Raw genomic sequence first — 54,742 nt, 5'->3', positions numbered from 1 at the left:
TCAAACTTGCATACTCTTTTAACATTAAAGAATGCACATATACAGTACTATACCTGAAATCGTCACACTTTTGTCCCAGCGGTGACGTCGCAGAAATAGTCTGGTGAGGACACGGTGTTGCACATATTCACTCGTCTGAAATAAGTAAATGAACATAGTCATTGTATTACATGTAACAATTGTGGTAATTACATGTATACCGTTAACAGTTACGGCTCATAAATACATGTAGAATATCAAACCTACATTTCATATAAATATTTTAGCAAAACTTATGTTTTAGTCAGAATTACTGCTCTCCCATCAACACACAACCATCAAATGCAAGTTATACTGTGGTGTCGTGGTGTTATATTTTGCCGATTGTACCCCTGTGTTAAGTACCCCTTTCTGCTTTTTTAGAGCAATTCTGGAGAAAATGGGTCTGTGGAAGTTAACTCCCATACAGGCAAAAAAAATAAATAAAAAAATAAATCCTTCCAAAGAAGATTAATATACACATCTTTGCTGAAATGTATTGTGTTGTTGTTACTAACAAGCCATGGTTCATTTGCTCTGCCTTTAGGATTGCAAGTGTCCTGGGACAGGAGAGAGTGTGAGTGGGAAACCCACTGCTGAAACTTGGCCCTGGTTTGTCCTCATGGATCAGGTGTTGGGACAGAGGCATTGCACCACCCCCCGTCCTCATCGCCTCAATCCCTGAGGACACACCAGCAGTGGAGTTCAGCAGTGGGTGCCCACAGTGAGGAGCCGCCAGGGGCAGCAGCATCAGGAGCACGAAGGCAGAGGCGAGACAGAGGGCAACTAGAGAGGGAGGCAGAGGCGAGGACAGCACAGGAGAGTAGGGAGAGGATGGACAGGCTGTTTACTCTTCTTAAGAAAACGATTGAAAATATATACATTTTTTCTACATATTCTTGTTTAACTTTTTTTTAGGGCACATCTAAAGTAGGGCTGTCACTTAACGTTCGAAAATTGATTGCACAATCAATCGGACCAACCAGCACAAGTTTCGAAAACGAAAATAGGGAATTGATTTCAACGGTCTTCTCTCTGAGCTCGTCACGATACGCCCGCAGCGAACGCGCATCACACAGCAACTGCAGGTTCTGACAAACACACATAACAGCAAATTATACTTCTGCATAATGTGTCTTTTTACAACAAAACTGTGAATTACTCTGCCAGTATTCAGACAGTCTCATGCATAGAGATACAGATTCGGGCTACGGTCTACAATCACCTACGTAGTGAACTGACAGTTTAATGTTATTTTTTGTTTGGCCTAAATAAATTATTTTGTAATATGACTAAAATGCACAACAAAGCAAATAATCTTTCACATAAAAACTCGATTTCAATATGAGATACTCATTTTGTATTGATATCTATTCTAGATTATATGAAACTTTATTAATCTAATGTACAGACAACAAACACAATATAAAAACTTTTCAAAAAAAAAAAAATCACAGGACAGGTTTCACTTTTGGAGGCTGGCTCCATTTATTATCAAAACAAAAATAAATGACAGATTAGGTGCGGGAGAGGGTAAACTTCGAGCCGGGCTGTACAGCGCGGGCTCGTCATGCAGAGACCACTAGAGGCCGAGGCCTATATGGCATACGCTGTCCTCGTCAGCATCATCACCGTCAGGTCCACCAAACCTCCTCCTGGAGCAAATTGTGAAACTCCTGAAACCCCCGGAGGGTTTGGTGGACCCGAGTACTGCGACGATGTCCCCTATGCAGCTGTTTCTAATGATCGCGTTTACATGCACGTTATTAACTCGATTATGCTGAATAAACTGACACTGCATGTGGTCATGTAAATGGATTTAACCTGCATTATTGAAGTGCGGTGCGCATATGTGAAGTGCATCCAGACAGAGAGAGCACTGGTAGGAGGACATATATCGCAGACTCCGACTCTTTCTTGACCCAAGAAATTAAAACGTGGTCACATCTCGTGCAGAAGTACAGTCAAAATGCTGCAGATCTGTAACGGCATGAGAGGATAATGTGTGTCCGTAAATATAATGTGTGTCCGTAAATTTCCCGCTGACATGTTGAAATACTCCGAGTCAAATACAAGAATGATTAGGATCTATTTTTTTACCTCACTCACTTTACCAGGAAATAACCTGATTTAGCCTATTAATAAACACTCCACCTTTGCTAGCAAAATAGAAAAAGATTCTCATTTAAAACTAAGTAATAAAACAAGCAAACTGATGAGTAAATAAGTTAATTATCAAATAAGGGAAGGGTTTTCCAGACCATGTCATGTGAGTTTATTTTGATTTGACTCTAAAATGCAACTGATGTTTATTGTCATCTTCTAAGCATCTATCCAGTATATTGTCTCTATTGTTTTGTGGTGCAAACCATGGGCGTAGATTACACGGGGGACGCGTCCCCCCCCACTTTTTATAAAATGTAAATTCGTCCCCCACACTTTTTCATAGGGAAAGTGTCCACGACAACCTACTAACGTTACATCGAGATTTAAAATCCAAAGAGTCAAGGATAGTCTATCTACATACGTGACTTTCACGTTTCCATGGTAATCAGTCACTCGCGCAACACGACACACCTTTCCGCGGCCAATCCATTTTTTTCATAGAGGTCGTCGCAATGAGTTCAAAACTGCAAAAAAACTCTTCACTCCTTTTTCACGAAAAATAATAATAAAGCATCTCCAGTTAACTAGCAAAGTATTATTTTTGTTCGTTTGTTAAATAAGAAGCAATCTAGCGCTGAAATGTGTTTTTTTTATCAAGTGATCAAAGTGAGTTATTAGAGTTAGAGTTATTTTAATTTATTCTGGTTCTTCCAAGCTTTATAATGGTAGTCAATGGGGGGTCAACTGAAACCAACAGAAGCACATCCATCCGTTATAAAAGTGCTCCACACGGCTCCAGGGGTTAATAAAGGCCTTCTGAAGTGAATCGATGGGATTTTATAATAAAAATATCCATTTTTAAGTAGAACTATCTTCTGACAGACTGCCTTGCGTATTAAATTTGAAAGCGTAACTGATGAAGTGTATGACGTAGCAGAAGCATTTTGAACTGCAAGAGGTGTTGTTGATTGTGAAAATCTGTAGATTAAATACATCATTACTGCAAAAAAATTCAAATAAAGTACCTGATAGTGGAGTTTGTGGGAGAAGAGACAAGATCTATAGCAAAATGATGGCCTCTCACAGTGGTTCCATACAAAGATCAGTCGCTGATGGAGGTGCCACAGCCAATCAAGACTGGAGTTCTGCAGTTCTGAGTCAGGTAAGCAGAATAAAATACACTGTAAATAAACAGTATTAAAATAAAAAGTAAAATCACTAGTACATGACCTTCCATGGCTTAATTCTTCCATAAATTAAAGTATCATATTTTATATCATTAAATTATGTTTTTCAGGATTGGTTGTTGAATAAAATGTTATGCTAGTAACAATTAATAACTACTAGATATAATATAATAAATACAACTCCCGATTTGATACTATCACGATACTTGGGTGCAAATACAATATGCATTGTGATTTGACACATTTCATCCTCTGTTGGAACAAAAGTGGCTAACTTCTATCAACCTCATCTATAAGCAAGGACAAAAATAAAACAATTTAATTTTCTACTAAGCAATACATTAAAATGTAGCAAAATTAATAAACACTAATCATGAGCATATTGGATTTTTATTATGTAGCTCAGAATAAATAAATAAATAAAATAAACAATGAATGTCACGTGACCTTAGGCTATATATAGACGACGACCATTGTAATTTGCATCAGATGACCGTTATTATTTACTCCGCATACTGTACCCTCAACATTTTTATGAATTTTTCCACATCAATAACTTGTAATTAGCAATTAACTGTATATATTTTGTATCTGTGCATTCGTTATAGGCGTTTTTACTTCTGTTGTTTTATTCATTCATTATAAGCCGGCTTTAGTTTGTTTGTAGTTAGTTTGTCGTTAGTTCGTCGTCAGTTCGTCAAATTGTTGGTAAGTATGAATTAAGCAGCCTTTTGATATGTTGAAGTTTATTATAAAGAATTATTATACATTAATATAACACACAGACACAATAAACCACAAATATAAAAACTAAAAACAAATACCGGAAAAGATTAGGGTTCTTTTTTTTTCCTTTCCTCACAAAACAGCTGTGAGTGACGACACTTGGAGCGGGAAAAAAAAAAAGCTGTTCTGATTGGTTTAGACCGGGGCGTCCAAACTCGGCCCTGGAAGGCCGCTGTCCCGTAGAGTTTAACGTTAGCTCCAACTCGCCTCAACACAACTAGTAAAAAGCTTGATTAGGTTGTTAAGGTGTTTAATTGGGGTTGGAGCTTAATTCTTCAGGACAAAGGCTCAACAGGAGCAAAATTGGACGCCCCTGGTTAACGTTAGACGATGAGAAAAGTTAACGTACAAATGTGAAGCGCTGTTCTACTTAACACTGGTTTCCGAAACCTTAACGTCAGTGGACGTAATCGAGTGTACAATCAGTCCAATTTTGCACACTCAACGGCTGTCCGAAATAGCTTATTCATTTTCCTTCACTCCTCCAATTTAACTGCGTTAAGTGAGCCATACCGTACCATGCAGTGGAAAAGCGCCATTAGCGGCCCAATGTAGGGACGATGTGTGCACGAGGCGAGGGAGACAGCGGCCCGATAACAAAAGCGTGCACGAATTAAGTTAAACAAGCACTAAACATATATGATGGTCATTATGCAAGACACACTATTTGTTAACATGCATGTTAATATGTCGTGTTAAACACGATTACCTTCATGACGATGGCACACATCTACGCTCTCCGTCGACTCGTCTCGAACTCCTCTCCTCCTCCTGATCCGGAGCTGATCCGGAGGCGCGCGCACGCACAAACACGCAAACGAAAAAGTGACATCAGCATCGAACAGCCAATCGCATGCCCTGAAACAAGAGAATCGGAATTCACTTCTCGCGAGAGACTAATTCAATACTCTCATCTGAAGATTCGATTGAAGAATAAAATACATAAATGCATTTAGACAGCAAGAAGAAAATATCTTGCTATAACAAGAACATGTGTTTGTCTTATTTATACTCCACAATATAAACTAACTAAATGCTCAATTTATTTAATAAAAAAACCTCTTAATAAAAAAACCTCTTAATTTTAAAATGCTATTTATTCCTGGGAGGCAAAGCTGAATGTTCAACATCATTACTCCAGTGTCACATGATTCTTTGGAAATCATTCTAATTTGATTAAATGCCCAATTAACATTTTTTATTATCAAAGGATTATCACCATCATCACTGGAATAAATAACATTTTTAGATATTTACATACAATTATTTTAAATTGTAATATATATATATATATATATATATTTGCAAAAGATACTTATTTCAGGGTTTCCGCGGGGTCTTAAAAAGTCTAAAATTCTGAACTTTAAATTTAAGGCCTTAAAAAGTCTTAAAATGGCCAGATTTTCATTCTAGGTCTTAAATTTAATTTAGTCAGGTCTTAAAAAGTATTTACCCTCGTTAATTTCCAGAAATGCTGGCCACAGAAAGTTATTACAAACTAGCAAAAAAAGTATCAATTTATAGCCTACAAAGCGGAGCCCTAGAGCAGGGGTCTCCAACATGTGAAATATGAGGTTTATCTTTGTATAAAACCTTTTTTGTCAAAACTTTATTTGAACTTGTACATGTTAGTAGATTGCATGTTGCAAGACACTCTTTTAAAATCTGGCTATCATTTTTAATGGTATTTTAATGTTTAAGTAAACAAAAAGTGCATATTGATGCTAATCAATTTGTTATTTGCTGTTTTTGACATAAAACTTGTTGAATTGACTTCATTCTGTAGTATTACTTAGTACTTTTTGAACAGGATTCTGTGATAACCGTGATCATTTTGGTCACTTTAATCATCTCATCATTTCCTCAGTCTAGTTATGATCAACTATGATCAATAAAAAACAACAATAATTGTGTTTTTACAGTATAATATGCAAAAGTACAATTTTCTATTCAAAAAATATCTACCTCTCTCTCTCTCACACACACATCAGATAATCCTAGATAGATAGAGAAAGATAGATAGATACTCTAATGATACCGTTATCTAACTTGGATAATTCGTTGTGTACTGTAGGTCTTAAATTTCAATCTTTATGGTCTTAAAATGTCTTAAAAAAACCCTTACTGAAACCTGCAGAAACCCTGTTATTTCAAAAGCTATATACATATCTTTCTTACCAGTCTTAAACTTTTGTGCCTGTGTAAACTTAATATGCAAAAGCCTCTAAGGGCCGTCTGACAATTTCTTATGAAAAGAGCATTTTTATAAGACATTTCTTTGGTTCAGTAATTTCACTTTAATGGAAAGGTAAATGTCCTGTTCATCTCCATTAAAAACATAGGAGCCTGCTAAAGAAACTCACATTCAGAAAATTTCAGACGGAGCTTAGAGGCTTTTGCATCTGAAGTCTTCATCCTTTCAGTGCAAGTGAGGATGTTTTGAAGTGTATGTACATCAGTTGTGTTAATGCAGTTTAGCTAGTCTAGTCTTGGTAGGCCAGTCAACAAACAACAAAAAAGGGTTTTTTTCTGTTAAGGTCTTAAAACTATGGCTTGCAATGAACCATCCTATTGGACACTGAGAAGAAGAGCAAAGGACAAGGTGGATCAACAACTGCAGACAATACAAACTACAGCTTGGGGAGAGGAGTTGGGCTGCATGCACAGTGACAATACCTGTCAATGTCTAACTGAGGATGAAGACACATTTATGGACTGTGTCTCTCATATTGATGAGAATGAAGGTGTCAATATGGCAAGTCTTCTTGATGACAGTGAATCAGACACGGAGTCCGAATCTGGTCCAACTTCCCTGGAAGACGATTTGGCAACTTGGGCAGCTGAACAAAAAATCACACACGTTGCATTGAATTCATTACTAGATATACTGCGTCAGCATAGTTTAAATCTGCCAAAAGACTCAAGGACATTGCTGGGAACAATGCGTTTGAACCCTGAAATACAAGACAAGGCTGGTGGCCAATATTACCATTTCGGATTGCTGAAGTCCATTACAGAGGTGCTACATCAGAACATCGACATTCTGAGCAGCATTGACATGCTGGAGCTTCAGGTCAACATTGATGGTTTGCCCCTCTTTAAGAGTTCAGCAACACAGTTCTGGCCCATTCTAGGAACACTGCAAAATATCAGACAAGAGGAACCAGTGACAATAGGCTTATTTTGTGGTACATGTAAACCTACCTCGCTAACTGAGTATCTTGAAGACTTCATCACTGAAGTAAATGAATTGGCCAATGGATTTGAATTTGAAGGAGTGAGGTTAACTTTACAACTGTCATCAATGGTTTGTGATGCACCTGCTCGTGCATTCCTGAAAAATGTTAAAGGTCACACAGGCTATCATGGATGCGAAAAATGCACAGAGGATGGCGTGTACCTGGAAAACAGGATGACATTTCCAAGAAGTGACTTGCCTAGAAGAACAAATGAGAGCTTCAGAAACAAAATCGATTCTGATCATCACCGTGGTATCTCACCCCTTGAAGAAACGTCCCTGGATATGGTCTCTGGCTTCCCCCTCGACTACATGCACCTTGTGTGCCTCGGAGTCATGAGACGGCTTCTCCACTTGTGGCTGAAGATGGGTCCTCTCACTTGTAGGCTGTCGGGTTTTCAAATAAACACATTATCAGAAAGGTTGGTGAATGCGCGAAGATATGTGCCCATGGAGTTTGCACGAAAACCAAGGGCACTGAGGGAAATTGATAGGTGGAAGGCAACAGAGTTCAGGCAGTTTTTACTGTATACCGGACCGGTCATGATGAAGGATCTCCTCACCACCGAGGTGTACAAAAACTTCATGCTGCTTTTTGTGGGAATCTTCATTCTGTGCAACAACAGTTTCATTGATGATTACTGTGATTACGCAAATGAAATGCTAGGTCTTTTTGTCACTCACTTTGGGCAACTGTACGGTCCACAGTTCTTATCGTATAATGCACACTCCCTCGTACATCTTGCAGATGATGCAAAAAAGCATGGCATTCTTGACAAATTCAGTGCTTTCAAGTATGAGAATCACCTAAACAAACTCAAAAGACTTCTGAGGAAACCAACATGCCCTCTGAGTCAAATAATAAAAAGATTCTCAGAGATGCAAAGAAGCTGCAAAACACCTCAGAAAACCAGGCCACATCTGCTAAAAAAACAGCATGAGAATGGTCCTCTCCCTGCATCCTTTCATGAGGCGACACAATATAAAGAGTTGAGGACAAGCCCTTACAATCTTAAACTAGACCAGGCAAACAGTCACGTCTACATCGGCGGCAAAGCTTCTAAGCTCCAGAACATTATTTCATTCAAGGATGAAGTTTATGTTGCCTACAGTACCTTCAACAACCAGGAATCTTTCTTTGACTATCCCCTACCATCCTCTACACTCGGCATCCATTTCGTTGGCGACCTCTCAACAACCGTTGAGTTCTGCAAGTTTGAGGAGATAGAGAACAAAATTTTTCTTGTCCCATATCAACATCATTTCGTTGCAATTCCTCTTTTACATACAAATTAATCCTTTGTCAGTACTTTTTGTAACATAGTTTATGCATTTGAATTACATAGTTGAACATTTTATTGGAGTAATTAAATAATATGGGTTTCAGGCTTAAAAAAAAAAAAAAATGTACCTAATAGTGGAGTTTGAGGGAGAAGGTACAACTGGACCAATTGCCAAGTCATGGTACGCAGACGGCTACTCCTGGTGGCCTCCATATAAAGACCTTGACAGAGTGTTGAAGAGCGTCAGAACCATGGAGGAACCACAGCCAGAGAAAGGGTGGACCCGTCACAGAACCAGAATCCTGCATGAGTCAGGTAAGAGTAAATTATACATGATCTTGCCCAGCATACCTGCATTTCATTGTTCAGAATCTTATTTCTACACTGTAAAATGTGATCTCACATAACTCTAATAAACAACATGTAAAAGCTGTATTTCATTTGTCAGCATCTTTTCAAAATGTGGCCAAAAATTGGAAGGCGGCCAGCTACACATCTGACATAAATTCAGAACCTGAAATTGCCAGAAAAAGGATTCCCAAGTAAGTAACAAAAGACAAAATAAATGGTTTAACACATGAAAATCAATAATTAAGGTATTTTTGATGAAATCTCTGAGCATTCTGACCATTCAGCATATTTACGTAGCTTTGTCTTTAACCAGTGAAGAGCATCCAATTGTACTTTTTCTTTGTTTTCCTAGAAAGAAAACATACTGTGATAACATCTCATCAGATGATGAGGCACCAGAACCACCACCCCTTAAAAAAAGAAAAACCGCAGACAAAGAGAGTGTTCCTCCAGCACCGAAACCTCCAGCACTTCCAAAACGCACCAAAAAAAAAGGTAATGGAAAATAACTTAAAAAATAAATGTTAATTAAATTAATGCTATGAATAACAATACACTTTCCATGTCGACTCAACCAAAGGTCGAAAAAAATATATATCTACGATTCTGCAGAGGGTGTGTGGGGTGGGCTTAAAATTACGATTTTGACCTGAGATTTTGAGCCAAAACACATGGGGGTTAGAAAGATAGCAGCATCGTTATTTTATTTTTACAGAGAGATTGGTAGTCTATTAGTAAAATCTGTCGACGTCAGCAAAATGATGACAGTTCCAAAAAAAAATTCATCCATGACATTCAATATTATACTATTTTTTATTTCCTGAATTTTGGTTGATTTGATGATTGATGAAATAAGTAAGATTAAAAGTGCATAACACCCAGATTACAATAAACGAGACTTCCTTATTATTAGGTCCTGTTGTGCAAACTCAGGTTTTCCAGAGCAAAGCTGTAAACCCTTTAAGCAACTGTAAGTTTTTAATTTTTTTTATCCAAATCTACAATGATTACTCAAAGCTAAAACTATGTCAGTGGTTCTTAATCCTGTTCCTTGGAACCCTCCACTCTGCACATTTTGTTTGCATCTCTTATCACTTCAGACTATTCAACTGTGGACTTCACAGGATTCCAGTTCGAAGGGAGCATATATTTTACATTCAAAGGGCATAAAAGTGCACGAGACATGCGCTTAAATTGTAGTTATTTATAGAGGTATATTACATCTCACTTCACACTTCTCTAATACATTTTGTCTGTGTGTGAAGACCCTGCAGAAGTGTTGTGAAAATCTGTGAATAAATGTTCCTAAGTGAAGTAAACTTCAACAGATTTCCTGTTAAGGAACAGGATTAAGAACCGCTGAACTATGTAATTGTTGAAACATGCAGCTGAACAAATATAGCTATCAAAATGAACATTGCTAATGACCCCCCCAACTGTCAACAGTATTTGTCAATCAGCAACAAAGGGAAACGGAAGAGCAACAGCAGACCTGGTGTGAGAGTCTCCCAAGCTTTCAAGGTAAATTATTAGTTGTATCTGGCTGTTGGGTATGCTCAAATGAAAATGCTTTTTTGAAGTTTGTAAGTTATGGGGTAATGCCCTGTCACAATTACACATATTACAAGTGCAACCTACCCACTCCACCTTTTGCAGCTCCAGTGCGTGTGTCTGAGGCAGACCATTACGGAGATGGCTGGAGTGTTGATCCACCTAACACACAAGGTACAATAGCATAATCAGGGATGAGTAAATCAGAAACACATTCACAGAATTTAAATGCAATATAAAACTAAATAACATCATATGTGTGTTCAATCCATAGAGCACACATTCTCTGTCCTGAGAACATCAGGGGACGACCAAGGAAGAACACGGAGTAAGATTACTGCACATAAATTCACTTGAGTAAATTTTACAATTTGACATCCCTCACCCAAATAGAGTCAGTTAACAGATCACAGTTCAAATTGCAATTGAAATGCACTTTACAGTAAAATAACTGCAAAATGATTTTTGGACAAATGTAGCCAGACTCAAGGCACTGGGATGACTCAAAATTATCCACCCTTGTTAAGATAGATTCTGAAATGAATGTGTCCCGATGAGTGTGAGGCCTTAGAGTGTTAATTTGCAAATTTAACAAGTGAATCTTACCTACTCCACCTTTCTCAGCTCCAGTGGGCGTCTCTCAGGCAGAGCATCATGGAGCCGGCTGGGGTGTTGATCCACCTAACACACAAGGTAAAAGAGCATTTATTACAGTAAGTAGGAGGAAACAAGACAGGCTTGTAAAAAACTGGTAGGGACTACACAAGCTTCCTCCAGGGTTAGTGACATCACTAACCCTAAAAATTACATAAACCCTGACCCCGGGAACACACAGTCCATGTTAAGAATTGTTGTTGTTGTAGAGCACATTTGTGAGTCTGCTCAAGCTGTCGGATCCGTCTTTTCACATGCAATACAGTATTAACACAAATGCAATAGCATGTCACTCTGTAGGCATCTTAAAACAGTTCCCACACAACCGATTTATAGATTATCATGACAGAATATGCTAATTGAAGATAGTTAACTTCACATCAGCAACATAAATTCATCAACTGACCATTCAGAAAGGTCCTTTTGCGCTACATGTTGTCACTTCTTTTTGAATCTCTCCATCTTTGTCCAACTCCAGTGTTTTATTATTTTCTGATATTTCAATTAACTACACATTTACATATTTTAGTGTGTGTTAACTTGTGTTTGAAACAAGCCAATCTTACCTACTCCACCTTTCTCCGCTCCAGTGGGCGTCTCTCAGGCAGAGCATCATGGAGCCAGCTGGGGTGTTGATCCACCTAACACACAAGGTAAAAGAGCATTACTTACAATAGAAAAGGGAGAAAAAAACAAATCTTATTCACAGCACTTCAACAAAATCTAAAACTGTATATTTCATGATCTTTTCCACTCCATAGAGCACACATTCTCTGTCCTGAGACCCTCAGGTGATTGTGACCACCAAGGAAGATCACAGAGTAAGATAAGAAATAATGAAAATAAATAAAAACAACAAATAACTGACAGTGTCCTTACCAGACACAGGCTGCGTTTACACTTGGCATTAACATGCTTTCACAGTGATCCAATCAAGCAGATTGGATCATTAGCCAATCAGGACATGGCACATTTACATTTGTTCACATTAAGTGGCCACTGTATCTGGATAACCGATTGGATTTCTAAAGTGTTGTCAATTTTTTATTGGCCATATGAGTCTAAAATTAATTTGAAGGAATATTAGACTGGTTCAAACTAAGCTTCTGTACTGTATATGTTTGATTTATGTTGTGTTTAGGACAAAACTTGTAATTAGGCTCTCTAAGTATATCAAATTTTGGATTTAGATTTATCGTCCAATATATCGTTATTGGCTTTCAGATATAAAGAATTAATGGTTATCGGTTTCGGACAAAATTTTCATATCAATGTATCCCTATTTCGGAGAGCAACTACTCCTAGTCACCCCTTGTCATTTCAAAGATTTGTATAATAGAGAGCATGTCAAGTAGAAACGCCTCATCCATTTTGTGATTTTGCACCCATTTTGGGAGATGCGTGCGCAGTCAGTAGTGAGGAGCCAGGCAAAAGTATAAACATTACACTTGTTTCAAACGGATTTGACAGAATCAAGTGACGAGACCAATGCTGCAGGGGGTGCCAGGAATAGTCACACTCACATTTGGAAATATTAGAGTCCTAACTGTACTCAAAAGAGCACTGATATACTGACTGGTGATTGTTGGTAATGCCAGTGTAATAATTAATAAATTAACCATACTGTTTTTATAAGAAGTGAACAAAAATCTGTTTTATGCTTTTCGGTTTTATATTTTAGTGTGTGTTAACTTGTGTTGGTAACAAGTGAATCTTACCTACTCCACCTTTCTCAGCTCCAGTGGGCGTCTCTCAGGCAGAGCATCATGGAGCCAGCTGGGGTGTTGATCCACCTAACACACAAGGTAAAAGAGCATTCATTAGGCATGAGGAAATCAACATTTAAAGACAATCTAATATATATATATATATATATATATATATATATATATATATATATATATATATATATATATATATATATATATATATATATATATATATATATATATATATATATATATATATATATACACACACACACACACACACACATATAATTACATTATCTGTTCAATCAATAGTGCAAACCTTTTCTGTCCTGAGACCTTCAGGGAACCACCAAGGAAGAGAGGAGAGTATGTTTCCTACAAATTATATTTTTACATATATTGTGTTATGCTGTTATGAAAATCATCATCAGCATTTAAGTTTTTACTTACCAAAATCCAGTCTTGAGTATTGTACCATGCAAGTCATTTATCGATTTAAATGATCTTCTGTATTGCAGCAAGGGCAATTCTGGAAACACTAGAGAAAATGGACATGAAGATCAACCACCTGACTTCACTTGTCCAGTCTCTAGTGGGAAACAGACGCATTCTACCACAGATGCAGAATGACGAAGAGGATGACGTCTTTCCACTTGCATCTATTGAAGAGCTAGACCGGCTGGAACAAAGTTTAGTTGACAGAGGGTTTATGCAGAGAATGGTAAGAATCAACTGAATTTTCAACCTACAACTAATAATGAAATACTGTGCATGTTTACACGCTTGTCAAAAGTCTGAGATTATCAAGATTGTAAAAAAAATAATAATAATAATTAAAGAAGTTTCTTCTGCTCAGCAAGGCTACACTTTATTTCAGAAATGCAGTGAAAACAGTAACAGTTAAATATGATTAAACCTTCCCATTTTAATATATTGTCAATGTCAAATGTATTTTTTCTGATCAAAACTAAATTTTCAGCATCATTACTCCAGTCTTCAGTGTTATATTATATTCTAATATTCTGTTTTTCTGATTGGTTAACAGCAATTATTATTGGTGCTCAATTATTGATAATGGTTATTATCAATGTTAAAATAATTTTTGCTGCTTCATATATTTGAAGAAACGGTTATCCTGTTTTTAGGATTATTTGATGAACAGTTCATTATTTAATGAACAGAAAGTTCAAATGAAAGTTCAAATGAACAATTTATTTGAAATGTGAATCTTCTGAAATGTAATAAATGTGTTTGTCATTTTTTAACATTGCTGATTAAAATGGTTACTTACCTAAACTTTTGAATGGTAGTTCATCACAGTTTCCACAAAACTATGAAGCAGCACAACTGTTTTCAATATTGATAATAATCAGAAAGGTTTATTGAGCAGCAAATCAGCATAATGATTTCTGAAGGATCAAGTGCTGCTGAAAATTCAGCTTTGCAAAGCAGGAATTGCTTTTCAAAATAGAAAACAGTTCTTATAGTCAATGAACAGACTTTCAAAAACATTACAAAATAAGAATTATTCCAAACTTTTGACGGATACTAAGAAAAGTACAGAAGAGGTACATCTATATGCTCAAATATTACTTAAAATTTACCTGTTGAAGGTGGGGAGATTATCCATCAGTGGCGGGCCAACAATGAAGAAGACCGTGTGGAGAATCTGCTTCAAGGTCTTCACCACGAACGTCGCCAGGGAACTGAACTGGTGCGGGAGAGGAGACAAGCGGGGAATAAAGGCATCGAACGTCGGCTCACTCTTAATAGGCAAGTTCAAATGTTGTACAGATATGCATTAGATTTGATGGCGGGAAGTTAGCCAGTCAGGTACGTTAAGTACTTGCTAACATGTTCATATGAGGTAATAATCAAACATGTGGTAATACCAACAGCAACGTGTCGTTTTCAAAAATAGTTAGCAATTATAATAGTTTGTTAAGAACTTAAAAGGAGGTTTAAACGTTCAGTTAAATAAGTATTGACCAACCACAGAAACGTGCACGAAACAACGTGCTCACTACCTAACAGGTGATTTTCAATTTAACATTAGGCCTACGTAATTTCAAAGTTATTACATAACCGATCACAAACGCATTTACCGGTAGAATAAAAAATATTTGATTTATTTGATATATTTGATATTTGATTTATAAGCCAATCTTTCCTTACAATTTGATTTATAAGCCAATCTTTCCTTACGCATTCTCCACGCAGCTTCAGTAGTTTTACGTAAACTCACTCAGGAAGAGCTTGACGCATGAACTCTCTGCACGTTTGATATCTTTTGACCAATGTACTCGGATAAAAAAAAATTAAAGTGTCTTTTTTCTTTTTTTTTATGCAGCTTCAGCCATGAGGAATCCCGTCCTGTTGTCACCAACGGAAGCAGAGGCAGAGAAATACATCAAAGATTTCCTACGCTTGGCCCCAGGGAGGGTGTAATTTATGTTATTAGTGTATTGTAGGAATATAGAGTGTTTTGTTATGTTTTATTTGAATAGCCTATGATAATATAGCGTTCTGTTAATGTGGCCTTTTATAATTAATTAAAAATGAATATAAATGATTAATTATAAATATATTGCCTATAATAAATGTATTTCTAAAAACGACAGCAAATGCGTGTTTTATTCTAGGTTCAAGAAAGCGTGGTTACTTCACCTGCACAACAACTTCTATAACTAGCTGATTATTATATCTAACCCAATCAACATAACGTAATTTTAAAGATATAACCGATCACAAACGTCACACAATTAGTATTCAAAATATATTTGTTTTATACCTCAAGCACATATGTTTCCTCACAACTCGTCAACACTCTCCACGCACTCAGCATTGCAGCATCAGCAGCACGTGGTTTAATGTAGACTAGACTCACGCAGGAAGAGTATGTCCAAAGCCAGGTAAAAGTAGGCTACATATTTACCTTTGCAAGTAATTTTTAGAAGAAGCAGTCGAGCAACAGAAGAGAACAGCAGATTGTAAGTGTTATGTTTCCTCATTAGATTTTAGCGCGGTTTGCCGTTGCTATGAAACATTGTTTTGTTTGCTGTGTTTAACGTGGTACACGCCTGCTGAAGTTGCGTTAGTTCTCGTACAGCGTGACAAGCGGCTGCATTTTATGGGAATTAATTTTGTTAATGGAAGGAATTATTTATTAAAACGATGTCTGGGCTACATAAATCAGATGTCTTGGAGATGTATGAACATCTGCTGAACATCTTTAAAAGAGCGGATTGCCGACGTTCTAAATTATTTACGTCTTATTTACATAGCCTAGACGTCGTTCTAACAGCTGGCAATGATGTCTCGGCGACGTAAACCATATGAGCACACGCCCTAATATAAACGTCTTCCAGATGAAAACGACGACGTCACACAGATGTCTGCGCGACGTGCGTGTGCTATCTGGGATCTCACAAACCCCATTTCCAATTTTTGAAGCATTCGCGCGTGAAGTGCTTCGAACACATCCGTGACCACTCTGTTATCCCTCCTTCATCTAAATGTAAAAAATCAAGCCAGCTGGACCGTAACGAGGGAATTTTAGGGAAAGGGAAAAGTGTTCCGTGAGTTCCACAACCAAAAATGCACCTCCTCGCCATCTCTCCTTTCACGCGCTGTCAATGCTTGCAAACACACAGGCAGCCTGTCTACTGTCAGTTGGAGGGGCGTGGTTACGGATTAAGCAGACACCAAATTCCTCAAGCCTACGTCATCATTGAAGGTCCTCCAATGCAGAGGGGAGGGGCATTTTCAGATTTTGATTAAAGATTATGAAGCCAAAAAATTTTTTTTGTGTGGGTTGACTCGCATGGATGAATTGTTCAGCACAAAACGATCAATTTAGGCGAACAAAGTAAATATAGTCAATTTTGATTTCATGTGGACTTTTAATCTGACAAAGCATGTAATATGGTTTACTATAAATAACACGCAAAAAACAAACAGGGTTCAAATAATATATGTTTCTGTTCATGGATGCGCATTCTGGATTCCCAGACATTACAACAACAGCGATGATGAAAAAAAAAAATTCACTCTTGTTCAATACTAATTCGAACACTGTATCAGTGCATTCTCTTACCCCCGGTTTCACAGACAAGGCTTAAGCCTAGTCCTAGACTAAAATGCAAGTCTGAGTTGTTTCAAATGAAAGAAACTTGTACTGATTGATCTTAAAATATATCAGTGCCTTTGTTTTGTCTCAAGATGCACACCAGTAATGTTTTTTTCTAAGGCATGTTTATAAAAATTACTTAAATGTCCTAATTGAACTATGGCCTAATCCTGGTTTAGGCTAAGCCCTGTCTATGAAACCAGGCCTTAAAGTGACAGTCTTTATATTAATCTAACAGCAACAACAAAGAAACCACTCACTGCTCTAGATTAAAAAGCTTTTTTTAACTTTAATAAAGAATAATCTTTAATTTATAGTCCAAAATGCAATGTTTTACATTTGATTACTTTATTTAATTTCTGTACCTAAAAACTAATGCAAGACCTACCTAAAAAAAAAAAACCTGGAAGTCAGTTTATTTTATTTGTATCTTTACTATGTTGTATTTATTTGTGCTGTTGCTTGTAGTTAGAATATTCTTAATAATATGATAATATATATATTTTTTTTAAAGTATAGTTTTTCCATAAACATAGCACATACAACGGTACCGAAACCGTGACTCTAAAACCGTGAAACAAACCGAACTGTGAAAAGGTTGAACTGTTCCACCCTAATATTTACATAATCATTTGGCAGACGGACGCTTTCATTCAAAGCGACTTAGATTAGATAAAATCTATAAAAAAAAAAATAATAATCCAAAATTGTATATATATATATATATATATATATATATATATATATATATATATCACAAATGTATATAATGATAGATGTTTTAAAAGAGCATCGAGCATCTTAATGACAAACTAGCACACTGTTTTACATATGGGGATACAGTATTTTTTTAGAGCCAAAATTGACCAGAAATAGATTTTCCATTTTCTAGCCTACAATATGTAGCCTAGTGTACAATGCTTATTTATTTTGAAGGTGATGAAGGAAGCAACAGTAGCACTAGTGCTGTTAGTGCTCCTGGTGTTGAACAAGAGAGGGTGGACAGTTCAGCTTTTGAGTCAGAGCAGGAACCTTCAGGTAAAGTTTAAGCTATTAGCAAAACTAAACATGCTGGCTATACTCTTAGAAAATATATGCTTTTATGATTTATAAGGTCATCAGTAGTAGGACTGTGATCACGGGGACATACAATTGATGGCTGGATAATTAATATAGATTATTGAAAGTGCTTATTTCATATTGCAGAGAAACTCAATGTGCAGAGTGAGAGAGAGGGGGATTAAGGGAAGGATGATAGAGACAGTGAATGCCTCGATACTTCTTGATACTTCATTTGATTATTTTGCCCATCCACAGTCTAAGGATTTTGATTTTTTTTTTTTTAAGTATAACCCAATTCAAACAACTGAAAGAGCCAAAGAGTTTAGCAGTCTGGTGGACACATGAATTGGGTGGTGGTGACTGCAGCAGCAGAGGTGGCCTGGGGTGGAGTCAAATTCCCGGCCTGATTTACTGTCCCAGTCCGCCACTGTGTGCTAGTATTTCATTTCCAATGTGACTCTGTAACTGCTAGAGTGTTTTTAAACATGCAGTGCTTTAGAACAGGGGTTTTCAAAAAAAAATTTGATTCCAAGGACCTTGAAAAATGATGCCCTCTTACTATCTTTGTATGTGTGAGTATGAAGAAACATGACGATTTATTTTTGCCTATATTGTTACTGTAGGCTACTGAAGCCAAAAAATTTTTTTAGTAAAACATTATCTGGAATATACTTTCTTTATATCCAAAAATACTGTATCTTCGTTTACCAACAATTAGGGTAAAATTAGAAGTACACTGCCATTTAAACATTGTGGTTGCTAAGATTTGTTAATGTTGAGTCTCTTATGCTCACCAAGTAAAAACAGTAATATTGTGAAATATTATTATGTATTTATTTATTTTTTTACACAGTAAATAAATGTTTGAATAGAGTTTCTTAAGCAATTCAGGGTGAGCTAGGACATATGTTTAGTAGCATTTTATCTAAACATATAACACTTATCTAATACAGTATGTCAAATTGTGTTATCAATCTGTCCTATTATTTTGTTGTATAGAATTGTATTATCAACTATCACTTTAAGAGACATCAATAACGTCTGTATGATATGTTTAATCGGAATTACATACTTTTAATGATGACAAAGTCTTCGTGGCTTCTAGGTTTTAGTTCACAGATTTTGACGGCGACTTTTGCATTACTGCTGAATGAGGGGAAACGTAATGACTGGCAACCTCGTCCAGACAATAGATGCAGTATATCCGCAACCTGTGAACAGGTAGATTTAGATCTTTAACATTTTCCTTCGTTTCTCGAGGATGCTCAGATTCTTTCTTTATCCATAAATGAAAATGTATTTTATAAATCGGACCATATGTCGTTCTCGGCAACTGTAGGTAGGCTATCAGTTAAATTTACTGCAGAAGCAAGTTAACTAGCAGACTAGCAGCTAATGACAGACGGTACAAGCATTGATCAAACAGATAATTCATTTAAAGATCTGCAAAATCCCTCATGCATAAAAATTGCAACTTGCTTGCTCATATCCCCATTCAGATCGCGTCACCCTTCCAAGCGATGCACCTGGAAATATGATTATAGTGTGTATGATGTGGAGTATTCAAAATACTACACACATCAGGGAACATGACTGCACGCAACAATCTGATGATCTGGCAATCCATTGAATCTTGTTGGGGGGGGGGGGGTATTAACGTTATTGATTTTTATTTTAGCCAGCGAGGATAACTTATGTGTCTAATATTAACATATCACACTATTAACTGAAAATGACTGGGTTTAATATTTGGTTTCCAGGCGTACTTCCAATAACAAACAGGATACCGTACATGTTAAGACATGATCTGAGCTCTATCACAGCTTTCTTAAAAAGGATTTTGTTTTTGTTTGTTTTCCACGTGATTCAGCATAAGGCATGTCCTCATCCCATAATAAGAGATGGCTTGTTCTCCTACGTATACACAGTCCCCTTGTCTGTTTGTCACAATTTCACATCAGTCTCTGACACAGGTGTCTATTCGTCCACCTGTCTCTGTTCACAGCGGGTCGGGCTGCTCTGGGGGTGAACGTTACCTGTCAAAGAGCGTCTGGGTGTAGCCTTGCCTTCTCAGTGCACGGGAAGACGGGCAGTTATCACGAGCGTCTCGTAGCCAGCAAGGAAAACTAGTGACACATTTTTGGCTTTATCACTGTATGCGACTGTCACTTTAGTTCTGCAGAACTTCTGGCGATTACCTGTCTCATTTTATGTGGAAGAGTATTTCTGGGATAAAAGGATTTTGACATCAAATGAAACAAGCCACTTAAGGAACGAGGTAGAATATGTATTTTATTTTTATTTTTTATAAATGTGGGAGATGTTCACGCGTCTTTACTAAATTTAACTAGCCTACTGTACATATAAATCGAAATGATTTTACCTCTTCTATTTTTAATTAATAAAATAAGAAAAAAAACAATGCATAGTTTGTGCAAGTTATTTACAAAAAAATAGCATGACAAATGTAAAACGAAATAACAAATTTAAAATGTCTATCTGAGCATACAATAATTTTGAATAAATCAGTTTTATCAGATCAGCTGATCATTCACAATTAGCCTTTTAGTAAAGCTCTTATGTAAAGGGCGTTTGTGCTCTGATATGTGCTGTTTAATTTTATAATGCTACAGCAGCGCAATTGTGTAATTCTAACGCATTTCAAACTAACTTTAGAACTGTACACACTGTTGGTGCCTATATGACTGTAGAAGGTATAAATGCAAAATAAATAAATAGTCTTTAACGGCGTTTTCACGCTGTTAAAAAGAGCTCGTGCTTGGACAAACAGACACTCGCAAACAATCGAGTTCGCGTGAGGACGTATCCATAGCAACAGGACGCCGCTGCAAGAGAGTTTTCTGTAATGAGTAGGGGATGGTAAATCGACAAAAAGATGGCACGTATTGCCCCTATTTATCACTTAATGACTTCATTGTAGATGTACATTTTATAAATATATCAAATACATTCTGTAAAAAAATTCTTAAAGGTTCTAGACCTGTGGTTTGGGGCGTCAACAGAGAATTCAGTTTGCGCGAGATCAACATTTCGATTAAAATGGCCAATAAGAATTACTAAATATCATATAGACATTATTCGTATATAAAATGTACATGAAATTGTTATATTTGTAATAGCAGGTGGTGTTTGTTTGTATATAACTGAATCTCAGTTAAGGCTTTAAAATGTTTACTTATGAATAAGTATCTACATTCTACATTCTAGTCTTTTCAGAGTCTTTCCCCTATTTTAGTTACTTTATTATATCATATTCCTTTCTCCTGGGATTACAGATATGCCAAATTCTGTTCTGCTAAAACTATGTTTACTGTCACAATGCCAGGATTGTTCCACATCTTGTTTCTCAGTGACATCTTGGTTGCACTTTATTTTACAGTACGTGTACTTACATGTACTTGTAGTGTACTTACAGTGTATTTATCTAAGAAAGTTCTGGTAATACAAGGTAACTACATGGGGTAGGGTTAGGTTCAGGGTTAGTACCTAATCATTACATAGTTATTGTAATTACTATAATAAGTACATGTACATGAGGAAAGGGACTGTACAAATAAAGTGCTACCGACATCTTTCCACTGCCTCGATCTTTCTGGATATCACTTGTTAATGCAAAGATTTCTCTCTCTGTCTCTCATTCACTCTCTCATTTAATCTCCCTTTCATTTAGATTAATAAGTAATTCCATGGAAGCACAAAGAGAAACATCCACCTGTTCTGCTCTCCTTGCCCTACCACATTTCCCTTTTTCCTTTCGTGAAAACATGACTCATGAGTTACACCAACAATGTTCTATATGGACTTATGAAAGATCAGCTTGGAGGTCTTAAAGGGAATATAGTCTGGACTTGAGAGGGGTAACAGTGAGTACCATTTCTGGTTTAAGGCCCCAGAAACCATATGCAGGCCAGCATGGCACCCAAGAACGCTTTCACAGAGTCCGTTCCAGCGCTGGAAATGATACAAGTCTTACAAGAAAAAGATTCAAATTGTGGACAAAATGCAGGGCAGAAGAAAGAGAGGGAAGTGGAGAAGTCAGAGGACTCGGCCAGTGAGGATTCAATAAACCATATCCCGAAGCGGTTATGGGTCATGCATGGTGCTGTCATGTTTGGGAGGGAGTTTTGCTATGCTATGGAAACAGCGCTGGTCACTCCTGTGCTGTTGCAGCTGGGTCAGTAATCAACAAACCTTTTGATGACTTAAATCAACTAATTTCTCTTCCCTTAACATGTTATTCTAAACTTTTGTCTTTCGCTGTTTTGTGGAACATGAAACATATTATGAAAAATATTGTTACACATAAATAATGTTGTTTTGGACCCCACAGAATTTCATTCATATGGGTAAATGGGTAGTTTAGTGTTGTTAATTCATCCTAGGCTTAAGGCCCCTATTCATATTTATTGAGCAGGAACATTCCTTCAAATTCGGTAAAGATTCCCTGCAATGGCAACCCTTTGTAACAGTTATGAGCTGGAAGGATGTTTGTTTGCACAGTAGCATGCAAAAATGAGTGAGGTAGCATTTGCATGGAATGCATAAAATGTGTGAGTGTGCATATTTCTCTTTCTCTCGGTTTTCCATCTATTTTGAATAAGATCAATGTCAATAGATCTTTTCAGGGAATGGCAGGGTTAATATGACAAAAGGTTTGAATTGCTCTAAAGGCCCTGTGATCTTATACCAAAAGCAGTTTTAGTAGATTTAACGGCTTAATATATATTGAATACCATCCACTGAACTCTGAAAGACCATTTCCTTAAAAAAAGGTGTATTTAGTGTGTTTTTGTCTCTTTAATGTGCATGTTTAAGCAAAATATATGTGTCCCTTAAAATCTTAAATAGCTTACTTGATGAAAATAGGTAAAATAATTGAAATTTTGAGTGTTTTTTAATAGACAATCAATCAAAGTCTGTTTTTAGAGTAAACAGGATAAAAGCCTCTCCTCTGATACATTCAATGCAGTATGCATTGACAAAACCATCTCTTTGAGTTCTGGCCCTTGAGAGTTTTAACACTGAGTGTTATTGCTTCATAATACAGGCTGATTACATCATTACTTCATACTGCACCTTAAGCTGATCTGCAGAGATTTGAGTGTTGTTGGATAGTTGTTCATCTTTAAAGCTGAAGCGAATTTGTGACATGTCTGTTTCCTGCACTTTCTGTTCTCACATTCCCAGTCATCATCCCGCTACACACATGACCTGTTGTTCTTTAACACATTTGGACCTATTGAAAAGGAGAAGTTTAACATTAAAGTTTCACTTGAATAATCAAGTGTTTGGGTTTTAGTATGCCATCAGTCCTGGCACGAGTTCTGTGTGCCACACTCATGGAAAATTCCCTTAGCTGTTAAAACTATTTTCTATGAATCAACCCTACCAAATTATTTATTAACTCTCGGTCATCGCATTTGCTAATCATTTTTATTGTCAGGAGCTGTTTCCTTAATTATTGTGACACAAGCAGATCTAGTATGTGAAAGGTTTATAGTGTTGTAAATGACAGATTAATGAACTGCAGACATGCTGAAACCTGCCTGGTTATTGGTTTCAGCTGATGTGGGTTGCTTAATTCACCATACTGGTATTTTTTGCAGTACTTAGTTGTATGTTTAGAAGTTATTAAAAAAATATAGTTTTGATCTGCCTGAACCTTGGAGTTGAATCAATCCTGGTCCGTTTCTTCTTGCAGGTCTCCCGGAGCAGTATTACAGCTTAACCTGGTTCCTCAGCCCTATTTTGGGTTTAATTTTCACCCCTCTATGTGGCTCAGCAAGTGACCGTTGCACTTTGAAATGGGGTCGGAGGAGACCCTTCATTTTGGCACTGTGTGTAGGAGTGTTAATAGGAGTGTCCTTATTTCTCAATGGATCTCTTATAGGTGATTAGTATTATTTTATATATTTATATAATACTTAAAATGCACAGAGTTGCATGTCACCGTTGTTTAAATAGGAGGCCCTTGACTATATTATGTTTTTTGTTTCATAAATTATTTGTGTTAGTGCTAGTAGCCTCGTGGGCAGAGCGCCAACATAATCCCAATCCCATACCCCCAACCCAAACCCCCCTTCATACTTTACTTCCAGTCTACATACTGTCCTGTCATAAAAAAGGCAAAAAAAAAGGCTTTGATAAATAAATTAACGATTTGTCCTTTTTTTGTATTGTATTTTTTACCTGTCTGTCAAACAGGTCTGTCTCTAGGTGATGTTGCCGGTAATCAACCGGTTGGGATTGTGCTGACCGTTGTTGGTGTGGTAGTTCTAGATTTCTGTGCTGATGCTTTGGATGGACCAATCAGAGCCTACCTCCTGGATGTGGCTGATACCGAGGAACAGGACATGGCTCTGAATATCCATGCTTTCTCAGCAGGTGTATATTTTGAAACAAGGACCTGTTGAAACCTTCTCAACTCTTTAAAAAAACCTCAGGTTTTGATTTCAACATTGATAATAATAAGAAATGTTTCCTGAAGAAAAAATCACCTCATTAGATTGACACTGAAGACTAGAGTTATGGTTGCTGAATATCCATATTTGCCATCACATAAATAAATTATATTAAAAAAATAGAATTAAATAGAAAACAATAATAAGATTTCTATTTTCACTATATTTTTTGATTAAGTAAGTACAACAGTGCGCTTAACATTATACTAGATGGTGATTAATTATTTTTAATGTTTTCAGGGCTAGGAGGTGCTTTAGGTTACATGTTTGGAGGGCTGGACTGGACCAACACCTTCCTAGGTCAAGCTTTTAAGGCCCAAGAGCAGGTCCTCTTTTTCTTTGCTGCCATCATCTTTATCATTTCTACAACGCTTCATCTTTTCAGCATCAATGAGCATCAATATAGCCCGAACCATCAAGGGGCATTAAAGGATGAGGATGAAGTAACGCCACCTCCTGTCCAGCTCTATAGAAACTTTCCATCTACTCATCTCATACCTCAACTAAAACTGATCCCTGAAGACGAGCTGTTTTCAGCCCATGAGGATAATCGCACTGAGCAGGATGTTTCAATTGAATTTCTAAATGACTTGGTGCGGAGTAAAAGTGACTCAGTTTTAGCCATGCCAGATTCTACAGTAGAGCTTATCCCAGACTTGGACTTGGATCGCAATGGGCAGTTTGTGTGCAACATCAAACCTACTTTACTCCTAGACTTTCAGGGTCTACAAGATGATTCCCACAACACTTGCCATCCAGGTCAGTGCACTGACCATCACTTAAAGTGTTGTTATAGCAATGGGGAAAATATCTGTGAAGTTGCCAAAATTGAAAATGAAAGCTTTGCCATTTCTGGAAATCCAATAAATGGTGCAACGAATGCTACCAGTCAACCAGGTAAAGTCGGTTTACGCCCACCTGGCACCTCAGTGCGTCGCCGCCACCCTTCCCTCTATCGTCAGCCCTCCTTCACTTTCTCTTATCATGGACGTGTGGGCTTTCAATGGCGAAGGCGCTACGGCAACGTGGCTGGGCCGATCAAATCTTCGCGAAGCCTGAATGACATCGACAAAATCGATAGACGCCATGAATGGCGAAAGATGCAGCTAAGGTACATCTCTGCATCCCTCAGAGATGAAGAGGATGAAGAGAGCGAGGATGGAGATAGTGGTACGTCGGTCAAACTGCTCTGGTTGTCAATGTTTAACATGCCACCCCAGCTCTGGCGTCTGTGTGTATGTCACTTGCTCTCCTGGTTCTCCATTATTGCACAAGCTGTGTTCTACACAGACTTCATGGGCCAGGTCATCTTTGAAGGAGACCCGACTGTAAGTTCCTTATTCTGACCTGTAATTAAAATATGAAATAAAAACTATGGATTTAATTATAAACAAATAAAAAAAAATTATCCAAATAAAATAAGTATTATAATCACAGTGATAATGAGTATCAGCATTTGTTTGTAATTGGTATGTTCTTAACAAAATACGACATAATTACCATACCAAATTTTAGTTTTAGTTTTCTGTATATGGAGAGTCAGTGTGATTATTTCAGGCTTTATTTTACTGTATGCAATACTGAATAAACTTGATATCCTATTTATGTTTTCAAAACCAGGCTGCTGCTAACTCCACTGCCCTGCAGAACTACAGTAAAGGTGTGCAGATGGGCTGCTGGGGGCTTGTGATCTATGCGGCTACAGCTGCGCTCTGCTCAGGTGTGTGTTACGTTCATGTGATTTGAGATGACAGATATTTTTTTTTCCAATAGTGTGATCAGGTTTCAGTTCTTTAGTTGGACACTCACATGACCAAGTTATAGAATAAGCAGATTTTTTCAGAGCGTGATAGTCCTTCTACATTTTTCTCTGGAATCTGTTGTTTCCTTCAGAATGTTCTTTTCTTATTGTTATATTTACCTTTAATTTAAGATTAAGTTGTCATTTTTAAGAAAAAAAAATTACTTGTCACGTTACATAGATTTAATCTTTGTTTTTTTTCATTGCTGATTATAACAACCAGTTTGTGTACAATTTCTATATCAGTGCACATTTAGAAAATTATTCAAATCAAATTTTATTTTTATATTTTATTTTTTATTTAAAGGAGCTATGTGGAGGTTTTTACTTAAAAAAAATCTTTAAGATAGAGTTTTCATTTGTACATGTATGAGCCAACTATGATGTAAAAAAAAGAATGACACCTCGACTGTCCACCACGGTTGCCTCTATCAGACTGTAGGCTCAATTGTGTGTGGAGGAGTCGGGCCCGAACTGGTGCGAAAAAATTCACAAAATGTGACCTCATACGCGTTCTCGTCTACTTGGGCTTACAACCGTACGGCACGCCAGCCATTATAGTAAGCAGCGGCAATAGTGTTTTCAAATGGACTCTGCGGATGGAAAGAAGCGACCAGCCTCCAGCACAATTCAGACACCCCCGGACACTCCTCGTAAGTTAAAAAAAACTAACTTCTCTGCGCACTGAGAACGAGCATGAGACTGGCTGCAGTTCCTCTAACGGCCACTGGTGTCAGTAACGGTTAGAAATTTCAGAACCTACGCAATGCTCCTTTAACCTTTATTTAACCAGGAAATGTCCCATTGAGTTACAATTACTCTTCTCCCTGGGAGTCCTGGCCAAACAGGCGGCAAAAAGTTTAAATGCATAAAAGACAGGACATAAATTACATAATAGACCACAAATCTTTATACACTATACATACTAGAAAACAAAACAAGACATTAACATCAGCAAATACAAACATACAATTGTATAAGATATCTAATTAACAACAATTGCACTGTTCAGTCAGAGTTGACTTTAAAAGGTTTTTAAAAGTATTAATAGATAGAAGTGATACTAGATTTAAAGTGTTTTGGAGTTCATTCCAGGCATTTGGTGCATATGATGAGAAAGGCTTTTTTACCGATGGCCGTTTTTGTTGATGGAGTAATTAATAGTATTTTCTTTGACGACCTTGTCCTGTAAACACTATTTTGGTAAATAAGCAAACTTGAAATATAGATGGGTAATTTACCCATTAGTTCTCTAGCAATAAAAAGCAATAAATAGATTTTTCTTCTGAGGGAGAGGGAGGACTATTATACAGTTTCATACAGAGTGCAGTGGTGAGTCCTAGCTGCTGCACCTGTAATGAAACGTAAGGCTGAGTGGTATAGTACATCTAGTTTTTTTTATAAAAAAGAAGTAGAGTGCATATAAATTAGGTCACCACAATCCAAAACTGATAAAAATGTGCTCTGCACCAACCTTTTTCTTGCTGAATAAGGAAAGCACTAATTTAATCAAATAACCAGAATTTTTTTTACAGATGTGCTCCAAAGGATCTTAAACAACTATGACCTAAGCATAAAAATCATCTACATGTTAGGGACTCTAAGCTATACTGTGGGCACAGCCATCATGTCCATCTTTCCAAATATATATATTGCTATGGTGATGATAAGCACCATGGGAATCATTTCTATGAGCATGTCATACTGCCCTTATGCTCTGCTGGGACAGTACCATGAAATCAAAGAGGTATGTATCATTTCATTAACTCATGTAACCAAATATGTGATTTTACCAATAATACAAACTAACGTTTGTCAAAAGTTAGGTGTTTGGATTTGCCTTTAATTTAATATTGTGAAATAATGCTATTTCAAATAAATTTACTATTTTAATTTTTAATATGTAATTTATTCCTGTGACGGCTGAATAGTTGAATTTTCATCAGTCATTACTCCAGTTTTATTGTCACGTGATCCAACAGAAAACCTTTTATTATGCTGATTTGGTGCTCAAATATTATTTTTAATTTTTAAATACATTTGTGCTGCTTAATATTTTTGTGCAACCTGTGATAAAAAAAAATTTTCAGGTTTCTTTTTTTCAGAATTTTCAAAAGAGCAGCTTTTATTTGAATTTTTTTTTGTAACATTATAAATGTCCTTACTGTCACTTTTAAGCATCCTTCCTAAATTAAAGTATTAATCCCCCCACCACCACCACTTTGAAAGGTAGTATGTACAGTATAGATCTGGATATAGATCTGGAAGCTGTTCCAGAATTCATTTTCACTACAAGTAGCACTTGATTTGTGGCAGCAGTGCTCTCAATCAGTGCTCTCAAAGTGTTTTCATCTTTCTTTTACATTGTCATAGTACATTCATCACAGCCCTGGAAACTCACGGCGAGGGTTTGGCATCGACTGTGCCATCCTGACGTGTCAGGTGTACATCTCTCAGATTTTGGTGGCGTCGGCTCTCGGTGCAGTCGTAGATGCTGTCGGTACGGTGAGAGTGATCCCCATGGTGGCATCAGGAGGTGCCTTTCTTGGTTTTCTTGCTGCGGCTTTCCTCGTCATCTATCCTGATACATTTGATGATGAAGATGATGACGATGGCGATGATGAAGATGGGCTAAGTTCTGCTAAGTCAGAGAAGCTCATTGTTTCAAAGCCAGTGCCATTGAGCAGTTCCTGCAAGCTGGAGGTTGAATCCACAATTTGAGTGTTAGAACTTAAAATACTTGAGTTATTAAAGTACAAATCACAGAATGCATAAGCAAGAGGGTCATTTTCTGTCATTCATACACTCTCTCATATGCAGAATGTAATTCTGATATGTTACAGAGACAAAGCCATCTGAGTCAAATATTTGATTTCTGAGATTATTTCTCAAACCATTTATTGTTTGTGGCCATGATTTCAGTTGTCTACAAAAAGTATGTTTCAGTTTTGATTTAGATTTTTTTATAACCAGGTTTAAATAACTACATTTGAAAAAATGTATTTCACATTCTAATATTTTTCTACACATTTGATCATTACACTTTACAAATCAACATTTGATATTTTATCAGTGTTAAAATGAGTCTGATTACCATTGTATTTCCCATCTGAGCCTCATATCATAAGAAACAATCAGGGAAAGCTGAAATGATTGCTTCTGGCTGCTGTTTCTGACCTCAAAATGCTCACTTCTGTTTAAACTTTATCTATGCACAATGCCAAATATTTTTTCTAATGATGCCATACATTGGTTTTGAGAGTTGCCTTTAGTTAATAAACTTGATTTTCTTAGGTACACTATTTTAAAGTATAGTATTGAAGAGCTGTGACTCCAAGTAAGGAAATGGTTTTGCTTTACAGCAATGATTGCTTTGTGAAATGAAGAAGTGTGTTTAGCTGTCATGGCAATTTTTACTTGGTTTCCAAATAACAATCCAAGAGTGGCAGTATTTTTCATAGTCAAATTCTTAATATTGTTCCAGTAGTTATTATACACTAGTTACTGAGCTTGTTTCTTGTTCAGGAAGACAGGCCAAATATGTTCTTTGCTAGTCAGTCACAGAACCCCAGTGCTAAATGGACTTACTAAGAAATGGTCTTGTATGCTCATAAATGCAAATTAGATACATTTCTGGAAGTGTGACATCTGTACAGAGATCAATAGGCTGACGTAGTATCCTATTTTATTAAACTGAAAGTTTTTCTTTGTGTGTGTGCAGGGGGGGTCGGAAATAAGGAAAAATAAACCAAATTGAATGTTTATACTGGTTCCAGGTGTTTTTGTTTTGAATGTGTGTGAAGTTTCGGTAAAGAGAAGGTTTCACACGTTTCCCTGTTTGAAAGCTTGTTTGTTTTAAACTGTAGCACAATGTGGTTGAATCTGAAATGTATTATGGTTGTTGACTATCCGTATCGTGCACTCTGGTGTGGCGTCGCAGCCATCGACCACTAGGTGGCGCGAGTACATAATTAATGAGATATAGGGTGACATAAATATGCACGAACTGAAGTAGGCTAAGGCCTGTATACTCAATTAGATCTTAAAAACGCTACATTATTACCGTCAAGTTACATTGAACGATTTCTGCAATGTCTGAAAAAAGCGTTTCCAAGAGAAATCAGTAGTAGCCAATTTACAGAGTGAATTCTTATAAAAAATAACAGAATGACAAATGTCATTGACACTTCATGAATAGGGTAAAAGGGCTTCGATTGATAATATTTTAATAACTATTATTTCAGCAAATAATCAGTGAAAGGAGATGCTTAACCTTCAGAAAATGTTCAGGGCACCAAACTATATTGGCCTATATATAATATGTATTTTTTTCTTTTCTTTTTTTTCTTGCTAGTTAGATAATAATTGATCAAATAATAGACCTATGTAATATTTCTCACCACAAAACAGAATCGCTTTTACATTTATTTAGTAGACGCTTTTATACAAAGCGACAAATGAGGAGAAACACCAGAAGCGATTTATCTTAAGGCAACAACATGCTATTAGTCTAATAAAGTTTCGACATTTTCAGAATATTATAAACTAGATAAAGATATAACAATTGTAAAACATTGGGAATATATATATATATATATATATATATTATATTTTTTTATTTATTAGCCTACAGTTAAAGGGATAGTTCACCCCAAAAATGTGTTTATTCTGCAATCATTTAGGTAGGCTATGCACGAGTTGTTTGTAACCTGTATGAGTTTCTTTCTATGTTAAACACAAAAGAAGATATTTTGAAGAATGTTGGCAACCAAACAATATGGGGGGAATGACAACTTGAGGGTGAGTTAATGATGACAAGCCTTTAATTTTTGGGTGAACCGTCAGGTTTCAGTTTTTCTTGAATACTGTCAGTTACTCGGCTGCTCGGACAGATTTTAGAAGATAATTCAACCAAGAGTTACTGTAACAGTGAACGAAAACATTCTGGAAAGACTTTGATGCCCCTCTGTGAAGTTACCACGAATCTCCGACAACAGCCATCATTTTTCAGATATAGTTAAAACAAATATGGCAGAATTACAAAGCGAATTAGACAGCATCTATAAGAAGTCTGAATGAGCCTTTAGAAAAAGATGGCTGGAGGAAGGTGAACAGAATACCTCCTAGCATACTTCTTTAGGTTTGAAAAAAAAAATCAGGCTATAAATATTATTCATCAGTTAAAAAATAATGACAAAATACCAAAAGACCCTAAAGAGATTTCAGAGTTTCGTTCCATCTTTTACCGTAAAAATTATATGCCTCACAATATGATACTAAAGCCGCTAATGATTTCTTAAATTCACTGGCAGAGATTTAAAAAAGAAATAATTTAGATAAAGCTATGTGTGACCAACTTATTAGTTTAGAAGAAATAACCAATTCAATTCATAACTTAAAAAATATTAATTCTCCCGGAACTGACGGTCTAAACTCAGAGTCAGAATTGTTATTTGATGAGCAGCTAGCCCCTTTCTTCTTTTCGTTTTTTGTGAAAGTTTATCTAAGTCCAACCTCCCACCTCGACTCAGGGGGGAATTTCCCTTATTTCTAAGCCTAAAAGATTTGACTATTATTGATAATTGGCGGCCAGTTAATCTTTAGAATAACGATTATAAATTAATTGCCTCTATATTTGCTAAAAGAATTAAGAATTTATTATAATGTATAATAGATGAAACTCAGTCAGGCTTTATGAAAAACAGGCACATTTCGAATAAGATTACTTTAAGATATATTAGACTATTCATATTTAATCGATGAAAATACTTTTATTCTCAAATTTCCATAAAGCTTTTGACACTGTGGAACATAATCGTTTATTTTCTTTTTTATAGGATTTGTGGTTTGGTGAGTTTTTTTGTGCAGCAGTTGAAACCCTGTATAATTCAAACATGGAACTAGCAAAAGAGGTATTGACAACGATTTTAAATTGGTTAGTCAGTTGAATTCCGTTCTTATTGTAAAATGCCAGTTACTCAAAAATAATTTGCAATTGATACTGGTTCAATCCATTCAGGTTCTCACATGCTATTTAAAGTTATTGATATAGACCATTCTTCTGATTCAATGTTTTTTTGATGCTATAAAACTTATATTGGTAAAATTATTTTTATCCAAAAAGAATAATAAAGCTATCCGTACTCTTCTCCAAAGAGAAATTGTTAGTGTGCCTTATGTTTTGTCTCATTGGGTCTCTTTATTGAATGGAAAATTTATTTAAGTGTGGTTGTTGCCACAGAAATATCATCTTAGAAATAAGGTTAAAGAAGTTTCTTATAAGCTTATTTATAGAATGTATCCAGCATTATTTACAAAAAATGTAGAAACATATAAATATAAATTGTATTTTGTTGTAATGAACTTGAGGAAACTGCCTTGCAGCTCCTTCACTTCAATGGGAAAATGTACTCTACACTGTAAAAAATGACCGTGAAATTTACAGAAAAACTATGTAAAATCCCTACAGAAAAGTATTGTAAACCCAAAAACATGATGTTTTTGTTTAATTCACAGTGAAATTTTGTAAACTATTAAACATAATATTTTGTTATATTTACAATAACAATATGTGATAATAATCAGAATTATTTGTTAAAATAACAAATAATTGGTATAAAAAACAAAGAAATACTGTAATACTCATAACAAAACAATTTTGTTAATTTGATATGCAAATATTGTAAAAACTAAAGTTTTAATCTGTTGTTTTTAAAAATACAAATAAAGTATGTCACTTTACAAGTTTATGCTGTAGGCTACTTTAAGCATGATTGATGAAATGATGCAAAAAATACATTTTTCACAAAAAAGAATAATTGTGAACCTGAGAGGTTGCCTATATATATATATATATATATATATATATATATATATATATATATACAATACTATTATAATCGTTTTTATATTTTAGGCTATTTGTAGCCTAGTGTAGCCTACTGTGTGTGTGTGTGTGTGTGTCTGTGTGTAATAAATTAAAATTATTGATATGCAAAGTAATACTTCTGTTCAGTAATCCCTATATGCCTTATGTTTATTTTAGTCTTTCAAATGAGCATTGTATAATTATCACAGGCTAAACAACCCAACAGTGCCTCTAACTGTCTTTATTCTCTCTCTCTTCTTGTGCACTGAGTCCGCCTAATTTTGAATTTCATAGCGGCAGATGAAGCTCGTCTGTTTGGATAATCGCGGGAGGAGAGCGGGAGAAGAACGAATGACGTCAATAACGAGCGAGCCGAGCCAGAGCTGCATGCATTTATTAGACAAAAAAAAACGGCGCTGCAGAAATCTTCGGACCACTTTGTCATTTTAAAATCATTTAAAAAGTTTTTAGGAAAAAATCTACGATTTCAACAAGTTTTTTTTGAAGGATCTGCTGCCGTTCATCCAGAAAATTGAAAGTTTGCACGGTAAGCTTCACATTTAGTCTATGTAAATGAAAATTTGTGCTGAAAGCCCATGGTACAGGCTAAGTTACGTTAAGATAGCACTAGTTGAAATTCATGATAGCTAGCTAGCTTGATCAGTGCGTGATAACTTAGTTCAGATGAAAAGCACAGGCAAACACTTGAAATCCTAAAAATTATCACCTGCGTCTTTTGTAAAAATAATTTTGAATTGGATAACGTACATTAAGAGGCTATGTACTACATTGCAGAGTGCATATAGGAATGAACCCAGTTGTCTTTTCAAATATGTTGGCGCCAACTGTAGTCAAACATTTACCACTTACTCAGCTTTCAAGGGCCATTATTATCGTGTACACAATGCACCTGCACCGCAAGCTAACGTTACTTAACTTTAACTTTAGCTGTTGTTGCGGATTTAAAATGCGCCATTTCATTATGTTCCTGCCATTTTCACACGGAGATAGAACTAGTGTCTCACTTAAAGTGCAGCCATTGATATGCCAGATAATGATAGTCATTCTTATTTCAGAAACATTTGTCTCTTTTACCTTAAACTGCAAGGACAGCTGCTGATTCCTGCCTCTACCATACAGAGTATCGTTGAGGAAATGCAAAATTTGCATGAGTTAGGTCAAGCCTTTACAATAACTAAAATCTTTGACTGCATTAAAGAGTACGATTTGTTCTCTGCCTGTCATCAGGGAAATCTTCAGACAGAGTGGCTGCTCAGATGATGTGATAGAGATACTCCTTCTTCTGCTCAGCTACTTTGAGGAGGAGTCCAAGTTCTTCCATGTAGAACATAGATGTCTAGCAGAAGATGTCCAACTGGAGCAAGTGCCTCTGACCCCTGCTGTTATTATCTGTGGTAAGTCTGTTTTTATTTTTTTCAATCTTTTTTTATTGCACTGTTTATATAATTTGTCATGTGAATGCAGAGCTTATTGATATAACCTGTTAAATAATTTGTTCTTAGGACAGTCCTGCTATTCCTCAACAAGGTACATGCTGAGTCTGGATCAGAACCTAATCAACACAAACATCTCATTCAGTTCTGCATTGTGCCTCACGTTCAGGAGCTACTACTGTTTTAATATCCATTATCCATCTGAGCTGGCTTCAACTCTGGAGTTTCTTCAAATGTGAGTAAACATGGCTTTCTCATTTCTACTTTCCCTGGTCTAGTCTGGCTCATACACATGCACGCAGACAGACACACAGGCACGCGCAGACAGACACACAAACACACACACACACACACACACAGACAGACAGACACGCATGCAGACAGACAGAAACACACACAGAGGCAGACAGACAGAAACACACACACACACACAGAGATAGACACACACGCAGACAGACAGAAACACACACACACACACAGAGATAGACACACACGCAGACAGACAGAAACACACACAGAGACAGACACGCACGCAGACAGACAGAAACACACACACACACACACAGAGACAGACACGCACGCAGAGAGACAGAAACACACACACACACACACACAGACAGACAGAAACACACACACAGAGACAGACATGCACGCAGACAGACAGAAACACACACACACACACACAGAGACAGACAGGCACAAACACAGACAGACACACGTACAGACATACATACAAATATATATATATATATCACACACACACACACTGTAGTTTTTTACTTATCAACTAAAATGCTTAATATGCTTTTATTCTACAGGTTTTTTTTTCAATAAACCCAGAAAAGGGAACCAAAGTACAAGAATAAAAACTCCAAGCATCCTCTCAACTTGAACCCTCGAGTCCTCACCCTGATGCAGGAACTCTCCGATCACGAGTGGCGCTAAGCCTAAATATGGACTCTTTCTGTTGACTTTGACTGTTTGTTTGAGAAGAGGTACTGTTTTCACTTTGTTAAATCCACAATGTGTATTATGGTTAACGCACTATGTAATTTGTTTTAAACACTTAAAAGTGCACTGTAACTGATCTGACCTGTAACTTGGCCTATTGGCATCACCTGATTGTCTCTATGGAGATTGATAAGTCTTATGCCATACTGTGGAACATTCCAGACAGGGAGAGTGTGGGTTGTTGTAAATTGGGTTGTTGTGTGCCTGGCTTTTAAAGTTTGTGATGGAAAAATGTCCAGATTTAAAGAGGTTATTAATCTTCTGGAGTATTTCAACTTGGATTCAGTCATAGTTAAAAAAAAAAAAAAACATTACATGTATGTTCTTTGCATCTTGTGTATGTTTGAAAGAAATGAGCCAATTGTTTTATGCCATACTGTGAGTTGTTGTGTGCCTGGCACTTTAAACTTTGTTAAAAAATTACTTTTCAAACTTAGTTTGAAAAAATAAAATGCATCCAGCTATTTACAACTGTTTTGATGGCTGTTAAATAAATTTAGCAAAAGTGATATTTTCCTCTCTTGTCTTATTTCAAGATGTTTTTTAAATTACCACAATGTAACTTCATTATTAAAACACAAAAATACAATATATTATGGATATTTTATGTATAATATACAGGATATCCCCATTTAAAGTGCAAAGTTTTACTGTTGTTTTACCAGTTTAAATTAGTTTTTTGTTTGATATTTCCCTGTTAATTTGCACAATAAGCAATTATTACATTTAAAAAATACAGGAAAGTGTCCATTTACAACACAGTTATGTGAAAATAACAAAAAAAGATTGTAGACTTAACAATTTTTTAATGTGATTCAGCCGTCATTTCATTCACTGTAAATCAATTTACATATTTCGTCCGTAAAGGTCATCTACGGTGCTACTGTATTTTCTACAGGAATTCTCTGGTAACCACAGCTGCCAGCGTTTTCCTGTAAAAACAACAGTTTTTTTTTTTTTTTACAGTGTACTGACTATCCTGACCAATATAAACAGTACTTTTACTTAATTTATCTACTTATTCTATTGACCAAATTTCACAAATGTAAAATAAATGGAAATAAGTATATTTACAGTATCAGAGACTCTGTGAATAAGAAAGTTGTAAGAACTTTGAAAGTTTGTTTTCTTCTCTTATTTTAATGTCATTTTCTTGATAACATTGTGTGTTATTGTTCCTTGAATGAAAATGAGATCACTCTCATTCAGCAGCTTGTCCTGTCTCTTGTCTCAACCTGTCTGTGCCTTAATTTCACTTTCATAATACCGGTGATCGACAAAGGTACGTGCATTCTTATCTTTACAGCAAAGATGCGCATTTATTTACATGGTTAGAATATCAACTTTAAGAAGAAAAAAAAACAGTGTTATCGGCTTATATTAAAACTTTAAGATTAGCCTATTTATCTGTTCATTGAGAATATCAGCTGCTCTTCGAGTTTTTTGCAATTAATCTTATTAGGTTAAATACTTGAATTATTACAGTTATCGTGCTTGAATTAGCAAAACTGTTAATACATTTTGGCAAATTAAAAGCAGTGACTCATTATCTGAAGTTGAAGAAATGCATATTGTATGTTTCCCCTGACTACAGTAAAATATATACATGTTCTTTTTTCTATTCACTTACAGCTCATTTTGTTACAGTATCTTATATATATATATATATATATATATATATATAATTGGCTTGCAAATAATTATATTTTTACAATGTGTTGCATGTTGTTTAAATTGTGGATTGAATACTTGTCCAAAATAATAACATGTCCCACCCTGGCTATTCACGTATTCTAACCTATAAGGTCTCCAGAAAGCTTATTGTTTTGTTTTTTTTGTTTTTTTTATAGACATTTTACTCTTGCAACACCTGCATGAGTCAACTTTAACCCAGGAATTTCCCAGAGCAGGGAAAATGAGATTATTGGCACATCTCTTTTATCTGTGGTTTCCGTGGTGTCTGTATAATAATAACTTTTTTTAGTTTGTTCCCACAACCATGCTGTTGTGTTATTCTTGACTTTTTAATGTATACATTCTATCTTAATATTGCATATTTAAAGTTCATCACATATAATCTGCAGTGTTAAGCAAAAATGTTTTACTTCCTTTAGATGGCAGTTCGCAGCCCAGGAGCTACACATTTCTGAGATTGAAACGAATATGTGTGTTTTCTTCACTGATCTCTCTGTTTACAGATCTTATAAGGAGTGCCAATCCTGTTGATTATCAATGGCAGACGGTCTGCCTTCAGGATTACTGAAAGCTTGTGTCGTTGTTGGACCTGAATATGATAAACTGAAGGAGCTGTCCCAGGTAAAATAATTTCCTTCGGCAAGTTTTTGTTAAACTGTTATGAGGTGTAAGGCACAACGGATCTCTTCATTTAAAGCAACTTATGCATCAAACATGATGGAACAGGTCTAGAGCTATAGACTATATTCTGATGGAATCTGCATTTTGTTTTCAGTTTAACTTTGATGTTGAGTCTCAATTTTAAAGATAAAATCTGTTTTTTTATATGAATGAAATATTTATTTTTATTTTATTTCATAGCGGTTCATGGGAGTTTGTTTGTGAAAGGTGTTAGACTCTGCTAGACTCTGAAAGGTGCTAGAATGAACTAAGGTTCATTAAATTATTTTATTTGATCTATTTGATATGATTCGATTATAGATTTGTTTATTTATTTATTGCATCTAAAAAGGGAATATTGCTTTTGAAAAAAAAAAGTTTAAAATGATGTTTATATTATCGTCATATTGAGTCATATCAGTGGTCTTGAAAAAGCATTGTGTCCAGTCTTTGCTGCAGGTGTATGGAAGTCCTCTACCGCTGCTCGATCCTGTGGTCTTGCAGGTCCATGCGCCTCCATTTGTGTCTACAGAGAATCTCAGTGAACCATCTGTGAGAAACCTCAGCCAGACCCAGCAACAGCACTTCTTCAATAAGAAGAAAAATGAAGAAACCACAGATGAAGTTAGTGTTCCCAAAGACCTGGATCTGGCGCTGCCACAACTCTGCTTTCCAGGTGAAACAACTTTGTTTGCAAAAGCTTGTCTGGTTGTTGAATCATATCAGTGCATTCTGCTGAAACCCTGTTCCATGCAGATCTTAATAGATTACATAGTTGTAATACTTCAGAAACATCTCTATAGGATTTGTTCCAATGGTCAGCACACAACAATATAAGAGAATAATAATAATGGTTTTAACTTACTGCAATGCAGTAAATGTTTAATACTGTAGTTCAGTTCACAGTAGCTGTAACTTTAGTTTAGAATGATAAGATTAGACAAACATTCATTTCTTTCTTTTAAATCAGGTGGACTTCAGATAACTAAGGAGCAAAAGGATGAACAATTTCACTTCCTAGTCTTCACTGACGTGTTTGGAAACCAGTCTCATGGAGTAGTTCTCCAGTACTGTAGATCAATACAGGTAAGATTCATTTTTTATATTTTTATAACACCTGTGCTGAACTTTTTATTAAAGTGTATTACTCTCCGGACTAATAACATTTAAGATTACATTTAAGATTTATTTAACAACTGTATTATTGTTTATCTGTTCATAGACAATGCCAGTTTAGTGAACACTTTTGCAGTTATTCCTATTAATTTTAATGGTAAAATTATTTCAGTTATTCTGTTTGAATTAGCAAAAATGTTTTTAAAAAAGAAGGCAAAATGAAGTCAAATGCGAAGTGAATGTTTCTGCTAACAGTGCAAGTATTGAGACCTATATGCAAATACTGAATATGCAAATATTCTATTTTCTATTGAATTTTAGGCAATTGATTTACAGCTTTTTTTTTTCTTTTGCATCTTGTGGATTGAATATGTGTTTAAAATAGTAACATATTAATATGTCCTATTTGGTTATTTAAAGTAGACACAGGTCATGTTAGGACAAAGGACAAATGGGGACATGGGTTATGTCCTCATAAGTCACCCTCTCCTTGTAATACCTGTGTCATACCCATGACATTATACAGAGTTGTGTCCTGATATGTCATTAAAACAAGAGCACATACACACACACACACACACACACACACACACGTTCATATGAATATCATTTGTTTAAGATCACAAGATCAAACTAATACCATTGTTTAATGAAACTGAAACTGCAATGGGAAGTACTTTCCTGACTATATGGTGGTTTCCAGTTGATATTCTTTTGATTAAGGCACTGACATATTCAAATATTTTGTTTTAAACCCTGCTATACAGGAAGGAATGCAGAATGGACACCAGTCATTGTACAAGTCTCCACAACTCTACATTGGTTATGCAATATGTGTTATATCAAAACACCCATATTACAATGCTCTCAAGGACTGTCTGTCTAGGTACGATTCAAGACATTTATTCACATGTACTGAAAAACAAGAAAATATTTGGGAAACAAAGGAGAATATAGGGCTGGGCAACATAGCTAAAACAATTATCACAATATAATATTTAATTTTGGTACATCACCATCACCTTATCTCGTGCACCACTGATAATGCTCCCTGAGCCACATCTGAAATTCAAATAAACAATTTTTTGCATTTGAATACTGTCTGCTTGACACTCATAACACCTGCCTTTACATTTTTACTATCATTATCGATGATGGTGTACCATAGATAAATATAGAGACCGTTTTATCTCCCAGGAATAGGAGAATATATAACAAGAGACTTATCAGCATTACTAGATTCTGCTATTCTGTCTTCAGTTTGTCTATACTATAAGAAACACACATACAACACATATATTTGCATTAGTTGAATTATTGTAAAAACAGAGCTTGTTTTGAAATCACTTTAGAGCCACAGTATTCACACATTTCAGAAAATTACCTACAAATAGTTTTCTTTGCATATTAAACTGATATAGGAGAAAGCATTTTAACATCCAAAATGACACACACACACCACCTTTTCTTCCATTTCCTGAGTTTTCTCTCTCCCACCCGCAGCCTCTTAGGTCAGCTCAAAATCTGTCAAATGACTGATATGGAAGAGCAAGTGAAGGAGTTTTCTGCTAAACTGGCTCTAGTCCCAGTTCCTCCTCCTGGCCAGCTGTATGTGGTGGGTTCTTTTAGACATCTAAAGTTTATCGGAGTTGGAGAACTGAAATAAAATTGTCATTGTGCAAAAAATGCATAATACAATCTATGCATAATACAAAATGCATAATACATGTGAAGTATTTATATTATTTTTTATGTCAGGCGTTCACCTTAAGACCTCTGACGATTGTCCTTCCATCCAGAGAAGACAAAAACCATCCTGTTATCGACTTGGACTTGCATCTTCCGCTCTTCTGCTTCAAGTCTAGAGAGCTGATGCAGGTCTCAAACATAAATGATTTAATATGGAAACAAAAATAATTGAGGGTTTTTTTTGTTAGCAGTTTGTGTGAACACAGACGGTCTGGGAATCACAACCAGTCAATTTTAGATAAAAACAATGGATGAACTTTTTGATGAAACAAAAGTGTTAATGAATGTTTTGGTCCACATCACATTGAAAAAAATGTTTTATATCTCTGTTCCCTGCAGATCATTGCCAGTATACTCACAGAGCAGCGTATGGTGTTCTTTTCCTCAGACTGGGCCAAACTGACCCTGATCATAGAGTGTTTCATGCTGTATATTTGGCCCCTGCACTGGCAGCACACACTGGTGCCTATACTGTCACAACAGATGCTTGACTTTGTTATGGCACCAACTACCTTCCTCATGGGATGCCACATCAGCCACTATGAGGACGTTGCCCAGGTAAAGCTTAAATAATGGTCTCTATTAACTCATTCAGGTGTTCTTTAATTCAGGATTTTTCAAAATTCAAAATTGAGTTCAAAATTTTTCAAATTTGGGCCCAAGATGGGGTGATAGAAGGACTGGGGAATTCTGAGAGGAGAAAAGGCTTTTGATGATTTTTATTGATGACATTTTTATTCTGTATCAAAATGTAACAATACAAAAGATTAATATATTTTATAATAATTTATCATATCCAATGATTTCTTTTGGCATTAATACAATACCAAAGCAATTATAATAATAAAAGTCAAGTATTTAATTTTGACAAATTGTTCATTTAAAATAAGAAGTTGTATTTTTAATATTATGATTCATATTTTTCACACAGTATAATTGTGTATTTATAGATGCCTTTATATCTTAGGAGCATAATTCTCCTGGGCAATTTTTGAAAACCCTTGCTTTAGTTCATATGCAGGTGCTTCTCAATAAATTAGAATTTCGAGGAAAGGTCATTTATTTCAGTAATTCAACTCAAATTGTGAAACTCATGTATTAAATAAATATTGTTAAATAAATTAAATGCACACTGAATGAAGCAGTCTAAGTCTTTGGTACTTTTAATTGTGGTCATTTTGGCTCACATTTAACAAAAACCCAGCAATTCACGATCTCTACAAATTAGAATATGATGACATGCCAATCAGCTAATCAACTCAAAAAACTACTGCAAAGATTTCCTGAGCCTTCAAAATGGTCTCTGACAATCATTGACTCCCTTCACAAGGAGTGTATGTCAAAAAAATGAATTGCCAATAAGCTGGCTGTTCACAGAGTGCTGTATCCAATCATGTTAACAGAAAGTTGAGTGGAAGGAAAAAGTGTGGAAGAAAAAGATGCACAACCAACCGAGAGAACTGCAGCCTTATGAGGATTGTCAAGCAAAATCGATTTAAGAATGTTAGAGAACTTCACAAGGAATGGACTGAGGCTGGGGTCAAGGCATCAAGGGCCACCACACACAGACGTTTCAAGGAATTTGGCTGCAGTTGTCGTATTCCTCTTGTTAAGCCAATCCTGAACCACAGACAACGTCAGAGGTGTCTTACCTGGGCTGAGAAGAACTGGACTGTTGCCCAGTGGTCCAAAGTCCTCTCTTCAGATGAGTAGTTTTGTATTTCATTTGGAAACCAAGGTCATAGAGTCTGGAGGAAGGGTTTAGAAGCTCATAGCCGAAGTTGCCTGAAGTCCAGTTTTAAGTTTCCACAGTCTGTGATGATTTGGCGTGCAATGTCATCTGCTGGTGTTGGTCCATTGTGTTTGTTTTTTTATTTTTTTATTTAAAAAAAAACAAAGTCACTTCACCCATTTTCCAAGAAATTTTGGAGCACTTCATGCTTCCTTCTTCTGACCAGCTTTTTGAAGATGCTGATTTCATTTTCCAGCAGGATTTGGCACCTGCCCACACTGGCAAAAGCACCAAAAGTTGGTTAAATAACCATGGTGTTGGTGTGCTTGACTGGCCAGCAAACTCACCAGACCTGAACCCCATAGAGAATCTATGGGTTATTGTCAAGAGGAAAATGAGAAGCAAGAGACCAAAAAATGCAGATGAGCTGAAGGCCAATGTCAAAGAAACCTGGGCTTCCAGACCACCTCAGCAGTGCCACAAGCTGATCACCTCCACGCCACACTGAATTGAGGCAGTAATTAAAGCAAAAGGAGCCCATACCAAGTATTGAGTACATGTACAGTAAATTAACATACTTTCCAGGAGGCCAACAATTCACTAAATATTTTTTTTATATTATTATTGGTTTTATGGAGTATTCTAATTTGTTGAGATAGTGAATTGGTGGGTTTTTATTAAATGTGAGACAAAATCATCATAATCAAAAGAACCAAAGACTTAAACTACTTCGGTCTGTGTGCATTGAATTTATTTAATACATGAGCTACACAGTTTGAGTTGAATTACTGAAATAAATTAACTTTTCCTCGACATTCTAATTTATTGAGAAGCACCTGTAAAATGCATAAGCTTGATTGGTTTATTTATCTCAATTAAAACTGTCCCTAGCTAACTTTAATACGTAGAAATATTCATGATTTTGACTTAAATCAACAGTGTGTCCACTTCTTTGATTTGAGATCTATGAAATCCTTGTCTGTTTATCAGTTAACAGATGACCTGATTCTGATCAATATTGATGAGGGAACCGTGTCCTGCTCTGGCTGTCATTATGTTGATGTCCCAGACATCCCACAGGCAGCTGCTCAGCGTTTCAAGTGTCGGTAAGAAACATTTAACCATTAAATGCAGTCTTGCTAATGCTAAGGATTTTTATTCTACTGGAGTAATCAAAATATACAAGATACTCATGGAGACCAGAGGCCTGCACAATTATAGTAGTTTAACAAACTCAAGTTGACAAATCCAAACCATCCAATCAGGCTTTGTTGGTACAATCAGGGCCGTTGCTAGTGGGGTGAAAGGTGGTGACGATTATAGGGGCCCACGGCCGAGGGGGGGCCCCATCGATCTCAGCCGTCTGGCTGAGGCCAGCCTAAAATGACGATCACGAAAGCTTATCATTTTTATGTGTTTTTAAGCCTGACCACTTTACAATTGAAACATTCAAAAGATTTAAATCATTCAAACACAAGACGCGGAAAAGCTCAACTCGCGCGCTGTGTTCGGTGGGCACGCGGAGAGAGAGCCGCGTCTGACAGACAGCGACACTAAACCGAGCTCTCCTTTGAGAAGTTCTCCTCGAACTTCCTTCCTGCACCTTTTTTAAAACAGAATTTGCCTCTTTTTGCTCTTGTACCGACAAAAACATACAAAATATGTCAAAATACCCATCTTGGAAAGTATGTTCGAAAAAACTGTCGGTTATTTCTTAAGTGAAAGTAAACAGTTGAGGAAAAAAATGGGATGTGTATTATATGCTTCATCGTCTCTTAAAGCGCCTAATTTAGCTACTAGCTGCTGTAATGTTAATCCAAGAAAATGAAAGAAATAAAAAAAAATTTTAAGATTCAATAGTAGGTGCAGGACACTATAATTAATTTAGGTAAGAGAGTATAGCAAATTAAAGCGAGCTGTGACATATTATACCCAAAAAATCTTCATACATTGGACTACTAGTGAAATTGATAGAAAAAAAATTATTCAGACACTTTGACCTCATCATGTTTTGCTTACGTGTTTTTTTCCCTGAATTGCTAATGCAACCTTTTCACACCACATACTGAACAAAATTAAGCATTGATAGTTGTGCAAATATTGTCATACTAACAGTTGTCTGAAGTTTTGGTTGATTGTAATCCATTACATATCTTTCTATCAAAGTTATCTGACATTATCAAGATTAATTTGTTCTGACAGTTCAGTTGCTTTGAGTTCTTGTCATATTTTATTACCATTTTATAAACTAGAGCAAATAAATTTTTGGTTTGACTGTTAATTAAATTTTTACAGTGAAGACTATGCAGTGCTATTTTATATTTAATTATTTGTTTTCTCTACCTGGACACCTACAAACATGATACAACCTAAACATTGTGCAATTAGCACAAATCAATAAATAGAATGAACATATAAATTAAACAGTTTCAAACAGGGCCCACTGGTACAACCTTCACCAAGGCCCCGCAAACCCCAGCTATGGCCCTGGGTACAATGATGCTGATCATCAACTTTCTCTGTCACCTTAACTAATCCTGCACTCAATTCATGTGTGATGGATTTAAGGGCACAATCTAAACTGAACTCTAATCCAGTTTCATGGTATAGGCCCCAGGTCCCATTATATGTTTGTAATGAATTCGGCCATGTATTTGTCAGAACTTTAATTGGTTTGCTGGATCTTCATGTAGAAGGAAAGGTCTTCAATTACACTATGACTTGGAAATGGTTCATCAGAGAATATGTAGCAGTCTTTATGAGCTGCGGATGCAGAGAAGACACTGGCAGCACAGGCTCAATTTGGAAATACAAAACATCACCCTGGAGCTCATCGTTAACATGTTTAGGTCAGTAAGAACCTGTGCAGAACACTAGACCTGATTTTTTAATCATCTACACGTGTAATTAAATGTTTCTTTATCCAGAGATGTCAGTGATTACCTTAATTACGAACACAGAATCTTTAACACTGATGAGTTTCTGAAGACCAGGGAGCCAGACGACAAACAATTTTACAAAAAGGTGGCTTTCAATTTAATAATATGTCTGGTCTACAAACATTCAAAATAGAATAATATGACTGGTGGCTTTTTATTCATGACAGGTCTTGGAAACACACATTTTCCACTCATTCTTGAAAGAACGTTTGAATGGAAAAAGAGACAAATTTACCCAAATGGAGCTCAGTACTCAGACAGAAGACCAAAAGTAAGTTAAAGCTGTGTTGTCTTTTTCGTAAAAATTTCCTCGCCAAGTTGTATAGAATAACGGATTTTACACCTTAATAATAAAAATGTTTAGTGATTTTTGTAAGCATTAAATTAATTGAAAGTGACAGTATATATATATATATATATATATATATATATATATACTGTTGTTTTGTTTAATAATTTGTTATTCATTTCTGTAGATTGTGTAGATCGATGGATTACTCTCGCAGACCCACCATTAAGGAAATAGTTTTGCGAAATGTTTCTTTAGAGAGCGGTTTGAGTAAACGTCTGGGCTCAAGTCTCCCTGACCTGGACAACAAGAAACACCTGAGTCTCCTCGAAAAGATGTCTCCAACTAAGATCATTCCTGAAAAGCGTAAGAGAACTGCAGTACTGTAATGCTGCTTTGTATTTACAGATTATCATAATATATTTATGTTACTGACCATCTTTGTGAAATTCCTTATCCCAAAAGCTTTGAATACTCCAGTCAGGCCATTCAAGATCTTCCATCTCCCAGATTTCCCTTCTCCCTTGAACTACCCCAATGTACTCCATTACTTTGGGGTTCTTATCCTCCAGCTGAACAAAGCCATATCGGCCACCCCACTTGATGATTCCTCCCTGCTAGCAAGATACTTTTACCTGCGCGGCCTCATCAACATGCTGAGCTCTAAGCGACTGGATGCCCTCAGCGACTTCCAGAACCTCTACAAAACAGATATTGCGATTTTTCCTGGAGAGCTGGTGAAGACGCTGATGGACTCTCTGCAGATAGAGGATAGAGTCCAGGTAGAGAAAAGATCTGAGCTCAAGCAACTCATCTGTCAGATGAAGAACAATGAAAAAAGCGAGCATGTGGAATCAGACTATCACGTGAAGAAGTTTGAGCTGCCCAAGACCCCTATGCAGCTGGAGGAGTTTGTGATGTGCACTCAGCAGTCTGGTATTGTGCGGGACATGGCCACTTCACAGAGACTGTTTGAAGCTCTCATAATCGGTAAGTTTTAAGCTGTACTGTGTCATTGTATAAAACCATTAAGGATACACAATATATTTGTACCATACCAGTTAGTAATAGACATAGAATTTTTGGATGGAGATAATAGAGATAGAATATTTAATTTATTGGTACTTTGCTGTCTTCTTTAGCTTTGCTGTATTCTATAGTTTATATTTAATGTTTGGCAAACCTCAGGCTATTAATGAATATTAAAGGTACAATGTGTAATATTTACAACGATCTATCTACAGAAATGCAATATAATATATATAACTATGTTTTCAGAGGTGTATAAAGACCTTACTTAATGGACCGTTATGTTTTTATTACCTTAGATTGAGCAATTTCTATCTACATACACCGCGGGTCCCCTTGCATGGAAGCCGCCACCATGTTTCTACAGTAGCCTTAAATGGACAAACTGCTCTACAGAGCGTGTTTCGTCACTTTGTTGTTCTTGCAAATAAAACACTGACACAATGATGAACAAGTACATTAACATTTGCAATAGCATAGATTTATTGAATAATTAAGTAAATATAATTCCTTGATTACCTTCGTAAAGAAATCTCTTTGCTCTCTGATGTCTTTACCGATGACATCTTTACCTCTGTAGGCGACGGTAGCTTCTCTAAAGGGAGGGGTGAGCGGGGGACTGAGCCGTTGGTTGCAATTCACAACCTCACCTCTAGATGCTGCTAAAATTTACACACTGCACCTTTCATTTTCAAACTGTAAGACTTGTAGTGTATAATCATAAACTATATTTTGAATACATTTAAACAAAAAGAAAATAATACAAATTAATTCTAAAAAATCTGAAAAAAAGAAAATAAAAATATTCTGCTAGTGTTGTGTAAAATATTTTATTGTAATATGTTTGTTCTTCTCAGGTGGTCCGAAGCATATTCATCCAGAGATGTTCAGAGTGTTTTATAGCTTCTGGAAACAGGCCGAGGCAGAAGCACAGGACATTGACCTGCCTGCTGAGGTCCTGGAATGTCTAGACAACAATGAGTGTGTGTACAAGCTGTCCAGCTCTGTGAAGACCAGTTATGGTGCTGGCAGAATTGCCATGACTCAAAAGAGGCTCTTTCTGCTGACAGGCAGATGTGGATATGTTGAGATTGCCAAGTTTAGGGACATTGAGGTTTGTGAGTCTTTATACCTATAAGCTGTAATATTACTTTTAAAATGAGAAATTAGTGTTTGTGGTAACCGTATGAATCCTGTGAACACAGGAAGTGAACCTCTCCGTTGCCCCGTTTTTGAGGATCCCCTCTCTAAAGATCAAGAACAGTCTAAGGAAAGAAATATTTGAGGCTAATTTAAAATCTGAGTGTGAACTGTGGAACCTGATGATCAAGGAGATGTGGGCTGGGAGAATGATGGCAGACAACCATAAGGTAAAATTAATCTGTACTGTGAAATATCTAAAACTGGAATCAAAAAAAAAAATTCTAGAGCAATTATTTTCTATTTTTACATTTCATTTATTCATGTAATGGCAAAGCTGAATTTGCATCCATTCATTGTTTCTAACGGTAACAGGGTGTTTAGGGAGTAATAGTTTTGACAATCACACACATCCTTTGATATGGCCTACTAGTTCATTCCCATTTACTGCCATTAGATAAACATCCTTCAGGTGTACATTATTCAATATGCTGTTTTTTATTTTTTATTAAGGATTCAAGTTTGTTTCTCTTTCCTTGTTTGAGACGATGACTTTTCAAAATCAATGCATGTTTAAACTACAACTTCACAAAATACTTTAGTTTTTTTTGTGGTCTCTTGTGTTTATCAGGACCCCCAGTGTGTGCAGCAGGCCCTGACCAATGTCCTGCTTATGGATGCAGTGGTGGCATGCTTAAAGACACAGAAGGCTATTTGTGCTGCCTCCAAACTGGCCTATTTTGAAAAGCAGCGACATGAAGGTGTGTCTCACTCCCTACCTGTAAGAACAACTGCATGATGAAGACAAGACAGTTGAATTAAAGTATCTTGTCCTCATTCCCACAGTCCCCATGATCGTCCCCAGACCCACAGCAGAGACTCTGAAACACAAGATCAATCCGTCCCAGAACATGACGCTCCCTCAGTCTGTCGATGTCTTACTCTACACTCCAGGTCTGCATGCAGGAGTTTTTGGTGAAATAGATAAGATATGTTTATGGTCTGGGTTTGTCCTGTCTAATCTGTCCCCTGACAGACTTTGTCAGATTATGATATACATTATTTCAGTTCAGGTTGTTAGACACATTTTTTCAGACTGAAAAGTGAATCATACTGGACAAAGCTATATACTGCATGAATTGAGCATATGCATGTTATCAAATGAAACTTTTTCGGTTTTTTTTTTTGTTTGTTTCTTTGTTATAAATATAAACTTTATTTGTGTAAGCATCTGTGTTATGTAAGATTTATATAAACTGCTTGTGTAAGATTTCATGTTAAATCATTCTTTTTAACATCTTCCAGGTCAGTTAAATAGAGATGTGGATGGAAACCCTAAGCTCTGGTGTGCTCTCAGCTGTGGGAAAGTGGTTGTGTTTGATGCTGTCAGTTGGTCCCTGATGCAAAACTGTATTCATTTAGGAGAATCTCGACTGGTAAGATGATGCTGTTTGATTTTAAGATTTAATATATTGATATATTTTAAGATTTTGATTTAATATATTGAAGATGATAGAAAAGTACTTGATATCAGCAATATCAAAAGTTTAATTTAAGAAATCAATTTAGTGACCCTGCAGTTGTTGAGAATGTGTTATTCAAGTATTAATGTAAAGGGGCCTAAGGGACCTTAGTAAATTGTATATGAAGCCACCTTGTGGATTGGAGCACCTTGCCATAATGTTTGCAGCTTTGTAATTACAGTCTAAATCTCAAAACTGATTTCACACAGTAGTTTTTTTTTTCTTTTTTGGTGCCCAGAACTGCATGATGGGATTGGACCAGAAGCAGGTGTGGATTGGTTCTGAGGACTCCGTGATTTACATAATTAACACTCGCAGTATGCTGTGTCATAAACAGCTGACTGAGCACCGTGGAGAGGTCACAGACTTTGCCCTGGAGAAACTGAACCCTGAGAACAGACCACGGTGAGTACTGGACAGTAACATCATTCACTTGGTCTGTATCCTGGCTGGATGAGACCGACTGCATTGCAATATATATAATATATATATAAAATGTTAGTAGAATGTATTATATTTTGTTATATATATATATATATATATATATATATATATATATATATATATATATATATATATAAACACATATTTGGTTTGTTACATAGATAAAGAAATTAAGAAAAATATTATTTACTCCAAAAATACAATTAAATGTGTCCCCATCAGGTGGGAGCATTGTTTGTGGTACTTTCTGTATATTTGGCAGAGGTGGTTGAGAATAGAGATTACATTATGAACAATGTCATTTTGATTTGCTCTCCAAGCCAAGCACAGGTCTATTCCTGTAGTGCAGATGGCACTGTGATCGTTTGGGACGTCCCCTCTCTGAAGGTGAAGCGGCAGTTTCATCTGTCCTGTGACAGACTGCAGTCCATTCAGATTAACAATGACGAATTATGGTGTGGTAAGTTTGAGCTTGGTAAAACTGTCCAAAACTGTTGTTAACTAGAAGGTCCGATGTATACTGTAAAATGTTTACATATTACATTTTACAAAAGCATTCAGGTGGCCAATTGTTTGTTTTTATTTATTTATTTTGCCAATGGATAGCTTAAAGGGGTCATATAATGTGATTTCAGTTTTTCCTTTCTAATTTGGAGTGTTACAAGCTCTTGGTGCATAAAGAAGATCTGTAAAGTTGCAAAGACTAACGTTTCATATCCAAAGAGATTTTATTTATATAAGTTAAGAGTCAACCTGTCCTACCTAAAACTGCTCGTTCTAACACGCCCCCACATCTCTACATCACGATGTGGGAAGATTTGCATAATGCCACCTGTAACGATATAAACTTCATATTCATCGGGAAGAAGGAGACGGGAACCGGCGGACAATCAAATGAAACTTTAATAATCAAAATAAACACAAAACAGAAATAAACACAAATAAAAAGCAAACACAAAATAAAGTCCAGGCCTGGTCCTCTCTCGTCCTTCACTGTCGTTGCTCCAGTTTTATATCCTTCCATCTCTTCCGCGGGACTCAAGACCGGTGGTGGGTCGAACAGCTGTCGCTCATCTCCAATCACTCCACCGGCCTCGCTCCTGTTTCCACGTCTCTCGGCCCCGCCCCACTCGTCACACCGCCCAAATGTTCACACAAAGAAAGAAGGCTTGACTTTTATTCTCCCTGTTGCCACTGGAGACACTGTGTGTTTCATTGTGAAAACAAAACTACTTTGTTTGGCCTTCCAAAAGAAGACACAACTAGAAATCAGTGGTTAAGTTGTATTTACCACCCTGTTCCAGAAAAGTCCAACTCAAATATTCAGATGTGTGCAGCGCATTTTACGGAGGATGAGGACTGTTTCCTGTGAGTCTGTTTCCATAAAGTGGGGCAGTTCCAACTTTGCAAAGTCTGGTGCTTCTGACTCACAGTCTGTATGTTTACATATTCAAAGGATTTGCCACTGATGATTCAAACACGAGTTTTGAACAGTGTAGGGTAGTGTTTGTTGTTTCTCCCATCACAAATGCAGACAATGGTTTTATGTTTACGTGGCATGATATGCTATGCAAAAAGACAGTAAAAGTCATTATAATCAGTAATTATGTCCCCACTGGATGCAACAAATGCCTCGTATATAATGGGTTTTATTGATTTTGTCTTGTCATGCCTAGACACGGCATCACAGTAAAGTAAGGGGCATAACATTTCCGTAACACCCCTGAGGTGTTAAGCCAATCACAACGCACTGAATAGCTGGCCAATCACACCTCACTTTTCAGACCGATGAGTTTTGTAAAAATCAACATGTTTCAGAAAGGCGGTGCATAGAGGAGCAACAGTACAATGTACAGTATGTGGGAAATAATGTGTTTTTTTAACCGCATGAACACATTGTATTACACCAAATACACAAATTATGTTATTTTTAGCAACATCAAATGACCCCTTTAACATTATTGAATGTTATTGAATATATTATCAATCTATACATTACTTAATTTAAATTTAGCATGTGTTTATTGCTTGTGAAGGTGCCAAGGATTGTGTCATGAAGCTGAGTCCCCGTGGAGATCTGCTTTGTAAGATTTCCCTCCCAGATGATGTGAAAACCAGATCCTTCAGCAGGGTCACACTGTTTATGGAGGTTTGTGTTTTCATGGTCCCCTCACAGTATCAGCTGTAACCAAATATGACCCCCAAACATGATTATCCCCCTTCCTAAAATATATATAGACAGAACCTCTGTTTTTATTCATAAAGACTTGTATATGATGTATAAAAAAGCCAGTTTTAAGTTATAAATCTTTGTTTATTAATTTAATGAATGAGTATTTATGGTATCTCTGTGTATGACTTTATGTTGTTTTAGTGTGTAGTTTTCCTTTGCCTTTTCATGCTGTTTGCACAAACACATTTGACACCCAGACAGGCAGAGAGGTCAGCCATGCCACTAAATGGTGTGAATTGCATAAAATTATAATGTGCTCAGATATAATGATTGATCTCAGGATCTTGTTATGTGTTTTTATAGAAAAGACAGATCTGGACAAGTTTCACTGACTCAGCAGAGCTTTGTATATGGGATTCCAGTGACCCTGTCAAAGCACCTAAACAGGTCACAGTCCCCAACTGCAGTGGGGTCACCTGTATGATCAGAGTGAAGGATCAGGTAAGATGTTACATTTTACATGTCATTTCCATGGTCATACTTTCAGGAATTTGAAAAAAAGTTTTAATGTTTCTATTTTAAATAGAGGCTGTTCTTTTGAACTCTTGAAATGCTATTAATTCTTAAACACTTAAATCAGCATATGATTTCTGAAGGATCATGTGACACTGAAGACTGGAGTAATGGCTGCTGAAAATTCAACTTTGCCATCACAGGAATAAATTACTTAAAATAAAAATTACTGTTATTTTAAGTGTAAAATATTCCACGATACTGTAATTTTATTAAATAGATGAAGCTTTGGTAAGCATAAAAGACTTCTTTCAAAAACATTAAAAGATCTTAATGACCCCAGACTTTTGAACAGTAGTGTAATTTCTTTTTGTTTGCTTGGATGAAATGTGAGCATATAGCACACTGGAAGAAAAAATGTGGTCTCCTCTTTCTCTAGGTCTGGATTGGTTGTAACGGTGGGTCAGGCCTCAGTAAGGTTGTGGGGAAGATCTTTGTGTTGGACTCGGAGAGCCTGAAGGTTGAGAAGGAGCTGGAGGCCCATGAAGACACTGTTCAAACTCTCTTCTCAGCAGAGGACCGATACATACTCAGTGGCTCTGCAAAAAGTGATGGCAAAATCGCCATCTGGAGAGTAGATTAAGCAAGCTTACACAACAAAAGTTTTTACGTTTTCAGCTTCATAAACAGGGGCATCATGATCTGTGACATGCAAGTAGTTACTCAGTGCTCACATCACAGGGGAAGAAATATATTCACAGTTACCCTTTAAAATGTGCTTTGTAATCCCTTTAAGCTTTGGTGAGTAGAGCTGTTTATACTGGTTTTGATTAGAGTTAGCCAATGATGGTACTGTGAGGACCAACTAGAAAAATATTTATTAAACTAGATTAGGGATTGAAACAACCACTACAAGGATTTCTTTCTACAAATAGTCCTTTGTTAAGAATGCCCAGATCTCAACTGTCTCTTTGGAAATATATATTTCTGTATAGCTTGTGGTTGTAAAATATAAATAACAGTTTATTATATCTTTCTGGATCAATTTAAAAGCTCTCGGTCTTTTGAAAGCTGTTTTTATTCCAAGAAAGCTGAATATAGAATATGGTGAGGTTTGTGGAGTTGCCATGTACACAATTTCCTAAAAAGTCCTGGATCAAAGGGAACTGAGGTCCAACCAGCAGCACTGCCTGAAGATGGACTGCAGCCATAATAAGTAGATTGTGGAACGGTGTGCCAGTCCTTGTGGTGTCTCTGGAGTGGCTTGTAAGATTGTATGAAACCCTCTTTGATGGACCTACTGTCTTGGTTTTTGTAATTGCAGATCTGTATTTATTTTATATCAGAAATGTTTTGGGGGAATCTCACACAGAAATGCCTGGGTTGTATTTGGGCTCAAAATGACTTTTTCTTTTCTTTTTCTTATTGCATTAAGTAAAAGTAAATAAAAATAAAACAATAATAAAGCATTTAGAATCTTTTAGATACATTATAGGCTTGGCTTAAATCGTGCTTGCATTTTGATGAATATTTTATTGGCAGTTAAGCACATTTTCTCTAGAGTCTCATTACTGCATGCAAAAAATATTAATGTAGTAATGTAATTATACTGTCCTATGTTACACTATTTTTAGAATAAATTCAGTACAACATCAGTAATAGTGCCCTTGGTTTTAAATATTATAAATAATAATGTATAAATATGATTGAAATAATGTATTACATTTTGCGTTACAATAATAATGAGAATTTGTATTTATTCAGAAATAAGAAAAAAAAGAAATATTTATGAAAGAATATTTTTCTTATCAATTATTGAAACATGACATAAATGTGCTTTACAAGTTTAAAATCTTTTTTTTTATATATATATACAATCTCCTCCTAGATCAGCCCTCCTTTCCCCTTCAAAACAGATTATTTAATGTCAAGTATTTAAATAGCAATAATTACGTGGAGTTTGTGCTTGCCTTTAATATTCAAATAAATATGAATTAATAAACATGGAGCCATTCTGGACCAGCGCTTCTCACTCTGGAGGTGTTAG

General features: G+C 36.2%; 2 protein-coding genes across 3 annotated transcripts; both read left to right on the top strand.

Moving 5' to 3' along the window:
- Nucleotides 1–20,895: 20,895 nt before the first annotated feature.
- Nucleotides 20,896–29,265, top strand: LOC132103147 (solute carrier family 45 member 4-like). Of its 2 annotated transcripts, XM_059508006.1 has the most exons (8): nucleotides 20,896–20,957; nucleotides 21,769–22,272; nucleotides 23,800–23,988; nucleotides 24,303–24,482; nucleotides 24,800–25,887; nucleotides 26,180–26,279; nucleotides 27,896–28,107; nucleotides 28,734–29,265. In XM_059508006.1, exons 2-8 carry the CDS (start codon nucleotides 21,999–22,001, stop codon nucleotides 29,079–29,081), a joined length of 2,391 nt encoding a protein of 796 aa, XP_059363989.1. In that variant the 5' UTR covers nucleotides 20,896–20,957; nucleotides 21,769–21,998; the 3' UTR covers nucleotides 29,082–29,265. The 2 variants fall into 2 exon arrangements, with proteins under 2 accessions (XP_059363989.1, XP_059363988.1); XM_059508005.1 differs by lacking the exon at nucleotides 20,896–20,957 and having other exon boundaries at nucleotides 21,347–22,272.
- A 7,620-nt stretch (nucleotides 29,266–36,885) lies between these two features.
- On the top strand, nucleotides 36,886–53,564 carry LOC132103664 (DENN domain-containing protein 3-like). The gene is made up of 24 exons (XM_059508763.1): nucleotides 36,886–36,975; nucleotides 37,892–38,009; nucleotides 38,496–38,724; nucleotides 39,019–39,134; nucleotides 39,932–40,050; nucleotides 40,668–40,779; nucleotides 40,923–41,042; nucleotides 41,253–41,471; nucleotides 43,636–43,751; nucleotides 45,339–45,494; nucleotides 45,573–45,669; nucleotides 45,752–45,855; nucleotides 46,061–46,239; nucleotides 46,339–46,863; nucleotides 47,760–48,016; nucleotides 48,108–48,272; nucleotides 48,674–48,803; nucleotides 48,889–48,996; nucleotides 49,348–49,478; nucleotides 49,804–49,970; nucleotides 50,330–50,469; nucleotides 52,046–52,158; nucleotides 52,546–52,683; nucleotides 53,135–53,564. The coding sequence occupies exons 2-24, from the start codon at nucleotides 37,926–37,928 to the stop codon at nucleotides 53,336–53,338; spliced, it is 3,729 nt and encodes a 1,242-aa protein (XP_059364746.1). The 5' UTR covers nucleotides 36,886–36,975; nucleotides 37,892–37,925; the 3' UTR covers nucleotides 53,339–53,564.
- Nucleotides 53,565–54,742: the final 1,178 nt, after the last annotated feature.

This window comes from Carassius carassius, chromosome 24 (assembly GCF_963082965.1).
Source record: "Carassius carassius chromosome 24, fCarCar2.1, whole genome shotgun sequence".
In the NCBI taxonomy this organism is placed as follows: domain Eukaryota; kingdom Metazoa; phylum Chordata; class Actinopteri; order Cypriniformes; family Cyprinidae; genus Carassius; species Carassius carassius.
This window is presented reverse-complemented; position numbering and strand designations above follow the sequence as displayed.

Excerpts from the sequence above, each read along its gene's own strand:
- LOC132103147 (XM_059508006.1), top strand. The coding sequence starts at position 21,999 with ATGCAGGCCAGCATGGCACCCAAGAACGCTTTCACAGAGTCCGTTCCA. Across the intron at positions 23,989-24,302 it reads TCTCAATGGATCTCTTATAG|GTCTGTCTCTAGGTGATGTT; the intron begins GTGATTAGTATT and ends TCTGTCAAACAG. Across the intron at positions 28,108-28,733 it reads AGTACCATGAAATCAAAGAG|TACATTCATCACAGCCCTGG; the intron begins GTATGTATCATT and ends ACATTGTCATAG.
- LOC132103664 (XM_059508763.1), top strand. The coding sequence starts at position 37,926 with ATGGCAGACGGTCTGCCTTCAGGATTACTGAAAGCTTGTGTCGTTGTT. Across the intron at positions 41,043-41,252 it reads AGTCTAGAGAGCTGATGCAG|ATCATTGCCAGTATACTCAC; the intron begins GTCTCAAACATA and ends TGTTCCCTGCAG. Across the intron at positions 46,864-47,759 it reads GTTTGAAGCTCTCATAATCG|GTGGTCCGAAGCATATTCAT; the intron begins GTAAGTTTTAAG and ends TGTTCTTCTCAG.